Source organism: Lissotriton helveticus, chromosome 6, assembly GCF_964261635.1.
Source record: "Lissotriton helveticus chromosome 6, aLisHel1.1, whole genome shotgun sequence".
Taxonomy (NCBI): Eukaryota; Metazoa; Chordata; class Amphibia; order Caudata; family Salamandridae; genus Lissotriton; species Lissotriton helveticus.
The window spans coordinates 1350023183-1350095271 of NC_136067.1; positions in this window are offsets into that span (position 1 = coordinate 1350023183).

Consider the following 72089-nt stretch of genomic DNA (forward strand, 5'->3'; position numbering starts at 1 on the left):
AAAAAGGTAGATTTGGTGAATATTATCTATTTAAAACCTTATATTTGTGGATTTTACACACACTATATTTTTTTTAGAAAAGCTTCACCAACTTCAGCAACTTTTTTTAAACAAAAAATATAATGCAACTTTTGAACACACCTAATTAACACTTTCTGTAGTGGTTTGTATAGTCAAGTATTAAACATATGTATTTGTGCATGTACTGTAAACCTAATAAATCAATGCTTTACTTTTGTTACAGGTGACTTTTTTGTGTCTTTCAAGGAGACAGAGTTTATGTCCAGACAGTAGAAAATGTATTAACATGCATGACACATAGTAAGATTTATTTAAGTAAGGTTTTTAAATTAGATTCTTTTCTCGAGAGTAATTCATTTGGATAAACGTGTCATCCTTAAGGAATCACATAGGTTGAAGGTCAAACTCCTTACATAGAAAGTGCTGTAAGTTAGAAAAAAAAGATTTCTATTATGAGGCACAGACAGTCTGCCTAAGGCTTGCTGACTTCCTCTTCTAAGACGGAATACCTTCTTCCGGCAAGTAGATTGTCTCGATTAAGCTGAAGCTAGTGGACATATTTTAAACGCAAAAACAGAAATGCCCTCACCTTGACAACTCACTAGGTCTTGTTTTTACAAGTCTTCTTAATTCATCTCCATGTCATAACTGCTCGATTGGCATTGCTGGTGAGACGCACTGGCAATTTAGAATTTGTTTCACGTATTTATATTTCTTATTTCACAGCTGGATAAGCTCTGCTTTAGTAAAGAGGTATAAATGAGGGTGCATATTTGTTTATGAAGACGCCAAAGCACTATATTTGCCAATGAATGTTTGTCTGTGTTAATATCTACTAGAAAGAGCACATATCCCTCAACCACAGTGTCCTAGGTGCTGTAAAGCTTATCAAAGGTAATGCCTGAGATTGGAAAATGCAACAAGCTGTGACCCTGAAGGTTTTAAGAAGCATTCTCAAATATAGAAGTTTCTTTTTCTCCAATATTTTTATTAGGATCCAATTTCAAAATATATATCTTCCAGTCAATTTTCAACATGAACTAAGCATACGAGTAATAAATATTTCATATTATATAGATTACTAGATGGCTAAAATATATCAAATTGCAACAAGCAGCTGTCAACAGGGCACAAAAGCAATAAATGCCATAAATACAGTTGTCCTAAAACAAATAGAAAAGTAGCCTATACAATGCTTTAGAACGTAATATGGGAGAGGAGCCCGTTATTTTCAATCTAACCCGGGTTCGTCAGGCAAGAAATATTGGCGCCAGAGTTTTACAAATTTCTTCACTCCCCCAATTCTGTTGCATATCATTGTTCACTAATTCTAACTCGCCTCAATTTCTGTAGCCAGTCTTTCATTGTAGGGTTCAACTGAGTTCACCATTTTTTAAGTGGAAGGAGCAAGCTACAGCTGTTGCTATATAAACTCATTCTGCCCATTTATAGGGAAGGCCCAGTGCCGGATCGTACCCCAAAACTCTAAGCCAAGTGGTTGAAGCCAGATTGACCTGCCATTCCCCTGCAAGATACTGGAATAATTTCATCCCAGAATCCCAGAATGGATGAGCAATGACAAATTACATGCGAACAATTGGCAGCAGATTAGCCTATGCATCACAAGAGTGTTAGGAAAGGTATTGAATAAAATCAATTCTGTTTTAATATGGTTAATTATATATCCACCAATTGATAGGAACTGCTAAAATTCTGTTAATATCGTTTTAATGTTTTGTTCTTTTGGGCTGAGATAAAGTAATATGTCATCAACAAATAGTTTAAGCTTAGGCATTCCCACTATCAGTGGCTCTACACCCAGGTTAGCCCTAATCCTACCTGCCAGGGGTTCGATAAAAAAGGTGTATAGTACAGGAGAAAAGGAACAACGCTGTTGAGTTCCCTTATTTATTTTGACAATTCCTGCTAAACTCCACTTTATAAACACCTTTGCCAAAGCCCCTTGATCTATATTACAAAGCATAATAATAAACTTAGAAGGAAAGCCAAATCTCTCCAGTCCATAAAAAAGAGCATCCCAGTTAACCAGGTCGAATGCTTTCTCAGCATCTACCATAATGATCAGTGCGGGCATGTGATTCACAAAAAAGACAGTATAAGAAGCATCAACCTGCCACCCACAAACCCAGTCTGATCTGTATGACTTAGCTTCTGGGTTACCGGAGTGATACGATTAGCCCAAATTTTCATTAACATATTAATCAGTATTTTATAAGCGAATTGGGTGATATGAGTTTACATCCCTATGGTTCTTTCCTTTCTTAATAAAACTGACAATTGTTGATTCCTTAAAAATGATGGAATCTTCCCCCCACCTTTTATAAAATAAAAAAGCTCCATCAAAAAAGTGTTCATTCTTTAGAATAGTGTGAGAAGTTGGCCTGATGTATGATGTCTCCAATTCTGGGGGCACCTTATATCAGTCCAAACAATCCCTTATGGTGGTGGTTGTAAGTCAACCTTAAGGACAAGCTATCCTAGAGGTAGCATGGACTAAGCAGCCTAAAGGCTTAACTCAAGAGGACAGGTGAAGCCAGCTGTTTTACCATAAGCAATCCTGTAATATCAAATGAAAGGACACCACACAAGTTATATATTATAAAAATATATGTATTTATTCTCAGAATAATCCCCTGTACTCTTTATGAGTATAGAAGCACAAGCGTTTAAACAAAAGCACAGTATAACATATGAAAGTTGCACAACTCTGGATGAGGCCGGTGGCCACTCAAACCGTATATCAAAAAAGTGGTATAAGTATCACTATTCGATCAGTGGTAAGGCCTAAGGCCTTGGGAATCGCTGGGACTACACTGGACTAACAGCAGTTAGGACGGGAGTAGCCCGCGGGATTCGGGTGCAGCGCTAAAAGCACACGCATGCATCATTGGTGCGTAAAAGTTATCGAGTTACCGAGTTACAGTTTTAAGAGTCTTCCGACTGGACTAGAAGGACAAAACTTTAGACTTAGACACTAGAGGTGTAAAGCACTACAGGAGCACCAGCGTTCAAGAATTACCTCACCCACAGGAAGCAGGTGCACAGGTGCAAAGGTGTGTCGGGTTTCGTCACGGAGATCTATGGTGCCTGGTGATGAAGATGCTGCAGGCGTCCAGAAGAGAAGTGTCCAGTGTGATCCAAGGGTGGATCAAAGATGTAGAGTACCTGAAAGCAGAGGGGACAGAGTCTGGGTCACTAGCCAGTGACTAGGAAGGAACCAGGAAGGAGCCAGGCGATGTCGGGCACAATCAGGTGGTTGTTGTGAAGCTTGTCTCCGCTGCCACGTGGTCTCTGGGGCACCGAGGATGTCCTGGAGTAAATCACGAGCTGTCCCACAAAGGTTCTCGCTGTGGGCGGTGTAGGCTTCTGGATCGGAGTCAACAGGCCTTGGCAAATGCAACCCACACAGGATTCAAAGATTGCTTCTTACTCGGACCAGCAAGGTCTGAGCGGGTGCTCCTTTTCAGGGGAGCGAGGGCCAGTGTGGAGCAACCAGGCTAGCAGAGCAAATTTAAAGGTTTGTCGGTACTGGGGCCACTAGCCAACGGGCAAGCAACCGGACCAACGCGTGAAGCAGAAAAATGCAAAAGGGCCCCACGCAGCACTCAATGAGTGTGGAGGGGTGAGCTTTGGTGCACAAGCTGCTTGGGGCTTGAGCTTCTCAAACTCCAATGCACAGCTTCAAGGGAGCTTTGGATGCTGCACGGTCAGTGCTTTGTAGTTTTCCAAGATGGCCGGCCCCACGCTTTAGGTCGCCTCCACGGGTCTCAGCTTTGCAGGGACTGTGGATCAGGCTGTTCGAAGGCAGGCACGCTGGGTCTTGTTGATCTCTGTTGCTCGAGTTCTGGCGGGAACTGCAACAAAGCAAACGGTGAGGTGCCTGATGGTGCCTGTTTGCACAGGGTGGTCACTCCTTGACCACAAGGGAGATTCTTCAGTCTTCCACGCTGAGTGGGATGTCGAAGGGTCCAGAGTTTCATTTCATAAGTTTCAGTCAGGATAATCTGATGTGCATCTGCACAGCTCCTACCTTTATTCCAAATCAAGGGGCTGGATTACCTGCTAGGTCCCTCCCTGCTCCAATCCACTATCTCCTGCCTGGGGTGGTGAAACACCTCCCTGTGACAGGAAACCCTTTGTCCAGGCCTCCCCAGCCAAGTTTCGGTCAGCAGCAGGAGGTCAGACTTGTGTCGGGGCAGCAGCATCCATTTTGTGATGCTGAGGCTCTGGTTAGGATTAACCGCGTTTTAAGTAAAGTACCACGTCTTCTCCCTCTAGAAGGGTGGAATGCTACCCCGTCGCCAGAACTGGTGAGGGGGTAGTATTCCAAAGTGTATGACACCAAACACGACATGTTTTGATAAAGCCAAACCAAAGTTAGCATTAACCGCGAGGATTATAATGCACTTAAGAGTATATGGTATGGCAGTATCACTGAACAGCAGTAAGGAAATGGTTCCGAACACTGCAGAGAGGCTCAGCTCATGCTAGAGCACCATCTCACATAAAACCAAGCACTCTGCCTCCAGGATTGGTTAGAAGAAATGTTGTGCTTAAGACTGTCCCAGGCCTAGAACCCTACCTGGTATATGTTAATAAATCATTTCATCGCTTTCTTTTAATTAAATTTCGTTTAAACCTGATACACTTTTTGTTGGGCACCTACTATAGATGGGATACACCTGATAACACTAAGCCATGTGATTGTGATCAGTTTTCATCTCAGGACACCTTTCATTTTATTATGTTCTGTGACCATTATGCTCAAATCAGGAGGAAATATCTTGTTCCAATCCTCCGAGAGGCTGGCTTCCTACAGGTTAGGCCAGCGCTCTTATTTCTGCAACTTTTGCATAATGCACGAATCACTTTCCATGTTGCAAATTTTTTAGTAGCAGGTGTCCATATTAACAAAATGCGTAGTAAAGGAAACAAAGGATTAACTATGCACGAAATCTCTTAATGTATTTTTAATAGACATTTTGATCTTTTAAACCTTTTTTTAATGAAATTCTTTCTATATTGTACTGTGATACAGAACTTGTACATACTATTTTAAAACTTTTATGTAAACTGTTGATTTGATGTATGATACATTGTGTAGATATACTATGTAGTTACTTTTTGTCTTGTGTATATCATGAACTGTATCCTGTTTCTTTTTATGATTGTCAAAAATCGAATAAAAGTGATTGACTGACTGACTGAGGTGCATATGTGTCCAGGTATAGGTTTAGACATAGGTATACTATATCTACACAAGGGGTGAGTACACCACCTTGCCCCAGCTGTGTGAACAGCCAGTTGTGTCGATTTAAGTACCAGCCAGGGGTGGCAAAAGATATGCTGCAGCCCCTGGTGGCCTTGGATGCACCTATGCCCTGGGCACCTATAGTGCACTGTACAGGGGCTGATAAGGTGTCCAGTACCAAATTGGTGATGTACCTATAGTACATGGAGTCCATTTAAAGAGAGAGCAGATAGCCTGGGGCCCTGATTAGCAGGATCCCAGGCCAACTAAGTCGAAAACCAGCAAAACACAAGGCAAAAAATCTGGGGTAACCATAGTCAGGTATCCACCTTCCTACATAGCCCCCCCAAACAAAAGGAGATAAGGCTATCCTTGACCACGTAAGCCTATATTGCCTAAGTGGCCATATAAGGAAGTACCTGCACTAGCATGGTTACCCCCTGTTTCATGGTCCACTAAGCAATCCCTCACCCTAGGGGTGTCAGAGGGTCTCCACCATAGGGAATCACTACCTGTGGTATGTTTTGGCAAAGTAAAAGGCTGGTGTTGAGATGGAGTACTGAAGTGAGGCTCCACTAATGTAGGGCTCAGCTTCCTCCAATCCTCTTCCACCATGTGTGCCTTCCTTTCCTTGACTGAGTTGCACTCTGCTCTCAGGGTCAACCTCTGGCTGCCTACAGCTGGAGGCTGGGTCCCTTCTGTTGGCTTACTGGAGGGACAGATCAGGTTTTGGGGCCTTGGGGTCCCAGGTTTGGCTGTGCCCAACAGTGTCCATTTGGGGGAGGTCCCTAACTAGTTGTAAGGGGGATCCCTCAGGAATTTTTAAAGTTTTCACCTGGCTAGGGCTGCTTGCGTTGGTGCCCCTAATCTGCTGATGGGGGTGTTTTATTTGACAGGGGATCCTTTGGGGCTCACTGACCTCCTTGATCTCTGCAGCCCTGGGCTGACTGAGGCAGGGTAGAGAGGGGCAGGTTACCTGCTCCAGACTGTGTCCCACCTTGGAAGGGTCCACTGACATCAGGGGCTCTGCCAGGCGATCCATAGTTTCGGGCTTCACAACACATGAATCAGTTTGAGTTTGGGCTGTGGCCATCACAGCCCCACCAACCTTTTCAGGAACGGACTCAGTTTGGGTATGGGCTGTTACCATAACAGCTCTGCTAACTTGTTCAGGAAGGGATTCTGCTGAAGATGGGGCTGAGTCTTGCACAGCCCTACCAACCTTTTCTGGAAGGACATCTTGGATTGGTGCTGTGGCCATCACAGCCCCACTAACCTTCCCATGGACATTTACAATTTTAGAATGGGTTTCCTGTTCAACCTCAGCCCAGGCTGAGATTTCTAAATCATTTCCAAGTAGACAATCTACAGGCAAGTTGGCTGACACTGCCACTCTCTTTAGGCCAGTGACACCTCCCCAGCTGAGATTTACCACTGCCATGGGATGATTTTTCTGCACTCCATCATAATTAGTCACCTGATATGTGGCACCAGGTAAAAGTTGCCTTGAGGGGTCTAGATTCTCAGTCACCATAGTGATACTAGCCCCTGTGTCCCTGTAGGCCTCAACTTTTGACCATTGATGAGGGGTTCTTGTCTGTATTTGCTCAAAGTGTTTGGGCAATCAGTGAAGTTGGCAAACCCCATGCCATTCTCACAGACAAGAGTATCTGTATTAGGGGACCTGGTTAGGCCAGAGTCCACCTGAGTTCCAAAAGTAAACCCACCCAAATTCCTGGGGGTGCTCCCACCACCTGGGGGGTTACTACTAATAGTAACAGGGGGTGTTGGAGCTTTGCTTGGAGGAATATTTTCTTTATTGCTATTCTTTGGACAACAGCTGTCTGTTTTCCAGTGGCCAGGCTTTTTACAAGCATGGCCATAAGGTTTCTTTTGGTCAGGGGAAGTGTTTTGGGACCCACCCCCATCCTTGGAATTTTGGGGCCCTGTGGGAGACTTTTCTTTAAATTTATCCCCACCCTTCTCTTGAGCCTTGGAAGTATCCTTCTTTTGGTCATTGCCCTGATTCTTAGGCCTAATCCTGGTTCTGACCCATCCATTTGTCTGCCCTCTTACCCAATTCTTGTGGAGAGGTCAGATCTGAGTCCACCAGGTGCTGGTGCAAAAGCTGGTTCTGACAATTACTTAGGATCTGCTCCCTCATAATCAAATTATACAATCCTGTATAGTCATGTACTTTGCTGCCATGTAGCCAACCTTCCAGAGCCTTAGTAGCACAATCTACAAAATCAGTCCAGTCTGAGCTTTTTGGGTATCTCTGAACAACAACCTGTATTGCTCAGTGGTTAGGCCAAACCCATCAATAAGAGCACTCTTCAGGACAGAGTAGTTTTTAGCATCCTCAGGTCTAACAGTGAGGAGCTTATCTCTCCCTTTCTCAGAAAAGGAGAGCCACAGGATTGCTGCCCACTGATCTTGGGGGACCTGCTGTACCATGCAGGCCCTCTCCAGAGCAGTTATCTATTTGTGGAGAGGGGGCGTGGTCGAGAGCCGAGCATGGCGGACGCTTGCTGAATTAGCTCCGTCCTCTGCCCGATAAAACTAGCTTAATATCCTGATACCCTGACGGCCCCGACGACCCGCCCGGGTCTGTAGGAAGCGGAGGCACTACAGAGCAGACGGGTCGGAGTCTGGAGCCCGGCAACACGCCTTGAAGGAAGACGAAACTTCCGTAGCGGGAGAGGCCTGCCAGCGGCCCCGGAGCCGCGGCCTCGAGTGGAGTGTGGGCCCGCACGGAATACGACTTGCCGGGGGCACTGAGCCGTCGGGAGGCGGAGCAGCCAGGAGATCGCCTGCGGGGGACGGGTGCTGCCGGCGCCGACCCCCCTAGGACCCCGTCGGAACGCCTGGCGAGCACCACTGGTGAATTCAACCGGGGCGACACTGGGAGCGAGCGGAGCTTTCCTGCCGAGCAGGGCCCACTGGAGGAAGGGAGGCCGCGGCCTCGCCCGATGCGCAGTGAGGTGAGGCGAGCCTAGCCGGGGTAACGGAGTGACGCGGAGGCCACAACCACTGGACCCACGCCTTACCAATCTCCCGGCAACTTGTGGCGGTTCAGGAGCGGTGGACTGAGGGCTGTTACGGTGGCGCGGTGCAACGCCGTAGATACAGTGGCGCAGGAGACCTCCCGGCGCTGTGGTAGACCCACGCTGGCGGGATAGGTAAGCCGCCGCGGAAGAGCATAGCCACGACCTTGCTGATTGCCCACTGGGGGCAGGTGCGGCGCAGCAGAGAGCATACTGGACCGTCGGAAGGGGGCCCAGACCTTGTGAAGGTATCGGGCAGCGAGGCGGCCATATTGATTTCCGACTGGAGGCCAACACTGCGACATAGCACCTGGGAGGCCCCCCTGGTGTTCCTAGCTGTAACGGAGGCCATGCTGCTGACGCCGGGAGTGCTGCCAAATGTAAGGATTGTTGTGGCAGGGGAGGCGCCCGATACGGCTGCAGAGACTTGCAGGGTCTGCGGGCAGTGAAAACACGCTGGTGCATAATCCCCAGGGCGCCGGACGGAGGGATTCTAGAGTTCCTCCCAGCGGGGGGTGGACCCCACTGAGGTGCAGAGGGCCTGCGCGGACACGCTCGCAGAAGTACTTACGGGGATGCGCGGGGCCTGCCGATCCTAATCCGAGCAGCGCCTGGATAAAGGTCCAGATATTGCGCAGCGCACTTCACTGGGCGCTGTGCAGCCGGTCACTACTGAGGCCCGGGGCAGATCCCCTGTTCGGGGCTCAGTACCACCTTAGAAGAGCCAAGAGCGGCTGGACGATACCACGCCACTTCGCCCACGCAAGGACCCTCAGGCGATAGCGGACTCGAGATCAGTGCATGTGAGATACCTAGGGCGCGAACTGCAGTCCGCAGGGACGAAGTCCCCCGGGGACGCAAACACCGCTACCCTGTCGTCACGAAACATGGGCAGGAACAGGACCAAGATGCCTGAAAGGGGCGCTGAACTAACACTACACTCTACTGGCTCTGAAGACCCTCTGGCCTCTTCCAATGTCGAGATGGTGCCTCCAACGGGCCAGACTTCACAAGAGGCCAAACTAGACCTTATTCTGACCGAGATAAGGGCCTCCAGAGAAGCACTTGAAACGCGCATGGACCACATTGCAACTGGTATGTCTCTGCTGCGCGCTGATTATAACAAGCTGGCGGAGAGGGTCACGGAACATAAACTAGTTTTGGACGATATGATACCGCAGCAGACGGAGCAATCCACGAAAATGGAACGCATGGAGAAGCAGCTGAAACTGGTGTGGGAGAGGATGGACGATGCGGAAGGGCGGGCACGCCGTAACAATGTGCGAATTCTAGGAATTCCGGAGCGCAGCGAGGGGAGGAATCCAACGCAGTTCGTAGAGGATTGGCTGAAGAAACTTGCGGGGCCACAGGAACTTACGCCCCTCTACAGCGTGGAGAGGGCACATAGGATACCAGCTAAACCGCCAAGGTCAGGAGCGGCACCTCGTCCTTTAATAGCTCGCCTGCTCAATTACAAAGATAGGGATATAGTATTGCGAGTGGCACGAGAGAAGGCGCCCATACGCTTTGAAGACAAGGTCATATCGATTTACCCAGACTTCACCCCGACGGTGCAAAGGGCTAGATCAACGTTTCAGGGTGTGAAGAGACGCTTACGGGACAGGAACCTGAAATACGCCCTGCTGTTCCCAGCCCACCTGAAGATAATTCATAACAACAAATCACTCTTTTTCGACACAGCTGAGGAGGCGGCGGAATGGATGGAAGTGACGCTGACGCCGCCCAACTCGCAAGACCCACTCGAGGAGGAACAGCAGAGGAACGGACCAACGCGCAGGGTGGTGCAGCGGCCTGCAGCGGGTGTCACACACGTGGAGGAGGAGGTAACGGGCGGGCCGGACACCCTGACTGGCATACAGGCATCACAGGAGAGGTCTCGGCTGGCGGAGGCCGCTTTGGCTGCACACAACGCAGATGGCGCGACAGTTCTGGATAGCGCCTCTGATGCCCGGACGGAGGTGTCTGGCTCTGCGGATAGCCTACAACTCTTTCCAAAAATAACCGCGCAGGAGGCGAATGAACTTTAGTGGGACCTCAGAAGACTCCGACTGGTAACGTACTGAATGCATGCAAGACTCTGGGTGGGTTACCTGGGGCCGGGGGTACGAACACTTGCCAGGGCACGCCGCAGGGACTTCGACGGGACCCAGGCAAGGGAGAGCGGGACCACACCCCCAGGGCGCAGCAATGGTACTGTTTGATCGTCACCCCAGTTGGGTGCAAGTGTTTGGCCCTCATAGTTCATTGAATGGGGATCTTGATGTTTTGGGGTTGTTTGTAGCTGGGGCACTCACGGCAGAATTTGCAGGAATACTTGAAGCATGGTGGGACACACTAGTTCTAACTGTCACAAACAGTCATGGGGTCTCTTAGCGAATACAAAATGTGCACCTGGAATGTAAGAGGCATGAGCTCAATCCATAAAAGGCATAGGGTGCTAGCGCAACTCAATAGGAGGCGAGTTGCTGTGGCATACTTACAGGAAACACATTTGAACAGGGATGAAGGTGCGAAACTGCTAAAGAAATGGAAGGGGCAACTGTTTGCTACTACTTACTCAGTGTTCTCCCGGGGGGCGGCGATATGGATCAGGAACTCGGTCCCTTTTAAGGTGATGGATGAGAGGCTAGACCCAGAGGGCAGGTATGTGCTTATCAGAGGATTGTTGGATGGTTCCCCTGTTGTGCTTGGCTGCGTCTATGCACCAAAGACGGGTCAGTCGGGTTTTTTAACCACGCTTAACAGAGCGATAGCTGACTGGTCGGAAAATGTGTGGATTATTGGAGGGGACTTTAATGCAGTCCTAGACATATCACTAGATAGATCACACCCACCACTGCAGGCTACTGAAAGCAGGAGACAGGCAGAAGCACTTTCTCAATGGGCAGCGGGTTGGGGGCTGGCGGATATTTGGAGATGCACGCATTTGGCAGACAGAGAGTATACCTTCTACTCCCCTCCACATGGTCTGCACACGAGAATAGATCACATGTTTTGCAACACAACGCTGATGGGGGAGGTGGTAGCCTCGGAACACATGGGCAAGACCTTTTCGGACCACAATCCGGTGGAAGTCACAATGAGATGGGGCAAGATACCCACGCCGATACCAACATGGCGTATGGCCCTGGAACTGCTTGAGGACACTGTTTTTAAGGCAACCATTGCGGAAGTGATCGCACAACATTTCCACATAAATGATGGCACGGCTAGCACGCGTCAAATTGAATGGGATGCCTTTATGGTGTCCATAAGGGGGGAAGCAATGAATACACGAGCGGGCATGAGGCGTGTAGTCATGGAGAAGCTTAGCAATGTGGAGGGCCGTCTGGCCATGTTGGAGAGGGAGGCTGCGGGCAGGAAATTGCCTTTTACACCTTTGCAGGAGGCACACATTCAACATGCTGAGCTGTTGGAAGAAATGCGTGTCCTGGACTACAGGGAATATACATGTAAACAGCATACCCACGCGGACAAATCTGGGCCCCTACTGGCCCGATTGTTGCGAGATGCCCCTGCCCCTACTCCAATATTGGAGGTTATGGATCAATCTGGGAAGCTGGCGGTGACACAGTTCGATATCAACGCTGCCTTTCGTGACTACTATGAGTCACTGTACGGTCCACATCGACGTATGTCGGATGAGGCATTTGAGGAGTTCATGACGGGACTTGAGCTCCCGCGCCTAGAACAGACCCAGAGTGAGGATTTGGCGCGACCTATAATGGTTGCGGAGATAAGACAGGCAATACGAGCGCTCCCGAGGAACAAGACCCCAGGAACTGATGGCCTACCGGCGGAGTTTAATGGGGCGTACATAGACTTGTTGGCCCCGCGATTACACGTGGTGTTCAGCGAAGCGAAGAAAACCAAAGGGTTACCACAGTCCTCGCTGCAGGCTCTGATTGTTTTGTTGCCTAAGCCGGGTAGGGACTGTTTACAATTAGCTAACTACAGACCGCTGTCTTTGTTGAACACCGACCACAAGGTGCTGAGCAAGGTGTTAGCGACGAGATTGGCACAATATATTCCGGGCCTGATCCACCCGGACCAATGTGGTTTCGTGCCAGGTAGAAGCACGGCGATGAATCTGAGGAGGCTTAGCCAACTCATGCTACACGAGCGTCCACCTATGGCAACCGAAGGCTGTATTTCATTGGACCTGCGGCAGGCATTCGACTCACTCCGGTGGGATTATATGTTTGCAGCGCTGGAACGGTTCGGGCTCCCGGCTGACTTTATTGATTGGATCCGGCTACTGTACACCCGCCCCACTGCTAGGGTTCGCACGAACAGATGTATATCGTCACAATTGGCCATAGCGAGGGGCACGAGGCAAGGTTGCCCGCTATCTCCCCTGTTGTTTATACTAGCACTGGAACCACTGCTGTGCAAACTTCGGCTTCAAGCGCAACACAGAGGCATCAAGAGGGGAGGTGTAACACATGTGGTATCGGCGTACGCTGACGATATCATCCTCTATTTAAGGGACTTGCACGTGGGTCTGGATCCCATTCCCGAGCTCTTCGAGGTCTTCAGTGCGCTCTCAGGCCTCACGATCAGTGAATCCAAGTCATATGGGTACTGCTTTACTGCCCTCGAGGCACGTGCCACCTTGCCCTTCCCACCCCATAGTTTTGAAATGGCGGAGACAACCTTCCGCTACCTGGGGATACAGATCTATAGAGGAGCGGCAGACATGCTTGATGGTAACCTGGGTCGAGCCGTAGCAGCACTGAGGTCACAGGTACAATTCTGGACCATGCTACCATTATCGGTGGCGGGCAGGGTGGCCATCTCTAAGATGGTAGTGCTCCCGAGACTTCTTTACTACTTTACGAACTTGCCCTTTATGGTGCCAGCTGCTGTATTTCGAACTTTGAATACCATGCTAACTGAGCTGGTCTGGGGCCGGGGTAGACGCCGCATAAGTCTGGCCAAACTACAGCTACCTACGGCAGCTGGTGGGATGGGTGTTCCGGACTTACTGGCCTACTACTATGCATGCCAATTACAGTGGCTGGCCTATTGGCTTGCGGGTCGCAACCTGCATGAAATAGGCATGTCCAATGCGGATAGGGAACGGGGTGCTATACACACTCTGTTGCTGCCTAACACTGCGATCCCTGGGCAATCTCCTCCCTTGCTCAAGATGGCCCTCACCTGCTGGAGGAGGGCTGTGAGATACACGTCCCCCGCCTCTTCCTACGCTCCCACGATACCATTGCTGGGGATCCCGCTGGGGACGGGAATATTATCTGCACGGGCGCTCACCTCGTGGACTGATGCCGGGGTGTCACAGGTGGGTGACCTATTCAACGATGGGCATATGATGTCCTTTGAAGACTTCTGCACAGCACACCACACGACTGGGGGGATGTTCTTACTACATGGAGGGGTGCGCGGCTACATCACACGGAACTGGGCACCGGAAGGTAACGAACCAAATATAAATCCACTACACACGATGCTATACCTGATGGGTTCAGGGAGTAATTTGACAAAATGGATTACGCGTGGTATCCGTGCTGGGAGGGCGATATCATTGCAGCCGTTGCGAGAGGTGTTGGAGAGGGATGCAGGCTGAGTGTTTCAAGATAAAGAGTGGGAACGAGTTCTTAAATTCCCCAAGAAAGTTTCGCGGAACCCAAAATTTAAATTCATTCAACTTATGATTCTACACCGTGCATACCTCACACCTCATCGACTACATGTAATGTTCCCACGCCACGCCGGATTCCTGTCCCCGGTGTGGCAGGGAAGATGCGGGGTTAATACACATGCTATAGGAATGCCCGAAACTGGGATATTTTTGTGCAACAGTACACACCGCCTTACACAAAGTGTCCCCAAACAGACAGTACGATACTATATCCTCTAGCTTACTGGGACTGGGGCCCACAGCACGTTGGAAAAGTGTGACCACGCGGTTTACTGACCTCGCATTGCTAATGGCCAAGCGAACTATCACCATGAGGTGGAAATCGAGCAGGCCACCTGACCCAGAAATGTGGAGGGTGGAAGTAGTGAGGTGGGGTAAGGCGGAAGGTATGGCACTGCAGACCGAAGAGCGGAAAGGCTTGAGAAGGATCCCTATCTCACTCGAATGGAACACTGTAATGCTATCATTTGAAATGACGGAGGGGGATGCTAACACTGTGAGCTTGTCTATGGAGGTCTGATATGAGACGGATGCTTTAGGAACACCACTTACTTTGACCCCCCCATACATCCGAATGGCAAGGGTCAGTGGATTGTGCACAGCCACAGGTGAACTGTATAGGAAGTCATTTAGCTAGGGGTGCACGGTGTTCTGTAGGGTCCTAGAGGACTTTGAGGCAATGGACTGGAGTAACAAGGAGAATGTTGCAGATTGTACCGCCATGTATGCTATGCCTACATAGAAGTGCCTGGGGAGGGACGATGGGTGGGGGGAGTTGGGCGGGAAAAGTTGGGGATTATGAAAAGTATGAAAAAATAAGAAAAGGTATTATGTGCGAGTACAGTATTATTGAAGCATATCACTGGAACGTATGACGAAACAAAATGGTGTGTACTGTAATAATTGCGCATTTTTATCCTGCAAATAAACAGTTTAAAAAAAAAAATCCATTTGTGGATATCATCCCCATCTCTGTAGGGGGGCACAATCTTACTCAGGTTTCTATGGTCATAGGACCTGTCTTTATCCTTAGGGATAATGCTGCCACCAGTGGGTGTCTCCCCACATAATCTTTGTTCTCTTGCCAAGGCAAGTTTAGCTTGGGCCAGGGCTACTTCCTCCCTCTCTATTTGGAGTCTAACAGCTCTCATCCTGGCCTTATGCTCTTTCCTCTGGGGGGAAGTCATTCCCCTCTGAGATTCTCTTGAGGCACTAGAAATGTGAGAATCCCTGGAAGGAGATCTCTCTCTTCTATTGCCTGGGAGAAGTCTGCCATTGGGTCTGGGAAAGTGGTTCCCTTCTCCATTCCCATGTAGGACCAAGTTGACTTGGCTAAGCCTCCCAACTGGTACCTGGTTTTCCCTCTGATCCTGATCTGACTCTTCACCTTCTGATTCAGGATCCACCTCCACATCTTCTACTTCTGGGGTGGTGTTCTCAGTATCTGGGGGATTCACTCCTTCTCCTGACCCTGAGGGAACTATTCTAGCTTTCTCAAGATCATCCTTCTCCAGGATGCCTATCAGGATGGGAATGGTAGGGTTGTGACCCTTTTTCAGCTTCCTTGCAGTGCACAAGGCACTCAAGTCTCTATGGCTGAATTTGTCATAGCCTGAGGTTGCCTGTGGAGGGTCAACCACCACAGGTAGAGAGCTTGGAGCTTCACCTGTGCCAGACATGACTCTAGTGAGGTGTAAGTGATGCACTTACCTACACTACGTGTTTTCCTACTGTACCTAGCTAGTGAGTTGTAGTCAGGGTGTGCTAAGCCCTTTTATCTACAACTACTAAGTTCAGTAGAACTTAAATATGCTAAGCTTTGTTTATATGTACCTATGGTACTTAATGTGATCTTTCAATTTGATAAAAGATTGCAATGGTAAAACAACAGCAAAGCTCAAATCCTCTCTCTGCTGCCAATGTGAGAAGTTGGCCTGATGTATGATGTCTCCAATTCTGGGGGCACCTTATATCAGTCAAAACAATCCCTTACGGTGGTGGTTGTAAGTCAACCTTAAAGACAAGCTATCCTAGAGGTAGCATGGACTAAGCAGCCTAAAGGCTTAACTCAAGAGGACAGGTGAAGCCTGCTGTTTTACCATATGCAATCCTGTAATATCAAATTAAAGGAAACCACACAAGTTATATATTATAAAAATATATGTATTTATTCTCAGAATAATCCCCTGTACTCTTTATGAGTATAGAAGCACAAGCGTTTAAACAAAAGCACAGTATAACATATGAAAGTTGCACAATTTTGGATGAGGCCGGTGGCCACTCAAACCATATATCAAAAAAGTGGTATAAGTATCACTATTCGATCAGTGGTAAGGCCTAGGGCCTTGGGAATCGCTGGGACTACACTGGACTAACAGCAGTTAGGACGGGAGTAGCCCATGGGATTCGGGTGCAGCGCTAAAAGCACACACATGCACCAATGCAAAGTCAATGGTGCGTAAAAGTTATCAAGTTACAGTTTTAAGAGTCTTCCGACTGGACTAGAAGAACAAAACTTTAGACTTAGACACTAGAGGTGTAAACCACTACAGGAGCACCGGCATTCAAGAATTACCTCACCCACAGGAAGTGGGTGCACAGGTGCAAACGTGTGTCGGGTTTCATCACGAAGATCTATGGTTCCTGGAGATGAAGATGCTGCAGGCGTCCAGAAGAGAAGTGTCCGGTGTGATCCAAGGGTGGATCGAAGATGTAGAGTACCTGAAAGCAGAGGGGACAGAGTCTGGGTCACTAGCTAGGTGGTTGTCGTGAAGCTTGTCTCCGCTGCCACGTAGTCTCTGGGGCACCGAGGATGTCCTGGAGTAAATCACGAGCTGTCTCACGAAGGCTCTCGCTGTCGGCGGTGTCGGCTTCCGGATCGGAGTCAACAGGCCTTGGCAAATGCAACCCATGCAGGATTAAAAGATTGCTTCTTACTCGGACCAGCAAGGTCTGAGCGGGTGCTCCTTTTCAGGGGAGCGAAGGCCAATCTGGAGCAACCAGGCTAACAGAGCAAATTCAAAGGTTCATCTGTACTGGGGCCACTAGCCAATGGGCAAGCGACCAGACCAATGCGTTGAGCAGAAAAATGCAAAAGGGCCCCACGCAGCACTCGATGAGTGTGGAGGGGTGAGCTTCGGTGTAAAAGCTACTCGGGGATGGAGCTTCTCAAACTCCAATGCACAGCTTCAAGGAAGCCTCGGATGCTGCACGGTCAGCGCTTCGTAGTTTTTCCAAGATGGCCGGCCCCACGCTTAAGGTCGCCTCCATGGGTCTCAGCTTTGCAGGGACTGTGGATCGGGCTGTTAGAAGGTAGGCACGCTGGGTCTTGTTGATCTCTGTTGCTCGAGTTCTGGCGGGAACTGCAACAAAGCAAACAGTGAGGTGCTGGATGGTGCCTGTTTGCACAGGGTGGTCACTCCTTGACCACAAGGGAGATTCTTCAGTCTTCCACGTCGAGTGGGATGTCGAAGGGTCCAGAGTTTCATTTCATAAGTTTCAGTCAGGATAATCTGATGTGCATCTGCACAGCTCCTATCTTTATTCCAAATCAAGGGGCTGGATTACCTGCTAGGTCCCTCCCTGCTCAAATCCACTATCTCCTGCCTGGGTGGTTCAACACCTCCCTGTGACAGGAAACCCTTTGTCCAGGCCTCCCCGCCAAGTTTCGGTCAGCAGCAGGAGGTCAGACTTGTGTCGGGGCAGCAGCATCTATTTTGTGATGCTGAGGCTCTGGTTAGGATTAACCGCGTTTTAAGTAAAGTAACATGTCTTCTCCCTCTAGAAGGGTGGAATGCTACCCCGTCGCCAGAACTGGCGAGGGGGTAGTATTCCAAAGTGTATGACAACAAACACGACATGTTTTGATAAAGCCAAACCAAAGTTAGCATTAACCGCGAGGATTATAATGCACTTAAGAGTATATGGTATGGCAGTATCACTGGAACAGCAGTAAGGAAATGGTTCCGAACACTGCAGACAGGCTCAGCTCATGCTAGAGCACCATCTTACATAAAACCAAGCACTCTGCCTCCAGGATTGTAAAGGCCTGCCATAGGAGTGGCTTATAGGTGCATATGTGTCCAGGTATAGGTTTAGACATAGGTATACTATATCTAAGCAAGGGGTGAGTACACCACCTTGCCCCAGCTGTGTGAACAGCCAGTTGTGTCAATTTAAGTACCAGCCAGGGGTGGCAAAAGATATGCTGCAGCCCCTGTTGGCCTTGGATGCACCTATGCCCCGGGCACCTATAGTGCACTGTACAGGGGCTGATAAGGTGTCCAGTACCAAATTAGTGATGTACCTATAGTACATGGAGTCCATTTAAAGAGAGAGCAGATAGCCTGGGGCCCTGATTAGCAGGATCCCAGGCCAACTAAATTGAAAACCAGCTAAACACAAGGCAAAAAATCTGGGGTAACCATAGTCAGGTATCCACCTTCCTACAAATAGGTATTTAAAAATCCTGTTGTAAAGCCGTCATTGCCACAAGCCTTTCCTCAAGGTATTGAGGCCAGGGCCTGTTGGATCTCTAATGCTATAATTCGCATTTTTTTCTAAATCCCTTTAATTGTGTGTTTGTCAATTATGGCAATTTAATTAACTGAAAATAATTATATATTGTCTCATTTGAAACCGCATATTTGGTAGTATACAAATTATTGTAATGTGTGTCATTTTCAGAGATTACTGCCCCTGTCCCTAGTTTCTGCAGCTCAGTAATTAATGCTGCTTCCTGCTTATTGCTGGTTGACCAAGCCAGGAATCTCCCTACCATTTGCCTTTCCTTGTATAACTGCTGCTGATACTGATGTGAGCACTCTAATTCCTCTAAAATAAAAAATTCCCTTAGCTCCCGCTTCGCTTTAATCAACTGCACATAGGCTGATATTTGTGTCCCCAAAAGCAAAATCTTCTTCTGGAGAGCGGTATCAACAGCAGATTGGGGTCCAGCTATACGAGCCACCCTGTTGTCAGATTGTGAGGTCATAAATGCCACCATCTGGCCACAAATTGTTGCCTTAAAAGCACCCACACTGCAAATAGAGATGCAGTACCCTTATTGATCTGAAAAAACTCTTCTATATATATTTTTTTACTTATCACCCATCCCTGGTAAGAAAGAAGGAGACAATCCATCTGCCACCTGGACCTCTCCCTCCTCCTTACCTCCACCTCCAACTCAATACCAACCAATCAGTGATCTGAAAAAAAATGTGCCCACATTTCTGAGCATACGCAGTTAAGAGTGCTGGAGCTAAGAAACAACTCTATGCTAGAAGCTGATTGAAATTGATGGGAAAAGCAAGTATATTGTGAAAAACCCGGATGAGAACAACGTCAAGGGTCAATCAATTGATGATCTTGTTTCATTATATCTAGTACATCTTTAGTATATGGCTTCAGCTGGTATTTGGTTTTGTTCGAGGTATCCTTTACTAAGTACTGTAGAAAATTAAAATCACCCCCTATAATAATAGGGACCACTGCTCCCATGGCCAACTCATTAATCTGCATAATTGCTTTACGATCGTCCACTATCGGGGCATAGTAGTTCACTAAATTGAAAGGATTGCCACTCACCCTGGCTGTAATCCAGATCCACCTGCCACTGGAATCCCTGAAAACTTGAATATCCTTCCACTCAACCCATTGTCCAAGATAAATCGCTACCCCCCTTATTGCCAGCCCATCCAAAGCAAAATATGCTTTGAAGTAGTATTTAGGGATAAAAAAGCCTTGTTGTATTAGTTTTGAGATGGGTCTACTGTAGCAATAGAACTTGTACACAATAAAAATACTCAAAACACCCAAGGATTACATTTTTAGGGTGCACAAATCTGCTCAGAATAAAAAAAAGGCAGAATTGAAACGTGACCGGGTTCCCTTATTTACAAAATATTGTCACGTTGTCCTATCCGGCCCCAGAAAGGACACAACCCCACTCTTTACACAATAACTAATATTGAGCATCACTTGTGGCGCCTTATAGAAATCACAGAGAACCCTACCATCCTCCTGGGAGTCGTATGGATTCACTAGCCACCTGACACCTACATCATGAGGTTTAACACATCTTCGAGTCAGTATAAGTATTGGAATACTTGAGGCGCTGCTCCAGATTCACCTTTACTGATATCAACATCACAAGGTGTCAGCCTGTAGTCAGTAAAATATTGTAAATACTGCCCCATTTAGACATCATGTGATGTCACAGCCTTAAGTTAGGAAAATATTGTAAATACAAGAGGCGCCATTTAGATTCCCCGCCAAGAGCACCTTGCACTTATCAGCAACAACCCCATAGAGAGTGCATGCGCATTGCTTAAACTTCACCCATACACCGCTAGGGACACAACGCAACCAGCAGTTGCCGTTCTAGTTTCCATCCTCACTTAAGCGCGCCACGTGACCTAACGTCCCAGGCCATTACCACACCCCTCACTGCAACTACAAGTCTGGACATACGAGATACACGCCACACTGGCGGGATCCTGTCCACACCGTAGGTTGCAGCGGATGCTATCCTAAGATGAAGTAAGTCAAAGTGCTCAGACATATCCTTAGAACCAATAGTGCGGTTGCTGAAATAATTTTCACCGCAAATCTTTTCACCGCAATTTAAATTCCCCAGGGTCTCAAAACAGGAAGTTCCACTGTGTGACAGGATCCATGGATCCATACACACGCAGAGGTTAAGTAAACCGCATAAATGTCTTGTCTGTCAGTATGTCTCGTGAGTTATCACTGCCATGTTTTATGTGTTTTCTTTGATTTTAATAAATCACGTGCAGTAAATATCCCTAGATAAATCAATATTTTTAAAATCTTGGCTATCACATGGGCCATAATGCGTAACCCTTGCCACAAATATCCCACAACCATTGATAGCACGAACAGTGTCACACTTCTTTTAAGAACTGCATGTTAATCAAATAAGGGCCATCATATAAACATAGTTATGTGCTCTTACGGCACATTGTAGCCACGCATGGTTATCCATTAGACAGCCATCATGCATGCCCACACCAAGCCACATGCATGACGCCTTCATTTTATAGCCGTGCCACCGCTCGCCAACCAACCCTACGCATGGAGGAGCGCAGAAACGTAAGACATGCATGACAGATACAACTTGTTTATAGATATGTATGTTGAACTTTACCTTTCCTTTTCAGATACTCAACGCGTAGGATCTGTAAGTAACAAGATCCCACCACACTCACAGCGCACTTTAGGGCATGGGTTTATATACACCTGGAGCGGACACCCAGTTTTTTGGCTACATCCACTTTCATGGTCCTGAAGAAGCCTCACGAACATCGTAGAAGGCTGAAACTAGTAGACCTACACTCTCTAGGACGGAGCATCTGAACCAATCAAACACTCACACCCAGTCAACAGATCTGGGTTTAATCCATCGCCGTTCTTTAGCCCACTCTGCCACCCTAGTTCAGACATGGCCATATGCAAATCAGTCTGACCCTGTGCCTCATGGGAACAGTCCAGCCCGAACTGCCAATCCATGCCTTCCCTGGACCAGAAACAAGCTTCCGAGGACCGGTTTCTGACATTTCAGCCGTCTTCAGCCTGGCTTGCTTGAATCCAGTGGCAAAGTGAGCAAGGGACTCACATCTGAGCATACCCTGCCAACTTATGGCGAACAAAGTGGTACAAAAAGGGGTGGCGATGGACGGAGCATCTGAACCAATCAAACACTCACACCCAGTCAACAGATCTGGGTTTAATCCATCGCCGTTCTTTAGCCCACTCTGCGCACTTTAGGGCATGGGTTGATATATACACCTGGAGCGGACACCCAGTTTTTTGGCTACATCCACTTTCATGGTCCTGAAGAAGCCTCACGAATATCGTAGAAGGCTGAAACTAGTAGACCTACACTCTCTAGGAATATTGAGGTACATTTTTACCTAACTTCTATCCCGACTATGTTATTACTCATGTCCTAGGACCCTTCTAATAAAAAATTTATAAGGGCATTTCCTAGAGACATTTTTATAATTTATTCACACTTCACATAGCACTTCACTTTTCACCAGAACCCGCTCCACTGTAAATCAAAGTGGTACAAAAGGGGGTGGCGATGGACGGAGCATCTGAACCAATCAAACACTCACACCCAGTCAACAGATCTGGGTTTAATCCATCACCGTTCTTTAGCCCACTCTACCACCCCAGTTCAGACATGGCCATATGCAAATCAGTCTGACCCTGTGTCTCATGGGAACAGTCCAGCCCGAACTGCCAATCCATGCCTTCCCTGGACAGGAAACAAGCTTCCGAGGACCGGTTTCTGGCATTTCAGCCGTCTTCAGCCCGGCTTGCTTGAATCCAGTGGCAAAGTGAGCAAGGGACTCACGTCTGAGCATACCCTGCCAACTTATGGCAAACAAAGTGGTACAAAAGGAGGTGGCGATGGACGGAGCATCTGAACCAATCAAACACTCACACCCAGTCAACAGATCTGGGTTTAATCCATCGCCGTTCTTTAGCCCATTCTGCCACCCCAGTTCAGACATGGCCATATGCAAATAAGTCTGACCCTGTGCCTCATGGGAACAGTCCAGCCCGAACTGCCAAGCCATGCCTTCCCTGGACCGGAAACAAGCTTCCGAGGACCGGTTTGTGGCATTTCAGCCGTCTTCAGCCCGGCTTGCTTGAATCCAGTGGCAAAGTGAGCAAGGGACTCACGTCTGAGCATACCCTGCCAACTTATGTCGAACAAAGTGGTACAAAAAGGGGTGACGATGGACGGAGCATCTGAACCAATTAAACACTCACACCCAGTCAACAGATCTGGGTTTAATCCATCGCCGTTCTTTAGCCCACTCTGCCACCCTAGTTCAGACATGGCCATATGCAAATCAGTCTGACCCTGTGCCTCATCGGAACAGTTCAGCCCGAACTGCCAGGTCATGCCTTCCCTGGACCGGAAACAAGCTTCAGAGGACCGGTTTCTGGCATTTCAGCCGTCTGCAGCCCGGCTTGCTTGAATCCAGTGGCAAAGTGAGCAAGGGACTCACGTCTGAGCATACCCTGCCAACTTATGGCGAACAAAGTGGTACAAAAGGGGGTGGCGATGGACGGAGCATCTGAACCAATCAAACACTCACACCCAGTCAACGGATCTGGGTTTAATCCATCGCCGTTATTTAGCCCACTCTGCCACCCCAGTTCAGGCATGGCCATATGCAAATCAGTCTGACCCTGTGCCTCATGGGAACAGTCTAGCCCGATCTGCCAAGCCATGCCTTCCCTGGACCGGAAACAAGCTTCCGAGGAGCGGTTTCTGGCATTTCAGCCGTCTTCAGCCCGGCTTGCTTGAATCCAGTGGCAAAGTGAGCAAGGGACTCGCGTCTGAGCATACCCTACCAACTTATGGCGAACAAAGTGGTACAAAAGGGGGTGGCGATGGACGGAGCATCTGAACCAATCAAACACTCACACCCAGTCAACAGATCTGGGTTTAATCCATCGCCGTTCTTTAGCCCACTCTGCCACCCCAGTTCAGACATGGCCATATGCAAATCAGTCTGACCCTGTGCCTCATGGGAACAGTCCGGCCCGAACTGTCAAGCCATGCCTTCCCTGGACCAGAAACAAGCTTCCAAGGACCGGTTTCTGGCATTTCAGCCGTCTTCAGCCCGGCTTGCTTGAATCCAGTGGCAAAGTGAGCAAGGGACTTACGTCTGAGCATACCATGCCAACTTATGGTGAACAAAGTGGTACAAAAGGGGGTGGCGATGGACGGAGCACCTGAACCAATTAAACACTTACACCTAGTCAACAGATCTGGGTTTAATCCATCGCCGTTCTTTTCCCACTCTGCCACCCCAGTTCAGACATGGCCATATGCAAATCAGTCTGACCCTGTGCCTCATGGGAACAGTGCGGCCCGAACTGCCAAGCCATGCCTTCCCTGGACCGGAAACAAACTTCCGAAGACCGGTTTCTGGCATTTCAGCCGTCTTCAGCCCGGCTTGCTTGAATCCAGTGGCAAAGTGAGCAAGGGACTCACGTCTGATCATACCCTGCCAACTTATGGCGAACAAAGTGATACAAAAGGGGGTGGTGATAGACGGAGCATCTGAACCAATCAAACACTCACACCCATGCTGACATAGACATTCCACCATGGTATTTGGAATTTAGGTTGCCATCTATGTCTGGAGCTACATTGTCTGCGAACCGAAGTATCTTCGCAATAATCCAGTAGAGGTTTTATTTGTGTTTGTTTTATTGGTGGAAATGGTTTTCTATTTGAAAATTGCAGTGGTTAGCTACATCTGTGACAGGGACATAGGCTACTACTTTCATTTTCTTTTATTTCAAAGGTAAATCGACCATAGCATATGCTATATTTAGTGAAGATTGCAGGAGGTGTCATTATATGCTTTGACTGAAATGGTAGTAACAGCGTTGTATGGTTGTATGGGATACATTTTTAAAATGGTGTGAATCATGGCTTGCTCAACATCGTGGCTTATTTTTGTGGGTAGTAGCAATTTGTTTTATGTATAATGTGGTTTAAGATCTTGTTGTAAGTGATAGTTTGTTTTGTGGGCAGTAGCGCATATATAAAAGACATGTTCATGTTTTGCTATTCACCATGTAAGATGTGTATCTGAGTGAATGCTTCGGGACACATTTTGAAGGTCCCATCTGTCATCCAGGTATGACTTTGCCTGAATTTTAGTACGTTATCTGGTATAAAAGATATATTAGGATTCGTCTATCATTGTATATGTTGTTATACAACAGGAAGAATCCCTCTTTATGTGTTCAGATATTTCTATATATTGGTATCTTCTATGGACAGGAGAAGTATTGCTGGTGGCTTTTTAAGTTTATGCAATTAAACATTTTAAAGTGTGTATAAGTGGTGGGTGGCCTGTAATGTGTTCGAGGACTTTAGGGAGTATATCTTTAAGGGTTTTTTGTTTTGGGTTTCTGGGAGCTAATGCTTGCCTCTCTTATATCCTGCAATATCTCCCTTATTTCTATTTCTATCACATTTGAGGGATGGTTGTGCTCCTCTACATTATTTACAACATCATCTTTTAAAGTGGCCCTTCCATAGCATGCATTAGAATAATATTTGATACATTTCCAATTCACATATTCCTTCAATGTACTTTGAAGGTATAGCCTATGTGACTTAGGACCCAAATTAAGAGTTTAGTGGTGCAGCGGCGGGGCCGCCCTGCCGCTGCACCGCCAAACCTGTGGTCGGCCCATCCACCAGATGTCAAGTTAAACTCGTGTCTGGCAGGCTTTTTTGAGCATTTCCACAGTAGTGTCTTTAAAAATAGGCACCACAATTGAAACGGCAAAACAGTCCCTGCACTGTATGGACTCCAAAGTCCTTGCCGTACAAAAATTGGTGTGCATGCACACAGGGGGGCACATGCTGTGCCCACTGGTGCCCACTTGTGTGCATACACAGGGCGTGAGGCACAAGGGGGGCCTTTAGTACCCCTTTGTTTCCACTCAGCCAGGGTTTTCATGGAGCAGGAACCACCATGAAAACCCTAAATGAGAGGAAACTTGTAATATGCTTGGCCTAACCACAGTGGTCCTGCCAAGCATATTGCGACCTCTGGACATCTGTGCCACCTCCAGGGAATGGTGGTTCCCTGGCGGCGGTCCCATGGTGGTTTACACCTACTTACTTTTATACGTCTTTTTTCTGGTTTGTAGTTGGTATTGTTTTTCAGCAGGTTAGCACTTTCTTGAAGTTGTAGTATTTTCATTTAGTAAGTACATGTAAAGAAATAGAAGTTGGAGAGTTTTTTGTTAATTATTTGCTGAATTGCAATTTTTAATTTTATTTACATGTAAGTTTTAGTTTAAGTATAAGTTTTACTTACTTTTGCAGGTAGTTGTCAAGATGTGTATGTTTCTTTTTCAGGGTCTGGTCAGAGACTGTGGCAGAGTTTCCTCCGCTTGGAACTATTGTAATTTTTGGCAGTATCAAGTTGATAAAATGTGTGTGGTCTTCATATTGTTGGTTTCATTGTTTGCGTGAATTTGTTGGTTAGGTTTGTTTATAGTTTGATTTTACTGGTTACTTTAGTTTTAGTGTGAGTTTTTTGATCAGTTATGTCCTTCTATGATAAATGCTAATTTATGTCTGATTTATAATGTTTAATATTTAGTTTGATAGTTTTGAAAAAATATATATGTATATATATATATATATATATATATATATATATATATATATATATATATATATATATATCTATATATATATATATATAATATATATATATATAGATATATATATATATATATTTGTGAATATTGTATAAATGTTTGTAATTATTTTTTGCTCCTATTGGTATGTATTTAGTTATATTTTTTGGGGGATGAATTATGCTTTTTTAAAGTAAAACGTGTATATATTGTTTAATGTTTATTGGAATTGTTTAATGTACAAACTAGTTATTTTTATGTTTATTACTGATAATGTAATTATTTTACTGATGTTATTGCAGTCGATTTTGTGTAAGGCGATATTTTTGACATAATATAGGTTTATTTAAATGTAACAATACTTTTGCTTCCAACATTTGTGTTTTCGATATAAGTAAAAATCGATGTTAACAACATTTGTCTTCTTGTGATTTGTGGTGTGATTAGTTAGGTACAGAAATGTGAAATTTTTGTTACTGATATTTATTTTCTGATATTTTTGTACATCGATATTGTGTGCATCAATATTATGTTAGTGATCTCCCCCCTCCAGAAACTGTGCTTGTTGAATTATTAAATTGCTCTGCAAGGCTGTCACAGAGCACACCCAATGCAGCCTGACATTCCATTATGATGTAGCAACAGTGTTCACACAAGTTAAAATGTTCTGTTACCCACTTATGCAATGTCCTAGCAGTGAACTACTGGATTCAACATCTAGTCATTGACGTTAAAGGTTCTCTAAGAGAGCCATACATAACAAATATATATTTTGCAATTGACCAATGCCTGGTTGTCTACAAGAATATTTGTGTTCCTTGAGTGCAAAAATACGCAAAACAGTGCTTGCTTGTCTTTTCGCTGTGTCTCATCAGTAAATTGCCTTTAGTGCCATGCAAACAAGACCTATTTCATGAAAGCTTAGCTGATAACATCATATGCTGTTTGAACAATGTAACTTTGTACATTTTCATGCACCATTAAGTTACTTGATTCTTAGCAAATGTGTCCATCAGCAGCAAAAAAAGCTAAAGGATTTCCAAAATATAGCATGGACATTGTTTTCAGTGCTGAAACTGAGATTTCTGGAGTTCTACTGTATGACTTAGGAGAATTTTGGCCACATCACTCCTCAAAATGGTAGGAAAATACGTCCCACACTACACTCACTCAAAGCTAGCTACTGGTTAATTACTTGGTTCTGATTTTTATGCGAACATTAACAGGAATAAAGAGGTGGTGGCTAGTGTGCCAGATACAGAAAAAAAAAAAAGAAATTGCTGCAATTCTTAAATCAAGATGGCGGATTGACACCGCTAAGCGGAGGAACGCTGTATGGGTCCGGGCTAGTGATTCTGCTGCTTATGCCGTGATTTGTGACCACCGTTTGGGATTACGGTTTTTCACACAATTGACTCAATAAAAAAAATAAGTTATACCGCAAGCTATACCGCAGGTTTCTGTGATAACACGGATTATACACGGGTGCCGAGAATGCTGAACGCTGCTTACCTGAAATGCTGAAGGCGAAGCTACGGCTGATTGCGGGCCGTTTTCCGCGTCTGACCACATCTGACCCCCCGGAGCTACACCATACACCGGAGCGGGTGTAGGCGGAGGCACATATGCTGGCGCCGAGATAGATGAACACTTTGGAAACTGTGGAGCACTGCTGAATGTTGAAACTACGGCTGATTAAGAGCCGAGTACGGAGCTTGCTGCGCTCCGCTCGATTACCGCGTCTGACCCCTGAGACCACGAGGGGTTGGTCGGCGATTAGTTGGTTTGGCCTGCGGATCTATCGGCAGTTCTCCTCTACGTCGACGGAGATAGAGTGTTCAGTGATGGCACCGAAACCTCCAGCAAGGAATACTCGGACTACAGCAGGAACGGGGAAACAAACGCCAGCGCCGCTCTTAATGACTTCTAATTCCAGCAATCCAGTCTCTCTGGGGGGGTCCTTCTAACAACCTATTGACTTCTACGCTGGATGTGAACAAACAATTCTCTGGTAGGCAAGAGAAACTGGGGGAAATTGTGGGTGGTGTAAAAGCTGATACAATGCTTTCAAATGTGGGTGCTCAGCCAGTGATGCTCGAGTCTATGTGCAACAATGCTATTGTAAATAATCAGGGCCTTGCTACAGTTTCCAGCATTGCTACAGTTCTCACGGTTGAGGCTAATACTGGTTCTTCTGTTCTGACTAATCAATATACTGATACCAGCACAGCCCCCACACATCCTGACTCTCTCTGTATGGAAAAAGTACCAACTAATCAAGCGCTGCCTATTAACCTGTCTACTGATTTAAATGTTAATTCTGTTGAAATAGGAGTGCTAGGGGCTGAAGGCGGCGACAATGCCGAAAGCATTGAAACAGATGAGGAGTATCTTGACCTTTACGAACATGGGAACAACTCGCCTTCAGGATTGATTAAAGATAAAACTATTAATTTCAAAAAACTTAGAGGCAAAACTAAGAATAAAGCCAAAAAGACTATTATCAAATCTAAACCAAACACTATGAAAGCTATTGCAGAAAACAGCCCTATCAGACAATGGGTGCAAGCTAAGGGCGGTGTTAAATCAATGGCAATGAGATTATCAGGTAACAGCCCAACTGATTTAGGTATGATAACCAATGATGTTAATGCCTCTGTAGCAATGACTGACGCGCCCGGTTCGATGGGTTCTAGCCAACGACCAAATGTAACATCCACTGCAGGTCAGATTGCAGAAGTTGAGGCGGCTACAACGGAAAGACAGGAACTATCTGGCCTTGGCTCTGGCAACAAACCACTAGAAGAGTCTCCCTTTTCTCCACTAACAAGTCTGCAATTGCCTTCCTTAATACCGACAATACCCATGAGCGATACTCCTATACTCTCATCTAACAATAACACCTCAGCAGAGGATACAACAAGCATAGTAAGATCAACAAAAGGGGGCTACGCACCGGCTCCAGTGATAGAATCAACTAAAGAGAATAATTCTGAAGGACCGGCTCAACCGTCTATACTATCAGCAGATTGGACCCTTCAAGGGGAGGTGTCCGCTTCATTTCAGACGATATTACAGTTACTTAATGAACAGAAACAAGAAGCCAAGATTCATTATCAACAGATGCGGGAAGACAGCAATAAAACTCAGGCTTCTTTGCAAGAACTGTCATGTAAATTGGGAGCTGTATCCCAAGAGGTGGAGGAATTACAGCAGAGAGTGGTTCTAACAGAGGAAAAATCACACCGTTCAGAGATTGCTGTGAATAAACATACTTCTCAACTTCTTCAGATGCAAGCTAAACTCGAAGATTTAGAAAATAGACAACGGAGACAGAACCTACGCGTTTTTGGCATAGCGGAGGGAGTCGAGGGAGCTGACCCTAGGGCATTTATTGTCCGACTGTTTCAGAAGGCTTTTCCTGATTTATCAGATTGGGATTGGGACTCTCAGATCCAACGCGCCCATCGGCTTCCCTTATTGCAAAGGAATAAGAGTGGTAAATTTCCTCGCCCAATCCTGATCTGTCTTGGTAATTATCTGCTCCAACAAGCCATATCAATAAAAGCTCGGCCAAATACTCCAGTTACTATTGACTCAGTTATATTTTTTGTTGTTGATTTAAGTAAACTTTCTTTGGAACGACGCTGGAAACTGAAACAATTTATTGATGTTGGGTTACCAAGCTTTTTTGCAAGAACCAGCAAAACTGAAAGTATTCAGGAATGGTCGCTCTTACTTCTTTCTGGAAGAGAACGAGGTTGAATCTGCTATTGCTAAGTGGAGACTGGAAAAATGAAGTGGATATTGACTAATGCTATGCTCTTCCTATTGTCCTATTGTCTTGCTCTGCTGTTAACGTTTCAATTTCTTCTTTGACTGGTCTAACTAGATGACTAGGTGGGAATAGATACATTAGTTACTGATGACTTTAAACACGGTTTTCTTTTGACTATTTTTGAATGCCCGGATCCTACAGGCGGCTAAATCCGCTTGTTGGCTGCCATTATAGCGGCAGCCGAATTAAGGGGGGGACCTGCAGGTAACTATGGGGTGGGGGGAGGTAGGGGTAGAGTGTGGGGTGGGCAAGGGGAAAATATGTTTTGGGGAACAAAATGCATCAAAGGACACAAAAACTATAAAAAAACTAAGAGGAATTATAATGCTGTTATGATTTACTATAGAGGTCATATAGATAGCGATATACTAAATTTGAAATGCATCAAATAAAATGCTTAACCTGGAACGTGTCAGGTTTAAATAATAAAATAAAGCGGCGTCTTGTATATGAGGAGCTTAAGATGTATAACCCTCAAATTGTGGTTCTTACTGAAACTCATATTGCTTATAAAGATAAACACTTGCTTAAACAACTAGGATATGATATTTTAGTTTGCACTGACTTTAATGCTTCAATTCGGGGGGTAGCGATTTTAAAACATAAAGGATTAAAATGTGAGATACTTAAGACATTAACTGATAAAGCTGGTAGATGGGCAATAGCACAGATAAAGCTAGAAAACCGAAAATATACAATATGTGGAGTTTATGCATCAAATCAAGACGAGCCTATAATTTTTGATCAGATTAACATGGAATTACTTGTATGGGAGGGGGAATATATTGTGCTGGGTGATTTTAAATGTATAATGAACTATAACTTGGACATTACCAGGAAAAATTCCCTTCAGAGAATGAGGAAAACTAGAGCTGCAATTTTGGATTTAGCTGCTATTCATCTCCTAAAAGATGTATGGAGATGTTTAAATCCCAAAGTAGCTGGCTATACATTTTATTCTGCTGCGCATAAGGTATGCTCACGCATAGATATGATTTGGGCTTCAGACTTTATTCTTGGTAATTGTTCGATGGCTATATACCCATGGGTAACCTTGGACCATAACCCGATCTCTTTAACATTTGAACTAGCAACTGAAGAGTCTTCCCCTCGTCTTTTCTCATTTCCACGATATTTGTTTTCTGACACGCTGTTTGTAACTCAACTTAAAGAGCATATAAAAGAATTTATTGATATCAACATACAATCTAGCTCACCCTGGATAGTATGGGATTCTTGCAAAGCTAGTATACGTGGATTCACCCAACAATACATTTGGCGACAAAATAAAGAACTTCGAAATTTAAATAAGGGAAGGCTTATTGAAATTCGTGATGTTGAACTTCAAATATCCGATGCAATTTCTAACGGGGTTTTGAACTTAGATGTACTAAACTTTAAACTAATTGAGCTTAAAGCTGCATTAAAAGATCTTCTCAGGGGTAAGAGTATTAGCAAATTAAAGAAATATCAATTAGATCAGTATGAAAATGGTGATAAAATTGGTAAACTACTGGCTTACAAAGTTGCTGAAGATCGATCTCAGAATATGGTTAAAGAAATTAAAGGGGATAACAATCAATTATTTTGTGACTCAAAATCGATATTACAACAATTTGCTTCCTTCTATCAAGTTTTATATACACCAGAAACTGCTATCTCAGATGATAGCATTAATACTTATATAAACCTAAACAAAGCTAAAAATTTAAAGCCGGAACAATCTGTTCAATTAGCGGCCGATATTACAGCAATAGAAATTAGGGATGCTATCAAGTCTTTAGCAATGGGTAAAGCTGTAGGTGAAGATTTTATTCCTCTGGAACTTTATAAACACTGTGCTGAGGAATTGATACCATTATTTACTGATGTGATTTGGGCTATAGGTAAAGGGCAGCAAGCACCCAGATCTTGGAATTTAACACAAATAATTTTTTTTTTTAAAAGGCAAAGTACCCCAAGAGAGAGGATCATACAGGCCAATTTCGCTTATCAATAGTGATGCTAAAATCTTTGCCAAAATATTGGCTACTAGGCTTGCGCCACTCATGTCCCAGCTTGTTTCTCCCCAACAACATGGTTTTATTCCAAAGCGAGATACTACAGCGCATATTAATATGGCCATATCTGCCTTTGATGCTGCACGGACTAAACCCGCCCCACTCGGTATGATCTTATTAGATGCAGAAAAAGCATTTGACCGGGTGGGGTGGGGTTTTTTATGGACAGCTTTACAGGCATTTGGCATCAATGGTTAATTTTTACGATGGATTCAATCGATATACGATAATCAGATGGGTAAGATCGCGTATATGGGGAAATGCTCTATTATGTTTCCAATTAAAAGGGGGACAAGACAGGGGTGCCCTTTATCACCCCTGCTTTTCGCTTTAGGGATGGAACCCTTTTTAATCGCACTTCAACGCCAGGCTTTAATTTGTCCTTTTTTTAATGGCTTAAATAAACTAGATATTACTGTATACGCGGACGACGTTGCAGTTTTTTCCTCAGATGTGTCTCAAACCATGAAAGGCATTATAATAGAAGCAGGTATATATGGATCTGTTTCTGGCTATAGACTTAATACTACTAAAACTCAAGTTGTTATGAATTATCAATCACCTGCCCCTATCCCTGGAACGTGTTGCGCTGCAACCTATCTAGGCGTCAAAATCTCTTCTGATATTGACTCTATCATAGCATTAAACTACGAACCTTTATTAAAAGAGACCGCTATGCAGTTTAAGAAATGGCATAAATTACCAATTAGTATGATTGGCCGAATAAATTTAATTAAAATGAAAATGTTGCCTAAGTTCTTATATTTGTTTCGAGCAATTCCCTTATGGGTTAACAATTCTTATTTTCTTAGATTAGAGGGTATTATTAGCAGCTTTGTATGGGGATATAAAAAAGCCCGACGTGCAGTATCATCACTTAAACTCCCTTTCAATCAAGGGGGATTGGCGCTTCCGGACTTCAAACTCTATTATTAGTCAGCATTTCTGTTCCGGCTACGTAGTTTGACAGTCATTGATAAATGTTTGTATTTTCATAGGTTTCTACTAGGACCGGATGCTAATATGTTTCTTTACAGGCTGAATGACCCTAACTACTTCAAAAGGGTTAAATTCAAGACAATACGTGATACTGTTAGCATTTGGCGATCTATTATGGTTAAATGTAATACTTCTCTTCTACATTATAAAACACCTTTATGGGGTAATCCTGGCTTTCCTTTAATTTTTCATGATCCAACTTGCCGATTACTTTTAGATTCTGGTATCAGATTCTTGGGAGACATATATGACCACCATGGATTTATGGTATTTGATAAAATCAAACACTGTTATAATTTATCCGAACTGGCAAGGTTTAAATGTTATCAGATTAAAGACTATTTGGTGAAGAAACTAGAACTTACTATGGTATTAGATTCCGAGATATGGGATTGTATTTATAGAGATGTAGACAAATCCACGATTAGCTTAGGATATAAGCTTTTTTCTGACTTCAGGATTAGCGATGTCATAAACTTAACAGAGAAATGGAATAGAAAACTGGCTTTGACTGTACCAACTGATCTAATTAGTACATCTCTTAAAAGCCTAAACTTATCTGTTCAATCTTCTAGTCTAAAACTGCAAATGTTTAAAACTGTTTGTCAATTATACCATACTCATGAGAGAATCCTTAAATGGACAACGAATAATAATTATTGTGATCGCACGAAATGCCCTAAATGTGACCTGAGTGGCGCTGATATTCTCCACATGTTTTTTTCTTGCCCACGCCTTAGTGAGTATTGGGATGGAATAATTAAGGTGATTGCTGATAGACTTGATCAACCCATTTCATTTTCATCTATTGATGTGTTGGTGGGCATCAGTAGGGGTAATCGCGCACTTAGAGATTTGTTGAATATTTTAATCACATGCGCAAGACTAACTATTGCTAGAGCCTGGATTAAAAAAAAAACACCAATAGTTCTGGAATGGTGGAGCCTAGTTAAGGAAACATATAATATGGAGACTGCTATTGCTGCTTCAAGGGGTCTACAGGCTGAACGAAAAATTGCTAGAATTTGGGGTTCATTTATGCCTCAATAATTGTATTTGTCATGTTTCTTTTTTTGGATCCTTCTCTTTGGTCTTTTTTTCTAAAAACTTATGTATGTATGACCTCTTTATTGGCTATGGCCTATGCAATGCTTAATGCTTGTTTACTGCAATTATTGCAAACTTTTATTTTTGGCTTATTTTGTGTATCCATTTGATGCAAATAAAAAATCTTTAAAATAAAAAAAAAAAAATCTTAAATTAGAAATCATTAAAGTATGCTGAACTGTTATACGCAATTCTAGACAATTCAAGCCATTGCTATAATGTATTATTTTCCCCTCTTCTGATTAGATGTTAAAACTAGAGAAGATATTTGTTCTGAAAATGTTAGATAACTGGATCAGTCTCTAGTATAATTAAGCCCAACTCATTTCTACACCATTTTCATGTCTCTGCTGATTGCCTAGTTTTCTTTCATTTGGTCTGCTGGCCCCAAAATCTGTAATCGTTTCTCTTCCTAATATATGTGACCCAAAATACATATAGACATTCCAAAAGCTTTTACTTTTTCATGGCCAGGGAATGTGACATAGAACAAGGAACAGTCCCAAACTAGACAAAGCTCTGCACAGCATAGCCGATACTATCATTAACCCTTACTTTCCTACCTTCGCCTTATCTTTTTTACATGGTTTCAGAATAATGTTTTTGGTTCTTTAATTTTTGCTCTATGTTTTCCCATTTTCTCTGAATATATGTTTGTATCTTTCATCCATGTTCACTTTGATTTTATAAACTCCCCTTTTTCTATTTTTTTAGACTTTCAGTTTTTATAACCTTTTTACTCCCAGGCCCATCACCCTCTTTTCTCCTGTTTTTGTATGTTGCCTTTCTTCATTCTATGTACTTCTGTTCTGCTATTTTTAGACACTCCCCATCTTATCTCACCATTTTACTCTTGTGCCACCCTCTTGTTCTTTTTCCATTAGTAACCTTTTTCCCTCTACCATGTATTCCGCCCTCTGTGGTATAAATATGCCAATGATATACAGCCGCTTCAAACACTGTCTGAACTTGCTCCAGACCTAGATGTCTAGCAATTTCCCGAAACTCAACTCCACTATGACAGAATTTTTATTTGCCAAGAAAAAAATACCAATTAGTCCAAATCTGACTCCATGCAATGAACCTTGATGGATCAAAATCTTAACTTTCAGTCTATGCCAAATCACTGGAAATCAAACTGGATGCAAACTCAGCCTCAAGGAACAAATAAAACACAGATGGCCTAGAACCAGCTTTGGTGACTTCATCATATGGAGGCATTGAATGGCAGAGACATCTTTGAACCTCTGCGAGACATGGTGATGGAGTACGACACCAGCAAATTAGGCTGGGATTTGAGGTATTGGCCGATTTTCATGGGCAGTCGATGATCTCAGGTGGAGCTTCAACTTCACATAATCTGCCAAGAACTTCTGAGAGGGTCATTTGCGATTCAAACTTTGTCCCCTATGGTTGGGGTGGTGGGGGGGGGGAGAAATTGATGTATTCCACTGCAGTTGGACAATGTCTCCCTTGTCCAATATATCAATCGGCCAAGAGGGACTTTTAACACTTCTGTTTACAAAATTAAATATCAGTGATTGTGATTTGTGAAATATATTTCAAGCCAGAGGAAAGTGATTTCCAAACGGAACTCGGGATATCTCCAAGACAGCAACGATTTGATGTTCCATCCTCGAATTTGTTTAATCAGACGTGGGGTCCATGTGCCATGGACCTTTCTGCATCCCGAATTAGCAAACAACACCCGATATTCTTCAGTTGGAGATGAAATTCTTTGGAGAAGGGTACAGATTCATTTCTTCAGGACTAGGGAGGAGTGACCTAAGATGGATCCTGGTAGAGCCAGGTATAGATGTGTCTACATCTGGAGCTCATTCACCTACGACCTCCAATGTGTACTTGTTGGGATCTCGGCTAGAGGATATCATCAAAGTGGCCGACTGTTCATCTGTCTACCTTTAAGAAAGTCTATCATAAACCAATTGTGGAATTTGCCTTGATGGTGTTGAGACTGCCGTAAGTAATCATAATTAGAGTCTCTGGTCCTGACATAGCCTAAAGACATTACTAGCTATTACGTTCAGAGTTTTTAATTCTATTAAGGACAAAAAGACAAGGATGTTTCCACCCTAGATGATGTACAGTTGACTATTGGCATGCTATATGTATGTTGTTGCAAATGAAATCACCAGTGCACTGTTTTGATATCATCATCCCTGATGAGTTTATGATGCTATGAGTATGTTTACAAATTTACTACCTCATTTTTCATTTTGCAGGGACTGACCAGAAGCAAGACTGAGAGTCAGGGATCACTCTCATATTCCACATTAGGAAAAAAGGTTCCCTCTCTTGACAGACTTAGTTTGAGTTCTCTTCTATGCTGGATCCGAGTGGTGGTTAGAGTTGTCCTTTATTTGGTTGTGGTTTGGGTACTGAGGTTTATGGCAGAAAATGCAAAGAAAGAGTAAGGACTGTGAGGTCTCTTTTTCCTATAGTGCTTATAGCACTAAGGACATTCTAATGTGAGGTTGGGGGCCATGATAACAGCACTGAAAGTGTTTCTGGGAAATAAATGTTATTGTTGATAGTGGTTTTCATTGGCTGCTGTGTTTAGAAGCAGCAACACCGAAGAAGCATAATCCTAGCCTCTGTGCCCTTCATAGATTGAAAATTATTGATGAGCTAGCTAGATAATTTTGTATTCCCCAGTGTTAATCTACAGCCTCACAGGTTTTTCTGATGAACAACTAGAATGCTAACATTCTTAATCATCACAAACATATGGCAGACCTGAAGCCATTGTGATTGCATCAAAGCTGTAAAACTTAGAACGTTTCATTAAGAAGCTAACAAAGTGAGGGGGTTCCTTTTGGCATAGGAAATTATGGCTAGTGCTGAGGAAAGCAAAATGAAGGCACATTCTCTGTGAGTTCTCAAATATCTTCCTCATCCATTTCAGTAAAACATTCAATGTGCAGACTGAAACATGTACTTTCAGCACCAGTGGCAGCCTGCCAGTTAACTCCCTGGTGATAAACTGCAGCTTTACCACAAGGTTCTGATTTGCCATCAAAGGAGGAATTGTTGGAGAGGAAAACACATTTACATTTAGGTACAAGAGAAAATGAATATGACACTTTCTGAGAGAAAAATAATAAACATGCACCACCTACACGTTCATGAAAACATGATCAGAAAACACATTCTTAGGAACTGCATCGTAAAAGCATGCAGAAAAAGATTTAGACTAGAATATATAATTTCTTGATTAATATAGATTGTGATTTATAAATTGACAAAATATTAATTATTATTAACGTGTGTTAGAAAAACGTGCAATGGTAAACTCTCACGTTATAAAGTTTACCTCTACTAGTTTCTAAATATCATTTATATGAAAGAGCAACTAATGAAATTGATCAAATATTAAGATTAATTCCGATTATGATAGTGAATTTTACTAAAATCTATTTTGTGTCTGTAACCAAGACAAAAGAAAAAGAGGTGCTACACATTTCTAATTGACGATGCATCTGTGAAACTTATAAAGAATGTACTTCACTCATATATCAACCTTATTTGTTTGACATAAAATATTAAACATATAATCTGAAATGTATTTACATGTTGGTTCTTCCAAAAATTACAAGTACCCTATACTGACACGTATTATTTTAAATCATACTAAATGATCCTTAGTTAATCAGAAGTTACGCTAAAATCATGACAACTTCATGTTCTCTTATGAATGTATTCTTATAATTGTATATATTCTGCGTTATATTAGATTAAATTAATATGGACCTGAATGCATACAAAGTTTCTGCCTCGCTAAACTCACTGTTCATGAGAAAATTCCTCAGTATAACAAAATATATGAAACAGTCTTTTCTTTCCTAAGTTTTCATGTACCGTACAACATATTTGCTACATATTTGTTACCATTTTAGAACATCTGCCTGGGAAACTGTCCTCTTGAACTCTCTCTTATGCTCTAGCTAAAAGAGCATTGTTCTAACGTTTCACATACTGGATGGCTTAAGTACTGCGTAATTGTCCCACCTTTTCCTCTGCATTTTGTGTCTTCTTTATGTCGCCTGACACACACTCCATAAAAACTCACCAATGGACTGAGTGGTCTGACCAGATGAGGTGATTCGAGGAGTTGTCACCCCCGGAACCTCTAAGAATATAATATTGTCTGATTTAACGGATTTTGAGCATTCAGAATTATTACAGCAATTTACATATATGCAACTTGATGGTGATGGTGACAGACGACTGCTGTTCTGCATTCATGCTGTTTATGAACTGCTAACCTGGCCAGGGCATAGTTCGCAGAATTTCGCTACGAGGAACTTTGCGAAGTGACAAAAACTTCTGTGTAGTTCCGCAAGTGGTGGAGTGTAGTGTGAACTGCTGCTCGCACTGGTCTTCCTGCTGTTTGGGTAGAAATTCTTACCGCTCATGCTCCCAAACTTACCGTTCCCGAGCAAGAACAGGGAAAAAACTTCACTGCATATCACGGAGCGCAGTTTTCTGCACTCCGCGAGCTCCGCGGAGTGCAGAATACTCGGCAAATGGAGCAGAGATCACCGCCCAGGCCTACTGCTAACAGAGATTTGCAGACTTTACCTGGCAAATTGCCTGATGCCGACTCATCTGGGTTCTTTTTGAATTGATGCATATGCTATATGGGCTTAATGGTCTCTTCCTTTGGGGACTACTCGAACAGGCAAATTCATGTCCCTTTCTGAACTCTTTAGCTTTTGGTACTTATTTGACCTTTTTTATTTTGTCTTATTACCTAATGCAATCTATTGATGCACTTATCTTTCCGAATTTGGTAAACTAAAGTAAATTTACCAATTTTACTCAGTTGTCATGATTTATCCTTACATATGTGAATATGCATTTCCAATTTGGGCTTACTAATGACTAGATGAGATCATATTAGAGAGATCACAGAGCACCACGTCCTAATGTTATTTTGTTGTATAGCTTTAGCTGAATTATTGGTGTGTATGATTTTGGCCAGCCTACATTTCTTGAGGAAATTTGGGCTTGTAATGATAATCCTATACCTTTATAGTATTGTTTTGAGAATAATCTACACGAGCCTGATATCAAATTTTTAGTTCAGTTGTCAAATTCCTGGCCCTCATTGAATGACTGTTGGGACCCTTTATATCCAACCCCACTAAGCACACAGCAAGGTCAATCGGGGGACCAAGAGAGTGGTATGTTCAATTTAGAAACTCCCTTCCATAGTTTTTGGCCGAGTAAACGCTACAGCAAGCAACAGTGACAGACTGCTTGTTAACTCCCTGGTGATAAACTGCAGCTTTACCACAGTGTTCTAGTTAGCAGCTAGAGTTCTAACATTTTGAAATTATTACAAATGTGTGGTTTTCCTGATTGCCATCTTGAAGAAATTAAAGCTGTAAAACTGAAACATTTCCTACAGAGGAAATTAGAGAGATTGATACTAAAAAAAGTCTCCTAAGATGGCCGCCAGAGGAAAAGAGCCCCAAAATAGCCCAAATACCACTCAAATATAGTCCAATTACAAAAGTGTGCAAAACGTGCCACAAATGATCAAGTGGCCAATTCTATAAAGACATAACAATAGCAACTAATCTAAAAGCCCTTTGTCACTATTTGAGAACTCTGAAAAAATATCGTCATTTAGGGTTTTAGTGCATGGACCATAATTTCTATAAGAAAAAGTTCTACCTCATTTTGTTCATTTCTAAATGAAATGTTTTAGTTTTTACAGTTTTGATTCCATCAAGATGACATCAGATATACTACACTTTGTAATAAATAACATTCCATTTGTTCACTAGAGCACTATGGGGAGGGATTGAGCAGGAGCATACACTTGGACAATTGAGGTCAGGGGGAAGTGAGCAGGGACAGAGCAGCAAGTTGACCATGCTAGGCAGGTGGAACAGGAAGTGGCAGCACAATGGACCACAGAGGGAAGGAAGGAGGGTCCACAGCAGAAAAATGGAGGAGGTGGGCAGGGACAGCAAGCAAACCATGGAGGAAAGAAGAGAGAGGCAGAGGCAGCGCAATGAACCATGAAGGGCAGGAGGAATTTGGTAGGTACGCAGAAGGACAATAATCCAGGAAGGAGGTGGCAGCGGCAGCAAACGGACCATGCAGGGCAGCTGGCAGGGGTAGTGGCATCACAATAGATCCTACAGAGAAAGTTGGAGATCAGTGGCAGCACACCTGACTATTGAGAGTAAGTGGGAGGGGACAGGAACATGCAGATGGACCATGGTTAGTAGGAGGTGGCACCTGCAGCAAACTGACCAAGTGGGCATGTGGGAGTGGCAGTGGCAGCACAACAGACCATGGAAAGGAATAGTGAGTGGACACAGGTATACACACAGACAATAGAGGACACATGGGAGGGAGGCATTGGCAGCAAACTGACCATGAAGGGCAGGTAGGAGGGGCAATGGCAGCACAAGAGACCATGCTGGATAGGAGGTAGGGCTCAGGGGCATGCCACTGGACCATGGAAAGCCAGCAATAGGAGACAGGGCATGAAGGCACAGACTCAGACAATGGATGGCAGGAGGTGGCAGGGACAACAAGTTAACCAAGCTGGACAGGCCAGAGGGGCAGTGGCAGCACAATGGATCATACAGGGCAAGTGGAAGGGGGAGTGGCAGTACAGCGTATCATGAAAGTCAAGAGAGATGTGCAGTGGCAACACAACAGACCGTGGAGAGCAGGAAGGAGGGCAGTTGCAGCACAGACTCAGAGAACGGAGGGTGGGGAGTTGACAGAGACAGCGAGCTAATCACACAGGGCAGGCAGGAGGGGCAGTGTCAGATCAATAAACTGTGCTGGGCAGGCAGGAGGGGCAGGGGCTACACAAGAGACCATGGAGGGCAGGAGGGAGGATGCAGAGGCCTGCACACAAATTATGGGGTATAGGTGTTTGGGATTGGAGTAGAAGCAGCAAGCTTACCACACAGGGCAAATAGGAGGGACAGTGTCAGCTCAAAGAACTATGCAGGGCAGGCAGCAGGAGCAGTGGCAGAACAACAGACCTTGGAGGGCAGGAGGGAGGATGCAGAGGCCCGCACATGGATCATGGAGTGTAGGGGGCAGGGAGTAGGGGTCAGAGAAGAAGTAGCAAGCTGACCATGCAGGACAGGTGTGATATGCAGTGAAAGAACAGCACACCATGGAGGGTAGCAATTAGGGAATAAAGGCAAATAAAGGGACAACGTTGGGCGGGGGTCAGGGGAATGGGCAGGGAAAGAAAGCTAACCATTGAGGGGAGGTGGGCTGGACAGTGTCAGTACAATAGACTATGCATGGCAGGCAGGAGGATTAGTGCCTGTGCAACGGACCATGTGGACAAGAGGGAGAGGCCAGGGGCATGCATGAAGGGCCATGAAGAGCAAACTGGAAGTGGTAGTGGCTGGATGCAGACAACAGAGGGCAGAGTGAAGGGGGCAGGGACAGCACAACAGACCACACAAGGAGGGTAGGAGGTAAGTTGGCAGCACAACAGACCTTGGAGGGCAGGCATCAGGAACAGCACAATGGACCATGAAGGGCAGGACGGAAGGGATAGGGGAATGGATTTGGCCAATGGAAGGTAGGGGGCAGGGGACAGGGTCAACAAGCTGACCTTGCTTGGCAGGTGGGAAGGCAGTGGCACCACAAATGATCATGCAGGACAAATAGGTGAAGCAGTGGCAGCTCAATAGAACTTGGAGAGCAAGAAGGCGAGGTTAGTGGCATGCATATGGAGATCAGAGGGCAAGTGAAAACTGGTAATTGGAAGGAAGCTAAGCACGAAGGCCAAGTGGGAGAGCAGTGACAAGGGCATGGATTCAGACAAAGGAGGGTGGTGTAAGGATCAAAGGGCAAGGACAGCAAGCTAACCACGCAGGGCAGTGTCAGAACATCATACCATTCAGTACAAGGGAGACAGCAGGGGCATGAACTCGAAGAACAGAGAGCAGGGAGGAGGTGGTTTGGGGCAAGAAGCCAACCATACTGGGCGGGCAGGAAGGACAGTGGCAGCACATAGGACTCAAGTGTTAGGTCAGGGCCATTTACTTTGACAAATGCACCCCAGGGATGAGGGGGGCTGTGGCACTAATCTGACCTCAGAGGAAAGGCCTGCAGGGGCAGTCAAATGGACCGACCATGGAGGGAAGGAGCAGGGACACATACATGGAGAAAGAAGGGCCGGAGGAGGAGGCAGGGCAGCTAGCAGACCACATGGGGCAGGTCATCAGGGGTAGTAAGCTGTCTACAGAGGACTGCCTAAAAGGAGCTTGGACACGCAGGTGGTGAACGGAGGGCATGCAGAAGAAGGGCAGGGGCAGCAATCTGACCATGGCAAGCAGACCGGCATGGACAAGGTCAGCACAATGGACCATGGAGGGCAGGAAGTAGGAGCAGGCTCATGCACATGGAGAACAGAGGGAAGGGAGCAGAGGAAGCAGAGGGCCAGCAAGTTGACCATGGAGGGTAGCCAAGAGGGATCAAAGGTGTGCAAATAGAGAACAGAGGGCAGGTACAAGGGGTAGGGGCAGCAAGCTGGCCAGAAAGAACAGCAAGTGGGGCAAAGGCAAGCAGATGGAAAATGGAATTCACACAGGAGTGGAGCTGGGGCAGTAAGCTGACCTTGGAAAGCATGCTGGGGGTTGGGTTGTCCACCAGCAGAGGGTAGGCCTGTGCGAACCACTTGCTGTGAATGGGCATAGGCTGTCTACAGTGGAGGTGTTGCCTGAATAAGTTAAAGATTCCAAGCAAGTCACTAAGAAAAACAAAGGTTAAATAGATATTATAGTCAGGTATGGTATAATATGATATTTCCTAATGTTAAAAAAAACTGAAATTCACTGAAAAACGGTTAAAGTAATATTATAGTTAGGTATGGTAATTAGATCTTAGCTTACACTAAAATAAAAACCTTAGAAATTCCCTGAAAAGAACAAATGATAAAGTAACTTTATAGTTAAGTGAAATGACTAAAGAACAAATGCTTAAAATTTTTAAAAACACTGAAATTTACCAGTTATTGTTCAGTAAGCTAACTATAACTTGTGTCCCTGCTGTGCACTGCTGTGACGTCACACATTCCATCACTCATGACATGTTAATTGACATCTTTGATGACATAACTGACGAGATCATCCAATAAATGTGACTGTTTGCTATGCTCTTTTCAAACTGGAAAGTATTCAGTGAGCTACACTAGACTCTAATTCCTATCACCACATTCATTATCATGCCATCACAGATGTCTCACCCTTGTACGTGATAATTTACCTGTAACATTTCTGATGAGCCATCAATTGGTGTAATGCAAGTTTTCCTCCTTTTCACCTGCATTGAGCTTTTTTCTATTTACTCTGTTGTGTGCAATTCTGAGGAATAGAAATGAATAATAAGTCAATCATGCATACCGAAAGCGGAGAACACAGAAATTCAAAATTGACCTTTCATGTGCCATCCACCCTGGAGGAAATCCATCCTCTGCCATCCTGCTGCTCTGATGTGCTTTTAAAACACTGAAATGGGGAGGGGAGAACCAGAAAGCCGCCCAAACTTAACCCTGGAGCAAATAGAGATTGTAGGGAATGCGCTTCAAAAGCTACCTATATCTTTACAGGGTCTCTGATGAGCTACTGAGTCTCAAAGACTGATAAAGTTATCTGACGGAAAATCTCCAATTTATTATGTTGAAACAGCCCTCTTACCATTTTTGTTTCGTTTCTCAGAAACACACCACCTTAGCCTGGGGTTTGTACTGCCAAATGTTTTATTTTCTTCTTAACAAAAACATAATGCCCTTGACACCAGCAAGTTTCCTCCATGTGCGTTGAGGCAATTGCTAGTTCTACCTGCCTGGGCCCACACTGTCGTGCATGCTGGACCGAGGCTGGAAAAATCTCAATTGGGAGTTCTGCCCTAAATATAGCAGTTCTCCTAAATTATCTCTGCAGGCAGGCAAGTGGCAAATGAGCTGCTGCTTTTTTACAGTGGGGTTCCAATTCCATCAAACAGTAAGGGCCTCATTATGATGTCAGTGAGACCTCCACTGATGGCCTATCAGTGGCGGTCCCACAAACAGACACCCCTTCGGTCTAACCGCCACATTATGATGCAGGCGGTCAGATCGAAACCATCGGGGTGAAATCTGCCACATCCAACAGGATCAATGCTCCCATTGGGGCAGTGGTTGGAATTGTATCCCTTGAATGGCGACAGTGCCGAGCCAGGCACTGCTGTTGGGAATATGATATGCCTCTCCGACAGCCTTTTCATGGTGGTCCAACTGCCATGAAAAGGCGACCAGAAAGGAACTTTGGATGCCCCAAACAGGGCCCCCCTCCCCCGTGGACCACTGCAAAGTAGCCCTGGGGGTACACGTTGTGCCCCCACTCGCATTGATACTGTTAGTAAGGTCCGATCTTCTAGCTATACCATTTTATGTTCCCATTGGTAGAATTCATCTGAAAAGCCAATTCTGGCCTGAAGTTTAGATCTAAGAAATGGTCTAGGATTGCTCCTGCCAATTTTCAAATGCTCTTACCACAAATTGACCTAAGCTTGATTACTGTATTACTTCTGCAAGCATTCAAGTCAGTGATTGGATAGTTGGAGCTTTGGACTCACTTGCTCGTGTTGTTGAGAGGACAGTTCCAAGATCCGCACCTACAGCGGACTGGTTTAATGAGGAGTTAGCATCCCTCAATAAGCAATGCAAGTGCTATGGGCACTTATGGCCCAGACTTTAATCAGGATAGTAGGAAGGAGTATCAATCAGAATTAAAAACCTATCAAAGGCGCACACGGCAGGTGCGGTGTGAATGTTATGCTAACAAAATTAGATGGCCCAAAATCCATTGAGGGAGATCTTCGCAATTGTGAAATCCTTTACATCTCTTGATTGCGTTTCTTCTTACATCTCTCTATCCAAGACTAGTTGCTATTTCCTTGCAAGATTTGTTTTGGATAAGGTAGCATCTATTAGTATTTACTCTTCCTTTCTGGAGGCTGCTAGGAATGTGCCTTGCTTAGATTTCTGGTGTGAGCCTTCTTCTGACTGTAACAGATTACCCCAGTTCAAGCCTATTGAGCTGGACAAGTTCCAGTCTTGTATAATTGCGGTTAAATCTGGCTCCCCCCTTGATCCGGACTCCCCTGGAATCTGGGTGTGGGGAATGGTGGAATTGCTTCCAATATTTAGAGACCTTCTTAATCATTCTTTTGTGGTGGCCCAACTCCTGTTGAGGTGGAAACACACCTTTGTGGTTCCGTTGATAAAAAGAAACCTTACCTCAACTCTATCAAACCCCAAAACTATAGACCGATCTCGCTGCTTCTTTCTCTTGCAAAAGTTGCAGAAAAATAAATCAACAGGGAGCTCTCAGGGTTTATTGAGGATAAAGATCTTTTACATGCCACGCAGGTCAGGGTTTTACCCTTGGTATAGAAACAAGTCTGATCTACTTTTGGCTTCAGCGTCCCTGTGTCAGATTATGGATAGAGGTGACACAACAGCTTTGTTGCTGCTGGATCTGAGTGCAAAAGGAACAAATGATGGACGCTGTGCCGAACAATGCAAACATTCACCCCCAGTCACAAAGATCTGGGTTTTGCTCACCACACCACCTCAGTTTGGGCCCAGCCATATGCTAATCAGTCTTGACCCTGCTCCTCATGGGAAAAGTCCATCCAGAACTGCCAAGTCAGGTCCACCCTGGACCGGAAACAAATATCATGGGATCAGTTTTAGTGCATCACCAGTCATCAGCCAGGCTAGCTTGAATCCAGTGCCACTGTGAGCAGGGACCCATGTCTAGGCATACCCTTCTCAATAATGGTGACAAAAGAAAAAGGAACAAATGATAGACAGAATGCTGAACAATGCAAACATTCACCCCTAGTCACAAAGTTCTGTGTTGAATCCATCATTCTTTTGCTCACCACGCCACCCCAGTTTGGACACAGTCATGTGCAAATCAGTCTTGACCATGCTCCTCGTGGGAACAGTCCGGCCCAAACTGCTAAGCCACATCCTCCCTGGACCAGAAGCAAGCATCCTGAGACCAGTATAGGGGCACCCCCCTTCATCAGCCAGGCTGGCTTAAATTGAGTGGTGCAGAGAGAATAAGCCTGTTCCCTGCATTTGCCCAGAAGACAGTGATCCAAGTGGCAGTGATTTCAAGGCTGGGTTACAGCAACTTTCTTTATCCTGGGGTCGCAACGTTCAGGCTTAGGAGGCTTCAACGTGTCCAGAATTCTGCAGCCAGGCTCTTGTTAAAACTTCCCAGATGGGCGTCAATGGGCTCCACACTTTTTAAACTTCATTGGCTGCCAGTGAAGAAACGGCTTGTTTTTAAAGCCCTGGTCTTTCGCTACAGGATGTTTTGGAAGACAGGTGCAGCTTACTTGCATTCTTGTATTTCTCCCTATTCTCCTTATAGATGTCTTAGGTCCTTTGATGCTTTATAAATGCAGTTTCTCAGAGCGAAAAGTGTTTGGATCTAGGGGAACTCTTTTGACTTTCTCGCACCAAAGTTGTGGAATTCTCTTTCTTGTCAGTTGAAACTAGTCGATTAAGAATTTTTTTCCAGAAGAGCCTTAAAACTTGAATTTTTGGATATGTTGGTCTGGGTTTCTGAGCTGCTGTGATTTTTGGGAGTTTTGTGGCCTGATTAGCACTGGCACACTCCTGATGGAGTTTTTATGCACTTTATAAATGTCTTTCATTAATTATTATTTGATGTAGCACAATACAGCAACACCACTTGCTGTACTGTCTCAAATGGAGAGAACAGAAATGTGGCATATCTGCCAAGATATGGTGTATTCCTGCTCTCTCCCTCTGCTGGTGCACCATGTGCTGCCTAGCGCTAATGCAGGCAACTTGCACCTTGGTGTAAGAGTACCTGCGTTTCAGGAAGGATTGTTTTTGTGCAGGAACAGACAGCTTTGTGCACAAAAGCAATCCCTAGAAGTGATTTCCTCTTTCTAAGTGGACTGCAGAATACAGCACATTTTTAGAAAGAGAAAATAATGAGGAAAAAAAAGATATTTCTCCTTGTTGCACCTCTGTCTGGAAGGCGTACATTTTTGGTGCATTCCCAACTTCACTAGTCTTGGTAAATCTGGGAATGTGCAAAAATGTATGGGTGGATGCATTGAAACTACTCAGGCTCCACCCATGTAATGCCTTCCTGGCACACAGTAACGCAAGGCAGTGCCTTGCACTCGCTTGCATTACTCTGGATTTATCAAGCCACGCAAGGGTGCCTTGATTTGTTTGGTAAATATGACTTAAGGATTGCGTTGCCCTTGCCGCATCCTGCGTCACACAATGGAAACACAATCCATTGATAAATCAAGGTGTAAATGACAACCTTGGTCTTTTACCTTACTTATGATTCCAGTTTCCTAACACATACTGTGCAAACATTTATGGTAACATTATTATTATCAAACACCTTTGAAAATATCTTAGGCCGCAAACCTCAAAAACATGGGGCCATATGTATCATAGTTCCGCTTTGCGAATTCTAAATAGCGATTTTTAAGGAATCGCTATTTAGAATTTGCAAAACGGTATGTATGTAAAAAATCTTATTTTTTATGCGATTCCTTAATCTTCTTTATTTGCGAATTCGCAAGTTGCGAATTCTCAAATAAGGAATAATTTCCCATTCATTCCTATGGGCCAGGAGGCCCATAGGAATGATTGTGAAATGCATTTCATTTTGCGATTCGCAATTGGCTAATCGCAAAATGCGATTGATTTCAAGGGTGCAGGGGTGTCTCAAGGACACCCTGCTGCACCCCTGAAATCAGCATGTGTGTGCATATGGCGCACATACATGCCACATGTATGTGCGTCACATGCCACATTCAAAAATGCCAATTTGTGCATTTTTAAAAGAAATCGCAAATTACCACCAATTGAAAGTTGGTGGTAAATTGCGATTTCTTAAGCTTAATTCGCTATAGTAAAATGCTTCATACATAGCATTTAAGGAATCGCAAAATTGTGATTCCTTCAATGCTATAGCAAAATAAGGAATCGCAAATTCATGCGATTCCTTATGATGCGATTTTTTAATACATATCAATAAATGCAAAACGGCCTTTTGCGATTCGCAAAGACCGGAATTCGCCGAATTCCGGCCTTTGCAAATCAAAAAAGCCTTGATACATATGGCCCATGGTCTGTAAAATAACGTGTTCTATAAGGTGGGTAATGCTAATCCTGATTGGGTGAGGATGTCAGAGCCATAATAAAACCATCCCAAAAACGAGAATTGCAGTTTATTCATGTTAAAAGGTTATCTTGCTATGAAACACTACTGAGCTGGCATGGCCACTTGGCTGAGTCACATGAACTGCCCCTTCCTTAAAAGCAGGAAATTAGTACAGCTTTGGATGGAAACAAAACAACTCAAAACTAGTTTTCTGCAACGTGAACAAAGAACAGTAGAGCAGGACGTGAGCAGTGGTGTTCGGGTGGAAAGATTTTGAACATTGGTGGGCAATGTGATGTTTTATCAAAAGTAACAATAACAAGGATTCATAGCTGACACAGAGGGCCATATCATGATGGGATACCCTGGCTTAAAGCAGTCCTGAGTACAGTGAATGCATTTCACTCGTTATTTCTCTGGGTTAGTGCGTTATTTTAGACAGTACGGCTCAGAAATAGTAAAATGCAAACCGTGTTTAGTGTTTTTGAGCTGTACTCTCTGAAAATCAAGCCATAGCTCTAAAGAAATGTCAGGTAAATAAATTCACTTTACACACCCTGGCCCATAAAAACAGACGCTCAGTTTTGTGCTGAGCTAACGCAGACCACCATGTTATGGGCCTGGGACTCCTCTGGGTAATTAAACTCTGCTATTTCGGTGCAAAATTGCGTTTCCTTATTCCATTGATGGGTCAGGGTCAGGGTGGGGGGTAGTAAAATGCGGGATATGCATCATTACAGGTAAGTACAGAAAAAAATAAATAAAACGAATTTCGTTACCTGCGCTGCATCGCCAAATGTGATGCAGCGCGGGCAACAAAATTCGTTTTTTTTTCTTTCGGTACTTACCTGTAATGGTCCATATCCCGCATTTTACAACCCCCCACCCTGACCCTCCCCCGCCTGACGTCACCGCCCCGTATAACACCCTGCACGGGCCGGGCCTGCATCAATGGACTATATGCTACCACAAACATATACATGTTACCTGCCAAGCATATGATTAAAAGCTTGCATGTCTATTCAAAATGAAAATCTTTCGATCTCACAGAATGTGTGCCATTCCATTTGATAGTAGTTTAAACTTATTACTTAGCATCCACAGTCGTTTGCAAGCATGTGGTAGATTACCTGAACTGAATAAGCATGTTGCATTGCACTGAAAATGTATGTACGCTACCTTGCTTTCACTGAATACAAGGTGCATACAAGGTGATATCTTTCAACAATCGAGGCCGCTGTCTGTCCTTGGGTTTCTTTTATTATCCCACAGATTTGTTTCTAAGAGCCTTCCTTTTCTTTTGCAAAACTGAGCCACTTGTTTTTTTATTTTGATTCCTCTGATGCTTTGCTTACTTCTGAAAGAGGTGGCAGCATGCCCAGCTGTTCAAACATCTGGACACCATCTGGAAGAAAATGTCTCCTCACAAAAGGCAGTACTGATTACCTGTAAAACGGCGGATGCCTATCCATTAATTTTTTTATTTTCAGGAATCAGTGTAGCCTGAAGAGTTGAATAACAGTGACCAAGAATGAGGATGCTACAGAGTACACCCAGCCGAGAGCCTGTTGTGGCAACACTATTTACTGTTTAGGAGAAGTTAGCCTAATTGTCGCTGCCTTTCTGCTTCAGATAGGGTGTCCCAGGACTGCAGCGTGACTTGCTGCTCTCTCCAAAAGAGATATTCCAGCCTCTCTCCTGGTTTTATTGGGAGGGAGGGGTGGGGGGGGGGGGGGGTGAGCAGACACCAAACCAAATTGAGAGTGTGAAAAAGGCCGCTTTATTGAAACAGGTGCATATTCACAACAGTACAACCCTGGCAAACGCCTTACAAAACTAACCTCACTAATTAAACTATCACCTTAAAACCCCAAACGTCAGGCCCGCCCCTAATACGTCACAAACCCCGCCCCCACCCTGCACAACATAATTACAATTTAACAATATAAAACCTGCATAATCATTTACAATATACCAACCCAAAGCATAACATCACATTCCCAAATTGCCCACCAACAACTTACGTTAACCAAAACAGTGTAACCACCCCACGAAACATCTCTTTAAACTTCTCCAGACATAGCCCCATTTTAACAGAACCCAACAACCTTCATGTCTCTGCTGGCAAAGAACCCCCAATTTCCGCACGGCACCTGTTCCAAGCGACAAAGTATAACAAACAACCCATATCCACCTGTTCCAACAAATGACCAATTCTAAATTGAGAAATACAATTATATAAACCCAAAAGGGGGAAAAAAGAATAAAATTAAACCATAAAACATTTATTATAGGGGAGGGAGGGAGGGAAAATTTTCCCAATTAAACTAAATGAGCTCCCGGCCACAAGGTCACCTAGCCTAAAATGGTGGCCAGGAGGAGGAGACAAGGGAATATATAATTGGGCTCCCCTAGTAGCAAAAGAGGAGCCCAAAAGAAGCCCAAAAATAGCCCAAACTGCCTGATTCCAGCCCCACTCCCCCCCACGCGCCCCTCCCAAACAGCCCGGGGGGGGACCTCCCTTCGGTCGGCTGCCCCCCAAGCCCCCCTTGGGAGGGAGGGGTGGGGGGGTGAGCAGACACCAAACCAAATTGAGAGTGTGAAAAAGGCTGCTTTATTGAAATAGGTGCATATTCACAATAGTACAACCCTGGCAAACGCCTTACAAAACTAACCTCACTAATTAAACTATCACCTTAAAACCCCAAACGTCAGGCCCGCCCCTAATACGTCACAAACCCCGCCCCCACCCTGCACAACATAATTACAATTCAACAATATAAAACCTGCATAATCATTTACATTATCCCAACCCAAAGCATAACATTACATTCCCAAATTGCCCACCAACAACTTACGTTAACCAAAACAGTGTAACCACCCCACGAAACATCTCTTTAAACTTCTCCAGCCATAGCCCCATTTTAACAGAACCCAACAACCTTCATGTCTCTGCTGGCAAAGAACCCCCAATTTCCGCCACCCAGAAAAGAGGGGGGAAAGAATTACACCCCTCTCTTTCTGCCCCCAAAAACAACACAACTAATGACCACCTAAACTTTAACCAATAAAATTCTGAATTTTCAAACACCTGGAAAGTACCTCTCTCAATTCTAACAAATATAAATCCATCCCAATTCGAGACAGATGAACTCCATCGCTGCGAAAAAACTCCAAAGTGTCATAACGAATGTCTTTATGAGACACCCGCCCAAAACCTAAATCTCTGCAAAAACGGGAGACCTCCAAATTTAATTTTCTCCGCGCTTTGTCCACTGCCCTAGGCTTAATCGCACCCCTCCAAGACCTACGAGGGACCAATTCAGTCCACAAAACATGACAGCCTGACCACTGTTGTTTTATGAGGGAAAGATCTTTTTTCATAGTTCGCAAAAGATCCACCCCTTTTACCCCACAGAGATCATTTTCACCAAGGTGTAGAAGCAAGACATCCGGACAAATACCACCTACCAACCAAGAATTCAATGCAGGAATAAGCTCCCTCCAAATCATACCCCTCTTTCCCTTCCAAACAACATTAAACAATCGATGATTGAACCCAAGCGTAAGACCAAAATAACTCTTTTGAGCTTGAGCTTCCGCACGCCTTATGAAGGAATGCCCTACAATCCAGATCGTCATAACAGAAGAACGGGGGCCGGCCACAGAACCTGAAAAAAGAAAAGCAGCATCAGACGTTAAGGAAACTAAGTAGACGCAGGCGCAGCACTAGGATCAGTCCGCACATAGCGCTGAAAACAGTTGGAAGACCATCGCCCTAAAGACATAATATCCTGTTGCGACCAACCCCTATTGTGCGCTTCCGTTGCCGCCCCAATGCGGAAGGAATGAGTACCATAATGACTTTCATCCAAACCAAGAAAACGCAGAGCTTTACGCAAGACCATGCGCAGTTGATAGTCAGTCACCCTAGAACCATCCAGATGTTGAAAAACAGGGGCCTCCTCAACCACCCCCGAACAAGCCCTCCAACGCCTAGCCCAACGCAAAGGGCACGTCTCAGAAGGAGAAGATGCCTCTAGCCAAATACCCTTCCCTGTGCTTCTCTGATCAGTTTTCGCGCGAGCCAACCAAATGTGCAACCCTCCCTTGGAAAATTGAACATCCCCCCACCCCACCCCAACAGTAACTTTAGAACCTAACAATTCCGACACTCTAAAAGCACCAAAGAACATCCACACCATGAGGGTTGAAAAAAGGCAAACCTCAAACTCATCCAAACAAACAGAGGGCAAAACCTGCAAAACTCGGGCCAAGGTCTGCCAAGACAAAGGTTGTCGGACCAACCGCTCCCTTCCCCGCTCCCTGGACCAACCCTCCAACATACGCTTACCAACCTCCCCCGCAGAAGGAGGATAGCCCCAAAGCAATTTGCCCATGAACGCAATACCAGCTAATTTACCTGAAATCGTCACACGAGATAGACCTTTATCCATCAATTGAAGAATAAACTGCACCACATCCTCAGAACGTCTCCAACCAGGTATGCGCCAGCAAGCTCCAGATTCTAAAAACTCTTTCCAGGCCAATTCATATGCCGACCTAGTAGAAACTGCCAAGGAACCTACCACCAACTGTAAGACCCTGTCTCGCCTACAGTCCAAAGATGTTCTGGCATGGGGGTCGGCGTCCTGTCCGCCTCCGAGGCTAGCCAATGGAATCTCTCCCACTGTGAACGAGACAAAGCATCCGCAATGTCATTGTCCACACCAGGAATGTGCAAGGCCTTAAAACTGATGTCGTATTTCAGGCACCCCAACACAAAAACCCTCAAGAGCTTCAAAATCTGTGCATCCCTGGCCGACTGTTTATTGATAATGTCTACCACAGCCTTATTATCAATGCGAAACAGGACTTTCTTGTGAGCAAGCTCATGACCCCACAAAGTCAAGGCAACTACCACTGGGAACAGCTCCAGAAATGCAATACTCCTGCCTCCATTCTTCCACGTAGCAGGCCACTGTTCTGCACACCACCTGCCCTGCCAGTAAAGACCAAAACCAGAACTGCCTGCAGCATCAGAAAAAATCTGGACTTCCCAGACCCAATCTTCTTCCCTGTGTAAAGGAATTCCATTGAAAGAATGTAAAAAGGCCACCCACATCCGCAGATCTTCCTTAACTCCTGCTGATAAGCGAACATGATGGTGAGGCAAATAGTGTCCCGATAGAGCCCTACCTAGACGCCGGCAAAAAGTTCTACCCGCCCTGACCACCCTGCAAGCAAAATTCAGATGGCCCAACAGCACTTGAATCTCTTTGACTGTCACTTTTGACTTAATCAGCATGGAATGTAAGAGTTCCAACATTTTAACCTTCTTTTCCACCGGTAAACGTGCTTCCATAGCATGAGAATCTATCTCAATACCTAAAAAAGACATGGTCGCGCAGGGGCCCATTGTCTTTTCTGGAGCCAACGGTACACCTAGGAAATCCATCAGAGTCTGGAATGTCCACAAAGCATTTTGACATGCCGAGGAATTGGCAGGACCCACAAAAAAGAAATCATCCAGGTAGTGTGTGACTAGCTGGTGTCCTGAGCAATCAGTGAAAACCATTGGAGAAAAGTGCTGAAGGTCTCAAACAATGCGCAGGAGATGGAACAACCCATTGGTAAAGCCTTATCATCATACCATTTCTCATGAAACTGAATCCCCAAAAGATCCCAATCCCCGGGATGTACTGGTAGCAAACGAAATGCGGATTTAATATCGCATTTGGCCATTTCGGCATCAAGGCCGGCAGTCACAACCAATGCCATGACCACGTCCACTGAAGAATACGACACTGAAGCAGCCTCTTCATTGATGAAGTCATTAACCGAAGAGCCCTCCGGCCATGACAAGTGTTGAATTAAACGAAATTGCCCAGCCTCCTTCTTTGGGACTACACCAATGGGGGAAACAATAAGATTCTCCAAAGGCCAATCATCAAAAGGACCTGCCATCCTCCCCTCTCGCACTTCTTTATCCAATTTGTCTTGCACTACAACTTTATGTTCATCGGCCGACAATAAATTTTTGGACCACCGCCGCAGCCGCGGTCCTGTATAGCCAAGCCGAAAACCCTCTTGAAAACCATCCAACAACAACTTACAAGCAGCAGCATTCCCATAACCTCTCAGAGCCACTGCTAGCTGACTAACTTTAACCGGAGTACGAGCCTTTGGGCCCAACTCCTTGAGTGCTTTTCCCTCTCCTATGAGGCTGAGGCTGCTGTGCAGGACTAGGGGCGTTGGTAGGCTGGTGCACCCATTGTTGACTCCCCGGAACCCGAAGTCCCCAACACCTGGCCAATGCATGTTTCCGCCCACATTGAGAACATTCATGCCAGAACTTACAATATTCTCTGGGGCAGTGACCTCTGTTAAAATCCCAACAGGTCCCAGTGGCAGGTTGAGTTGACGTGGCTGTACCCACCCCTCCCCGGGTGGGCTTCCCCTGAAAGGGCCGGTAAATTAACGGCAAACCGCTAGCCGTAAAAATCATTTTGCCACCAGCCGATGCACCCATAGTGTGTTGCCACAAATCTGTGTCCAACTCCCCCCATTTAGCCTCAGGATCCCAAGCCAATCGTGCCCGGAATTCTTCATCATACTGCGCCCACGCAAAACCACTACCCGTTATCTGCGCTTTTCTAATTACATCCATATACTTAAAAATGGCAACGCAGCGCTCGGGGAATTTTTCGCAGTAGACGCTAGCATATATCAAAAATGCCGCTGTCCAATTTTCTATTGTCAAAGGAACCTTGGGGTGCTTAGCCAGCTCATACTCTTCCTCCTTAGACCCCTCCTTGGAGCGAACCTCTCTGTGCAAAAGTTTCAAAAGTTCGACATACTCACCCATCCAAATTCTCTCTTTAGTAGCTAACATTAAATGAGCGCCCAAAGGTTTCGTAACGCCCATGTAAGGTAATGTCTTTATCTTAAGCTCCTTGCTATGTGGGGGATCTTTACCTACCTCCATGGGCTCAGTACTAGTGCTTGAATCCACCTTCGAACTCAAACACCCCTCACTCGTACCTACCCCTTGGTCTCTGACATAACGACCCTTGTGAAGTTTAACATCAAGACCCACTACAACTGGTTCACTACCCGTCCCCACAGACACCATTGTTGGTTTGGCCCGTGGCACAGAACGCTCACCTGGTTGTAATAAAGGAACTTGAGCCGGCCGCATTCTTCATGCCAGATGATCCACATCGCCGACCATCCGAGGAACCCTCGCTGAGCGGCCGCTCTCTCGAGTAGAACTAGGAAGTGCAGGATTCGGACGCACCACCACTGGTGCCTGTAAAACAGTATCAGAAACGTGAAAATGCCCCCCCCCCTGGAGCCCACATCACGTAACTCGCCCTCCTCAGGGCTGTCATCATCATAATCCAACACTAGTGATTCCTCCAACCTAGGAGGGGCAAACACCACTGACGAACTTTGAAAACCAACATGGGCCTTACCAGCCCTAACAGAAACACGAGGCGGGGGAGCTGACTGGACCCGTCTCCACTTTTACCCAACTTATCCAAGGACAAATCTCTGCTATGATGAGATAAAGACGTTGGGGCCAGCGAGGACGCGCCGGACCTGCTTCTGCCGACCCCGCCGCGAACCTGAGAAAAGGAAGTTGGGGCCAGCGAGGACGCGCCTGACCTGCTTCTGCTGACCACGCCGAGATCCTGAGAAAACGATGTGGGGGCCAACGAGGTCGCGCCAGACCTGCTGCTGCTGACCGCGCCGAGATCCTGAGTGAAGGATGGTGGGGCCAACGAGGTCGCGCCGGACCCGCTTATGTTGACCGCGACGGGATCCCTCGCCGGTACGGGGTATGCCGCGCCAGGCTCCACCCTCCCTTCTCCTCGGTGCCACTGGGTCGCACTACGCCCTACCGAGTCTGCCGCTCCACGACCCTCTGCAACCTGTGAAGAAAAAGGCTGGACTGATGTGCCGGGACCCTTACCACTAAAACTGCCAAACATATCAATACCCCTCGCCACACAAGACCCAGACTCCCGAAAATACGATTCACTAGCCTGTTGAAAAGCAGACCCCTTAGACTGAACAGACAAAACCTGCCGAGGAGGAGAAGGTTCCACCACTTCATCGCCACTACTCCAATCCAACAACTCCTGGACAATCTGAGATGCGGGACCTAAAACCTGCCCACTACGCCCCCCTTGCTGAGTCGCAGACAAGGACTTCTCCATCCTCCCAGAAGATCTCCCCCCTACAGGCAAGCCCGGAAACTTCAAAGTGCCCCAAAGCCACTTAACATGTCAGTCCCTTTGATAGGTGAAACACCGCCCGCCTCACGAACCCCCTCAGCCCAAGAGGGAAAAACATCAAGGCCCTCCCAAGACCTGGCACCCACCTGCTTACCGCCACTCCCTGGCATAGAGGAAAAAACAACACTTCCAACCGCAGCCCCAACTGGCCCGTACCAGACCCAGAGATATGTGAAGGAGTATACCTCATGAAATGACCAGCAACCTGCCCCTGGGAAACCTCCCCAGCCCTCCTTTCAACCTGCGCCCACTCCCCCTCCCCCACAGAGCCACTGAGCACAGAAACTACCTCCCCACGAGTAGACACCGGAGGAGAAAACAACAGAGGGCTCAAAGGAACCAAATCACCCAACTGCCCAGCCTGCATATCATCATGACGTATAGCATCAACCCTAAACAATTGCGCCTGGGGAGCACGAGCTGGGGTAGAACAACGCTCTCCCCCAGGCCCCTCCTGTACTGGCAACAAGTCTTCCTCCTGAAAGGCACCAGGAGCCCCCAGCGCCGACCGATCAAAAATGTGCCCAACCGGCACTTCAGCCGGTAACGCGCCATCCCCCTGCGCCTGCGGTGACAACAGACCTAACTGCGCATGCGCGGCAACCGCCAGCGCACCTCCCGCCGGCCCTTCAGGCGGGCAAACGGAGGCAGAAGCAGAGCGCTTCCTGCCTCCCCGCTTACCGGCCCGCTTGCCTCTAGCAGCGGGGACCGAAAGCGAGCGCACCAGCGGCACTACATGGGGAAGAGGAGCCGATACCCCTCCCTGCCCCACCCCCGCCTGACTCGGCGGAGCCGCTCCGACCTCTAACGACACCACAGATCCAGGGGCCGCTCTCCTAGAGCGCGGGCGGCCCCAGTCACTCACCGCTTCCCGGCGCGACCTCTTCGGGGACACACAAGCCGCGACCACCGCGGCAACACCAGCTGAGGCCTGTCGCTGAGGACGCGACGGCCCAGCTGCCGCCCCTATGATCAAATCCAAGCGTCCCGCTTCGCTCAAAAGGCGGATTGCCTCGAGCACACGATAGTCCTCACCAGACATGTCGACTAAACACTAAACCTACACTCACAGGAAAAATTTTCCCAATTAAACTAAATGAGCTCCCGGCCACCAGGTCACCTAGCCTAAAATGGTGGCCGGGAGGAGGAGACAAGGGAATATATAATTGGGCTCCCTTAGTAGCAAAAGAGGAGCCCAAAAGAAGCCCAAAAATAGCCCAAACTGCCTGATTCCAGCCCCACTCCCCCCCACGCGCCCCTCCCAAACAGCCTGGGGGGGGCCTCCCTTCGGTCGGCTGCCCCCCCCAAGCCCCCCTTTTGATCCTGCAGTGAAGTCTGAGTGCCAGGGATGGCATTTTTATGTTTATGTTAATGAGATTTAGAAAGCGCTCAACTACCCATGGGTGTCTCGGCGCTAAGGACAGCAGGCTTATACCATATACCGGAGGGACTTATTGATTAAACAACAAAGTTTTTGTCGTTTTCCTGAAGGTTAGTAGAGACTGGCATGCGTGCTTCCAGACAGATCTTGAGCAAAGGGTAAAGGTAGGCTTCATGCGCGTATGAGGGCAGCTTACAGCGATTGCAGGTACCTAGGTAAGGTAAGGTAAATATTTATTTGTATATGATTAATTAAAATCTTTACAAAATTGAAAAATGTCCATAGTTATTGTTGCTTAAACGTAACAAAAATTAGGGTGCATAAAATTACAGTGATATTACCAGTTATATGGTTAGCATCATAGAATTAAAAAGTTCATCTAGCATGGTTAAATCTCTTTCTTATTAGGTCAAAGAACTTCACAACTTGACAGTTCAATTTCGTGTCGCTAGTAGAAAAGCACAATATGGCTGCCTGTCTGCAAGTCCGGACGGCATAAAGGTTAAAAAAAGGACGTAAGAGATTGAACCTCAGGTCCTTTATGCTGGGGCAGATGCAAATCACATGAATTATATCTTCTTTGCCGGTTTTGCACATGCGACACTGATGTGAAGGGCTATTTCTCTCCCAAGGTGGAAGATGTGGAAGTATGGGAAGTACACCAAGTCGTAATTTTAGGAATTTTTCTTTAACATTTATTTTCATGCCAATACTGAAGTACACTTGAGGCCGCAGTTTCTCATAGGCTCCCACCGTTAGCCATCCATGTGCTCGGTTTGCTAGGTCTTTCTTGTCTTCTATCGCTGAGATGATGTTAGCCGAATTTTTAGCTACTTTTTTAAAGGACAAGAGATCGATTGATGTTTCCCAGGTTTCAGTCAGGCCTAGAACTTTGAGCGATTCATATAGGTAGGCTCTCGGCGTGAGATTGCGGTGCCGAAGTAGTTCTTCCCATAGGTTTGCACATAGAGATCCTGCATCTGCGTTGCGAATTTTATGCCAATTTGTTGCATATACGCTCCGCCTCTCTAGAGTTTGTTTCAGGATACCAAATTCTAATCGAATCTGAGCCGGGGAAACGTACTTGGGAAGGTTGAAAATAGCCCTGTATGAATTGGCAATGAGTGTGTCCAGTTATGCCGCATCCTTACCGTGGTGTGATTCACTCCCGTATGTGAGGGTCGGTTTTAATTTGGCACTCAATAGATCGAGAAGAGGTTTAAGTGTCAGATCAGGTAGTTTGCCCTTCAATGATTTTAGAGCCATATAAGTCATTGTAGCCTTCCCTCGCAAAGATTTAAACTGCGCCCTCGAGGTGTTATTTGAGTCCAGGATTACTCCCAGGTACTTATATGTGGTGACCTGGTCAAGCTTTTTGCCATTCAAGTACCAGCAAGGGTTCTTTTTTTTCTTATAATTCACAGTCATCACCTTTGATTTGTTGAGGTTGATTTGTAGTGCATTTTGTTCTGAAAAGGCATTGGTTATGTCCAAAAGATGTTGGAGGCCCATTGGGGTCCGACTTATCAACAACAGGTCATCTGCATATAACAGGTTTGAGAGGATGATTTTCCCTAATTTCGGTGCATGGTTGGAGCATTTGTCTAGTTGCCCAGGTAAATCGGCTAAAAAAAGATTAAATAAAATCGGGGCAAGTAGACATCCCTGTTTCAGTCCTTTTGTTGTCGTTATGGGTTTTGAAAGGTGTGTTCCAGCCCCAAGTTTAATTTTGATCCAGGTGTTTGTGTGGAGCAGTAATAGGACGTCTAATAGGTGTTTAGGTATTCCCAGTTTGTCCAGTTTCATCCAAAGTTTGTTTCGGTCTACATGGTCGAATGCAGCGGTATAATCAATAAATGAAAAGAATAAAGATGACTTAGTTTCTTTTGCTGCTTCCATCAGCAGTGATAGCGCCATTAGATTGGTTGTGGTCCCTTGGCCTTTACAGAAACCCGTTTGGTTGATTGGCATGATGGAATTCTCAGTTGCCCATGATGTTAACTCCTCCAGGATAAGGCCAGCAAAATATTTTGCCTCCACGTCTATGAGAGCAATAAGGCGGTAGTTGTTTGGAAGCCTCTTGCTACCTTGTTTATGTATCGGGCTAATGATTGAACCGTGCCAGGACTCAGGAAGGATCTGTGTGAGTCTGATACTGTTAAACACTGGTGCTAAGGCTGCGCTCCAAAATTCGGCATCTGACTTATAGAGCATAGGTGGTAAGCCGTTCGGCCCAGGAGCTCCGGTTGGTCGCCCCCTTGATATTTGTCGTTGGATGTCTGATGGGCGAATTGGCTTGGGGCCTGACTCAGCTGTTTTTTTTAAGCTTTTATCCAATTTAAGTTTATCAATTTTTAGTGTGTTCTTGACAGTGTATTCCCCCATTTCACGGAGGTTTGTGGGGGTGTAGTGGTTGAGGTTTAGTTTTTTGTTATGCTTTGTAGATGTTAAAAAAGGTTTATTTGTAGTAGCTTTGTCTATGGTCCCATCGTTGTTGAAGTGCTCCAGTAGATATTTCGACCATACTTCTTCAGTTATGTGCGAGTTCTGACCTGGAAGGTCAGGATTCTGTATTCTTTTAACCATTTGCCAGAATCTGGAGCTGTTCTTCTGCTTCCCCTCGTGCACTAGTTTCACCCATAGATCTTCGTTCCTTCGATGCTGATTGCCCCATTTTGTCCGTTTCAATTTTGTTTTAGCTTCCCGTAGGGCAGTTTGCAAGCTATGATTTATAGGGTCCTTTCGCAACTGTCTCAGTAATTGATTTACTAATCTTTTTTGTAGTTTCATTTCTGGACATGAATGAATCCCACAATGGGGCAACTGTTGATGATGTAGCTTGGTGGGAACCTTATTTGCCATTTGCTCCCTAATGGTTTTGATGAAAGTGTACCAGACGTCCGATCCCTTGGATGCGTGGCTGGTGGCTTGGGAGTAGAGGTTTTTCACCATGGAGCTAATTGAATCGATGTTCCTGGCGGTACAGCGAAGCCGCATTAAATTTGGGGCGATGTCTGTGTTGAGGCCTGTGAATGTTTCAAGTCCCAGATGGGAGGTGGCATTTATTGTGGCCTCTTGTGGCAGGTGATCACTGAGGTCTGTTGTACCTATTATAAAAGACTTTACCCGACAGAGCATGTTTAAGGATGTGAACATGTAGTCAAGATGGGAGGATTGATTATTCGCATGAAAGGTGGCAACTGGTGGTTCCAGGGTAGCGGCCATTCAGGGCCCTTAAGTTAGGTTGTTCCAAATTTCGAAGTAAAAGTTTTGAATGCTTCGTTAAGTTCTTGTTTTTTGTATGGCCCTGTGTCGGTATGGCCCATGCAACGTTCAGGTCCCGGGTAAGGTCGCTAGGTTGCTCTTTATTAATTAGAAGCATGTTGAAGTCCCCTGTCAGGTACCTAGTAAATGGTACCACCTGTATCCAGGGCCTGTAAATTAAATGCTACTAGTGGAAAACAACACCCATTTTGTCACCCACTACCAGTAGCACTATAAAACATGTCCCAGGCCCGCGATTGCAGCCTGTAATACAACTGCTATATCTATGTAACAAAATAAACATTTTGCCAGGCTTTAACCTTCCATTTTAATAATTATAAGTCACCCCTAAGGTAGGCCCTAAAGACTAACATGGCAAGGTGCATTGTATTAAAAACGCAGGACATGTGTGTTTATGTTTTACATGTTCTGGCAGTGAAAAACTCCTAACGTCGTTATTCCATATTGTAGGGCCTATTTGTGCCATAGACTAACACTGAGTTACCTTATTATACTTTAAAGGTGCTAACTTCAGATTGGGGGCAAATGATGTTTATACTCCAATTACGTGTAATTTTAAATCCTCTTTATTGGTAAAGTCAGATTTTAAGTTAGAGTTTTGATAATGCCACTTTTAGAAAGTTGGCAGTTTCATGTCCAAGCCAACTGAGTCTTTCTGACAGTGTCTTGGGTCACATGACTGTGAATGACTCTGCTGTTGTAGGTTGTGTATTGCATCCAGACAGTAAAATAAATGGAGCCTAGGTGTGAGGAGGGAGGGTTTTCCTGACAGCATGGCTGTGGAGGGTCTGTATACTGCCCAGATTACATTTCAAAGGGCCCTGCTTCCAGCACAAACAAAGGAACCTGACACCAGGCCAGCGCACGCCTTAGTCATTCTACACAATGTGGAGGCAGGACCAGTTTTCAAGGTAAAAATAAGGGAATTTGCCCGCACAAAGGCTGGTACCAGGTATAAAAAAGGGACCTCCCGAACCACTCCTCAGGACATTCCTAGACTTGTGGAAGATTCAACAGAAGGACTGCTCCTGGAAGGACTAATTTGCTGTCTGAAGAAGGAAGGTTGGACCAGCTAATCTTCATCCCTGACTACACAGAGTGACTCCAAGGGTCAGTTAGCCAGCCTCCTGTGTTACAGGGACACAAGTTTCCAGAAAACTCCCTTCAGCTGACCAGGACCAACTGGACCAACCAGAACTTGCCTGTGCTTTGCAGCTGGTCTCTACTAGAGTGATGTATGATCCTTAAGCAGTGCCCCAAGGTTCTGGCCCCTTGGCTGGTATTCGTGTGATATCCTCCTCATGAAAAGTGATAATCCTGAAGTTTGGGCTCCTTGCGACCGCAAAGTGACCTCTTCGTACAGAGAATCAACCGCCCATGATGAATGCCTATGTGAAGGTGCAGCCGGACCTGCTCTTCACTCTGACAGCAGTCATCTACGATGACCAGCACAGTGGGACCTGCACTTCATGCCAAAAGATACAATCAACCATGCACAACTCTTTATGTTACAATGATGTACGACCGCAATGCTCAACCTGCACCTCGTGCCGAAAGCCTCCTCCTCGTGGCCCCCTTGAACACGAACAGAAATCTTCAAGCAGGAGTTGAGAAGGTTACTTTTTGGTAGGTCTAACCAGGCCCCTGTATCCAACCAGCCCTATACTATGGCCTATATTTGTGAATTTCTCAAATAAATCTTCCCAATCATTGCCCTGTACTGCTGTGCCCTCCCCATACCCAACCTCAACCTCTTGACCTCTGACCTACAGCACTCACACCTTGTCATTTACAACTTTCTCAAAGCAGCTGGTTAATGGCATTAGTGAAGAATCTGTTATTTCAACTTAAATCAGGAATTACATGTGAAAAAGAATATGGTATTTTCAGGTCTGTTGTTATTCCTCATGTTTGGGTCATTAGCTTGTAATTCCCGTACTTTTTTTGCTGAAATACCAGCAAGAAGCTACGTTTCCAGTGCATTGTATACAATTTTGCTTAACGATTCATGTTCGCATTCACCAGCAATATTTTTTTGCAGTGACAAATTAGCTGATTTAAATTTAAACCTTGTCAGAATATGATTTTGATAAAGAAGTAAGTAAATACAAAAAATTGAGAAAACAAAAAATAGTTTAATTACCTGCAACATTACCTGGGACAGCAGTGCATTAACTTTATTATTGAAAGAGGACCGGCCACCCTAAGAGAGTTTTTAAGCAGTCCAGCAGGGATATGGAACGACAGTCAGTTACCCTGATTTAACCCGCACTGCTCCTCTAACTGAAATCTTGCCGAAAGGCTCAAAATAATTTTTGGAGACCCTTCTAAGTAAGATGCACAGTGCTCAATCTTCTAGGCATAGTTACTTGGGGCAACAAATATCGCACATGTCTTCCCTGTCCTCCTTGGCATATCACTGGTCTACAAGATATTCTTTCAGGATAGCAGGACTCTTCTTTTCTCCAGGTGGCCTCTTAAAGCCACGCCAACAGATCTGCATTGCAGATTGTACAGCAACCAATCCATGTGGCTCAGGGGTCTCTGTGGTCAACATGTCCGTCTGGTCTGAATCTGAAACAATCTATTACTCTGATGTAGAAACTAAATGCCCTAATTCACTCTTTCAATTTAACTGTAAACTGTCCAGGCAGCTTTAGAGAGGATGATGGCAGTACAGCAGACCCGATGATACTAAAAATTACCATTACAGTGGGATAAAAGTAGACACTCTAACATGCCACAGCATGTTTGGATGGAAGAGACTAGTCAAAGAGAAACCAGAAAAAAACTGGCTGCACAATAATTAGAAAAAAGTGAAATTGACATTGCTTACTCAGCAATGGACAGTGCATATTGTATAACTTCATGGCGATGCAAATGTACAATATGCACAGTCAAAAAATATTCAGACGCTTCATAAAAAAAAATGAGTCCATCTTCAATATGCTCTTTTATAATTTCTGAAAAGTCATTTGAAATTAGTTTGGCAAGGGTCGTATGATGATAGAATATTGACCACAACCATAATGAAGTACAGAAATATCACTAAAAATATATTGTTGGGAAATATTGCTATTCCATACTTAAACAAGAAAAAACACAAATATCAACTATAAAAATATTGCTGTACTAAATATCTAAAATACCACAATTTTGAAAACAAAAAGTAAAGAAATACAGTTTATTGTGATACCAATAAATGCATACATATTGACCAAAATATTAAAAATAACATTGATTGCAACAATATGCTCTTTAATATATAAGAAAAAAATCATATATTTAAACTACATTAAATAACTGTAAAAAAAGAACAGAAAATAAATGACAACTTAAATAACTTACAAGCATTTGTTTAGCCTACAAACAAAATAATACACTGTTAACAATTATTTTTACAATAACATCAACTTAAATAAGTTTACACCATTACAAACATATTTAATATAAAAATGCAGCATGCACTCAACAAATAAAAAATAATTAATTAATGTTTTAATGATAAAACATTACATTTAATTATATAAAGGTTTTTATATGTGTGTGCGTGTATATATACACACATATATATTATTCACTTAAAAACATTATAGTTAGGAAATAGAAATAAAAGAAAACCTTGGAAATTCACTGAAAAAAACAAGTCACAGGGTCATTATAGTTAGGCTCAGATTTCACTCATACAAAACCTTAGAAATTTAGCAGTTAGAGTTACCTGAGCTAACTTTAACTTACGTCCTCGCAACACACTGCTTATGACCTCATATATTACATCACTCATGACATGGTCAGTGACTTCAGTGATGACATCACAAATGACATCACAAACAACATCACTGATGACATCATCAAGTAAGTGAAGTGTTTTTAAGAGTTCATGGGTGTAAAAAATATATACTATCCTGCTAAAAAGTTACATTGGTATATTAGGTGCACAGCTACTAAGTGGTACTACTTCTGATATATATCATGTAAGGGGCTGTGTGACTATGTATTTTTATGTGTATGGGTGTGTGAGAGGCGGTATGGGTGTATAAGTACATGTGTGAGTAGCTGTGCGGTGAGTGAGATGCTGTGTGAGTAGCTTTATTGGTGAGTGAGTGGGTGTCTCAGTAGCTGTATGGGTGAGTGTGTGGTGGTGTGAGTGACTCCATAGGTGGGTAAGTGGGTCTGTAGTTACTGTATGGGTGAGAGAGTGGGTGTCTGAATGGCTCTATGAGTGAGTGAATGTCTGTGTAAGTGGCTGTGTGGGTGAGTGAATGGCTGTTTGAGTGGGTGTTTGTTTAGGCGAGTTGGTGAGTGAGTGGCTGTGTTCTGAGAGGTCAATGGGTGAGTGAGTGTGTAAGTGACAGTGTATGTAAATAAGTGGGTGTGAGTTGTTCTATTGGCGATTGGGTTGCTATATGGATGGCTGTATGGGTAAGTGACAGGTTGTATGAATGGTTGTATAGGTGAGTGAATGGTTGTATGAGTAGCTGTACAAATGAGTGAGTGGGTGTATGAGTGACTATGGAGGAGAGAATGGGTGCATGAGCACATTTATGGGTCTGTGAATGGGTGTGTGAGTGGATCTGTGCATGTCATTAGTGATGTCACTGACCATGTCATGCGTGATGTAATCTGTGAGGTAATAAACAGTGCATTGTGGGAGTATAAGTTATAGTTAGCTCAGGTAACTATAACTGCTACATTTCACTGGGTTTGTATGAGTGGAATCTGAGCCGAACTATAACTTCCCTGTTACCTATGTTTGTTTCAATGAATTTCTTAGGGGTTTTAAAATGTATTTCCTATCTATAACTTCCTTGTAACTTTTGTTTTTTTAAGTGAATTTCTATGGTTTTCTTCGACTGGTTGTCACGTTTGCAGAGTGGTAGAGAAAGGGAGCGGGGCCTCCGAAGTCCTCTCAGCAATCGAGCTCTGTGAGACTTACTGGAGGTAACAAGAGGGCTTGTTTGCCCCCAAGGACCCTCTGTAGCCAAACAGAATTCATCCCCCAGCCAGCAGTGCACCAGGAGGCATGTTTGCAGAGTGGTGGAGATAGAGGGCGTGACCTCCGAAGTCCTCTCAGCAATTGCGCTCTATGGGACTTACTAGATGTAACAAGGACCCTCTTGGAGCCAAGGGGACTTCATCACCAACCAGATGTGTGCCAGGAGGCACCTTTGCAGAGTGGTGGTAAAAGGAGGTGGGTCCTTCGGTGGTTTGCCAGTCACTTTTTTCATATTTCATTTTTACTATTGGGGAGAGGGGTCATGTGTCCCCCATCTCTGAGTTGATTACAGCCCCGGGAACTCCATCCACTGGGGGCAGGATTTTTCTGAATGGAGGAGGGGGGCCATGCACCCCCCCCTGGGCTGATTTTTGCCCTGAGTATACCATCCCTCGGGTACAGCCTTTTTCTTTATTTTATAAAAATAGAAAAGAAAAAACAAAGGGAGGGGTGCCATGTCGCTCACCCTCCCGGGCCGAGTTCAGCCCCGGTGTCCCCAGCCTCCAACCTCTGGGGCTTGACCTCCAGTATGGGTGACCTAGTCTCACCCAGGGCACCCACTTTGTAAAGTTGGGGACTGCAGGGGGAGACTAAAGCCCCCCGCAGTCTCTGTCAGCTCCCTGCCTCCTGTGGGAGCCAGCTTTACTTTTACACAAAGAAAGCTGCTAACATGCAGCTCCTTGTGTGTGATAGTAATTGTGCTCTGCATTTTCAATGCTCTCGCTTGCTTAAAGCAAGCACAGTTTACTATGTCTTGGCTGGAGCTGTAAAGCTCCCGCCAAGCCATAGTAAACAGCTTTGTCCTGTATGTCCTGGGGGTGGGCACTCCGGAACATAGCAGGAGCCTGCCCTGAGAGATGGCTTCAAGAGGGGGCCTTGCATTGCAGGACCCGGCCCAGGGTAGGTGGTGGTCCCTGGGGCTACAGGCGCCAGAGTCTCCCCACATTAATATTACATTTAGCCCCAGGGTGGTGGTAGTCCCTGGGCTGTGGGGGCGCTGTGTGCCCCCCACAGTCCCAGGGAGGTGACAGTACCCAGGGCTGCAATGGGGCAGCATGGGTCCCTCGGCATTCATACAACATTTGTCCTGGGTAGGTGGTGGTACCCAGGGCACAGGAGTTTCCCAGGGTGACAGAGCGTGTTTGCACACATGTCACCTCAGGCCCCGCCCCTCCCTTCACCACTGTGCAAACGTGCCCCGCGGCGCGTTTTCAGGTGAGAGATTAAGTCCCCTTGAATCCTGAGGGTCCCTGGGGTCCAACTAGCTCACCCGGTACCTCCAGTAAGAGCCACAGAGCTGTTTTTCAGAGCGGTGTAAGAAGGGGGCTGGCCTCTGAACACCTCTCTGCAAAGCAGCTCCCTGGCGCATGCTGGCGGTACTTCAGTGTCCCGGTGGGGGCCACCACTTGGCACTGCAGGAGCCGGCCCTGGGGAGAGGCGGTCCCAGGGCCATCACAGGCTCCAGGAGAGGGGCCACGCAACTCCCTCCCTATCTTCACATAGCCCCGGGTAGGTGGTGGTCCCCGGGGCTCGGGGTCCTTAACAGACCACCTAATTTACATATTAGTGCCCCGGGGAGGTGGCGGTCCCCGGGGTATGTGGGGGGCTTGAGCCCCCCATACAGATACTTAAAAAAAAAGCCCCGGGGGATTAGCGGTGCCCGGGGATGCGGGGGGGCAGTGTGCCCCCTGCAAATATAATTAATGAGAGCCCTGGGGGGTGGCGGCCCCCAGGTCTTGGGGGTCTCAGAGGCCCCCCGACTTCATAAAAATAAGCCCTGGGGTGGTGGTCTCCGGGGCTGCGGGGGGCAGTGTGCCCACCTGCAAATATTTATGCAAAGCCCCTTGGGGTGGCAGTGAGGGGGGATTGGGGCCCCCCACACATGTTTTTTTTTACTGTCCCCAGACCTGGCTCACCCGGGGGCTTCAATTAAATGAAGCTCGGGAGCCCGCGCTTCGTTTTTTTAAATTTTCACGGCCAGATTCGTGCACCCAGCGCAAATTCGGCTGATTTATTTTTTAATGCTATTTTTGGCCCTGGGGGTCCTTGTGGGAGCCCCTGAGCAAGCCTAGGGTGTCAGGGTGTTTCTACCTTGCCCCCTTTTCTTGTTTTGCGCCTTTGTTTTTCTCTTTTCTTGTGCCTCAGTTCTGCCGAGGCACAAGATGGCTGCCAACACTTCATGGTTTGAAGTGTTGACAGCCAATTAGAGTGAAGCTCGTAATCTGCAGGGTGCGTGGATCCACATCACCTCTATATATCGATTTTTTTTATTTTCTCAGCAACTACTAAACGGATTTACACCATTTAAGAAAAAGAGTTCTTTCTAAGGCAAGGACTACCTTCATGGCACATTTGGTGTAATTCCATGCAGCAGTTCGAGCTGTAGCCGTGTCTAAAGTTTCCTACGGGAAAATGCATTTTTTACCACTTTTTTTAATTTCTCAGGAACTACTGAACGGATTTACACCGATTAACAAAAAGAGTTCTTTCTGAAACAAGGGCTACCTTTTTGCCAAATTTGGTGTAATCCCGTTCAGCAGTTCGGGCTGTAGCCGTGTCTAAAGTTTCCTACGGGAATTAATATAGGAGTGGACCGGAGCGCCCCACTAGTTTTGAAAATTTCCCGAAGATTCGTCAACCGGCGCCAAAGTTATTGGGAAAACAAAAAACGCTTTTCCTATGGAAACTAGGTCCTGACTATAACTACCTATTGGCGACGGCCAGTAGGTTATATATTTATATACATATATTCACGGAAAAAACAATAGGTTTCAGGGGCGTTATAGTTAGTTGGACATTTCACTCATACAAAACCAATGAAAATCCCCCGTTATAGTTAGTTCAGCTAACTATAACTTGTGCGCACACAATGCACTGCTGATTACGTCACCTATTACAACACTCATGACATGGTCAGTGACATCACTTATGACATCATTGATGACATCTCAAATGACATCACTGATGACATCATCCAGTGAATGTGAGTTTTTCTGAAAAGTAAATATGTTTTATATCTCAAGATCGATGGAAGAATAATTGGATATATAAGTGTCCAAATGGATGGGTTTTTCTGTTTGTAAAATTGATTGTATAACAGACTGATTAAGTGTATCTTATTGAATACATGGGTTAGTGAATAATGTTTAAATATATGTACTAGTCTCTCACTTTGTGTATAAGTGGCTGCATGGGTTGGTGAGTAGCTACATGAGTGGCTATATAGATTATTAGTTGGTTTTTTGAGTATCATTATGAGTGCCTGTATAGTTCAGTGGGGGTATTATTTAGTGCAAAGATGCATGAATGAGTGACTTACTGTTTGTATGTGTTGAAGGCAGCATGTGTGCAGGACAGTATGGGTGGATGAGTGTATGTATGGGTGTGTTAGTGAGCGAATTACTGTCTCAATAGTGTCTCTATGAGTAACTACATATGTTTTAAACTAGTATATGTGAGTTTTGATGTATATAAGTCAGTATATGTGAGAGTGAGAGATTAGAAGATTTCCTGCATAAATTAGTATGTGTTTCTATAAGTGATTGCTTAAGAGAGTAAGTATGTGTACATTTCTGTAGAAGTAAGTGTGGTGGTGTGTGTAGAACTGTATATGCAAGTAAATGGATGTTTTATACTTTACATGTGTGACTATGTGCGTGAGTAACTCTATGGATGAGTGTTGGTGTGTAACAGGATGTATAGGTGTATGAGTACATATGATGAGTGAGTACATGTATGAGTGACTGTATAGGACTGTTGGTGAATGAGTGGATGTGTGTATAGATCTTGGAATTACTGAATAGGTGTGTTGTAAGTGATATTGGTATGTCCAAATCTTAGAATGACTGAATAGGTGTGTTGTAAGTGGTATTGGTATGTCCATTGTTTTGAAAATGTTAGTTTCTATTTTTGAGTGTGTGTATCAAAAGTTATTTTAGGGTGAGAGGAGGTCTGCCATTCTATCACAAGGATGATATCATCAGTGATGTCATTTGAGATGTCATCAGTGATATCATGAGTGACGTCACTGACCATGTCATGAGTGATGTAATATGTGACGTCATCAGCAGGGCATTGCGGGCGCGCAAGTTATAGTTAGCTGAACTTACTATAACAGGGAATTTCACTGGTTTTATACGAGTAAAATGTATAACGCCCCTGAAACCTATGCTTTTTTTAGTGAATTTCTAAGGTTTTTTAAATGCTAATTTCTAACTATAACATGCCCCTGAAACCTATGTTTTTTTCAGTGAATTTCAAAGGTTTTTCAAATGCTAATTTATAACTATAACATGACTGAAACCTAAGGTTTTTTTAAGTGAACTTCAATGGTTTTTTAAATGCTACTTTCTAACTATAACGTGACTGAAACCTATGGTTTTTAGGTGATTTTCAAAGGTTTTTTAAATGCTAGTTTCTTACTATGCCTTTAGAGGTGGGACATGTGAAGACAGAAGAAAAAACGCACAGAAAGAAAAAAAGAAACACAGAAAGAAGAAATAGAAGTCCTCAAAAACGAAGAAAAGTGCAGGAAAAAGGACGACATGCAGAAAGAACAAACAGAGGAGCAGAAAGAGGCCTTGTTGCAAAATCATCCTGTACCTTCAACTTTTTCAGATGGGTACTGGTCGTAACTGACTCTGACTAACCAGTCCTAGAGCAAGTGCTATGCTAAAAGACACTTAGAATACAGTATAAACACCTACATACACTAGGGAACACTATGCGTTAGGGTACCCCTGTGATTACCATGGTCTCCTCTGTAAGACCCTAGTACATAATAGGGCAGGGGGGTTAAAACTACCTCTTAAAACCCGCCACAGGACGCGTTTGCACACTGGTGAAGGGAGGGGGGGCCTGAGGTGACATGTGCAAACACGCCCTGTAGCCATTTTAATTGGGGGGATAAAGTTTCCTTGGGTCCCACTAGCCCACTAGGCCACTAGGTACCTCCAGTAAGCGCCACAGACCTGCGTTGCAGAGAGGTGTAAAAAGGAGCACGGCCTGGACCACCTCTCTGAAACACAGTGCAGAGGCGCTTACTGGAAGCACCTGGTGGGCTAGTTGCCCCACTGGGGCTCTCAGGATTGAAGGGGAATTATTTCCCCAACTTAAAATGCGCCACAGGGCGTGTTTTCACACGTCATCTCAGGCCTCATCCCCTCCCTTCACCACTGTGTAAACGCGCCCTGTGGGCATTTTAATTTGGGACATTAAGTCCCCTTGAATCCTGAGGGTCCCTATGGTCCAACTAGCCCACTAGGTACCTCCAGTAAGCGCCACAGAGCTGCGTTGCAGAGAGGTGTAAAAAGGGGCGTGGCCTCTGAACACCTGTCTGTAACGCTTCTCCCTGGCGAATAATGGAGATACCTGGTGGGCTAGTTGGCCCTCAGGGACCCTCAGTATTGAAAGAGAATTAATTCCCCAACTTACAACTCACCAATTGGCACGTTTGCACAATGGTGAAGGAAGCAGGCGGGGCCTGAGGTGACATGTCTGCAAACACGCTGTGTGGTGGTTTTTAATTTGGGGAATTAATTCCTCTTCAATCCAGAGGATCCCTGGGGCAAACTAGCCCACCAGGTACCTTCAGTATGCGCCAGAGAGCTGTATAGATAACTGTATACTTGTAATAGTG